The 72,089-nt window shown below is 30.9% G+C and overlaps 5 protein-coding genes and 1 long non-coding RNA gene across 11 annotated transcripts in view; 2 read left to right on the top strand and 4 right to left on the bottom strand.

Annotated features, from left to right (window-relative positions):
- Window positions 1-3,041, bottom strand: part of LOC114370608 — a 4,316-nt gene extending 1,275 nt beyond the window's left edge. Inside the window, exons 1-2 of the long non-coding RNA XR_003657883.1 lie at window positions 2,922-3,041; window positions 2,052-2,142 (exon numbers count right to left, since the gene is read on the bottom strand). This is a non-coding gene — a long non-coding RNA (uncharacterized LOC114370608). The remainder of the gene's footprint in view (window positions 1-2,051; window positions 2,143-2,921) is intronic.
- A 7,612-nt stretch (window positions 3,042-10,653) lies between these two features.
- On the bottom strand, window positions 10,654-13,734 carry LOC114371072 (aquaporin PIP2-2-like). The gene is made up of 4 exons (XM_028328476.1): window positions 13,150-13,734; window positions 12,456-12,751; window positions 11,239-11,379; window positions 10,654-11,095 (listed from the first exon to the last, which is right to left on the bottom strand). The coding sequence occupies exons 1-4, from the start codon at window positions 13,454-13,456 to the stop codon at window positions 10,976-10,978; spliced, it is 864 nt and encodes a 287-aa protein (XP_028184277.1). The 5' UTR covers window positions 13,457-13,734; the 3' UTR covers window positions 10,654-10,975.
- Window positions 13,735-33,051: 19,317 nt separating this feature from the next.
- Window positions 33,052-49,702, top strand: LOC114371082 (endoplasmic reticulum metallopeptidase 1). Of its 3 annotated transcripts, none has more exons than XM_028328481.1 (14): window positions 33,052-33,190; window positions 33,575-33,943; window positions 34,245-34,483; window positions 35,247-35,403; window positions 35,837-35,914; window positions 41,366-41,440; window positions 41,537-41,656; window positions 43,282-43,446; window positions 43,628-44,150; window positions 44,230-44,386; window positions 45,640-45,749; window positions 45,944-46,056; window positions 47,733-48,090; window positions 49,204-49,702. In XM_028328481.1, the coding sequence occupies exons 2-14, from the start codon at window positions 33,602-33,604 to the stop codon at window positions 49,503-49,505; spliced, it is 2,739 nt and encodes a 912-aa protein (XP_028184282.1). In that variant the 5' UTR covers window positions 33,052-33,190; window positions 33,575-33,601; the 3' UTR covers window positions 49,506-49,702. The 3 variants fall into 3 exon arrangements, with proteins under 3 accessions (XP_028184282.1, XP_028184284.1, XP_028184283.1); XM_028328483.1 differs by lacking the exon at window positions 33,052-33,190 and adding an exon at window positions 33,253-33,277; XM_028328482.1 differs by lacking the exon at window positions 33,052-33,190 and adding an exon at window positions 33,342-33,361.
- A 2,196-nt stretch (window positions 49,703-51,898) lies between these two features.
- LOC114370226 lies at window positions 51,899-55,194 on the top strand. Its single transcript, XM_028327523.1, has 3 exons — window positions 51,899-52,223; window positions 53,224-53,620; window positions 54,653-55,194. The coding sequence occupies exons 1-3, from the start codon at window positions 52,076-52,078 to the stop codon at window positions 54,942-54,944; spliced, it is 837 nt and encodes a 278-aa protein (XP_028183324.1). The 5' UTR covers window positions 51,899-52,075; the 3' UTR covers window positions 54,945-55,194.
- A 436-nt stretch (window positions 55,195-55,630) lies between these two features.
- LOC114370224 (phosphomannomutase/phosphoglucomutase-like) lies at window positions 55,631-62,942 on the bottom strand. 4 transcript variants are annotated; one of them, XM_028327519.1, is made up of 18 exons: window positions 62,745-62,942; window positions 62,184-62,381; window positions 61,846-61,912; window positions 61,073-61,256; window positions 60,560-60,612; window positions 60,044-60,132; window positions 59,004-59,240; window positions 58,719-58,783; window positions 58,281-58,341; window positions 58,076-58,193; window positions 57,912-57,993; window positions 57,743-57,815; window positions 57,520-57,581; window positions 57,149-57,244; window positions 56,589-56,743; window positions 56,414-56,519; window positions 56,100-56,177; window positions 55,631-56,008 (listed from the first exon to the last, which is right to left on the bottom strand). In XM_028327519.1, the coding sequence occupies exons 1-18, from the start codon at window positions 62,749-62,751 to the stop codon at window positions 55,898-55,900; spliced, it is 1,842 nt and encodes a 613-aa protein (XP_028183320.1). In that variant the 5' UTR covers window positions 62,752-62,942; the 3' UTR covers window positions 55,631-55,897. The 4 variants fall into 4 exon arrangements, with proteins under 4 accessions (XP_028183320.1, XP_028183321.1, XP_028183322.1 ...); XM_028327520.1 differs by having other exon boundaries at window positions 56,414-56,510; window positions 62,745-62,938; XM_028327521.1 differs by lacking the exon at window positions 62,184-62,381.
- A 6,911-nt stretch (window positions 62,943-69,853) lies between these two features.
- The window catches only part of LOC114372242 (auxin response factor 18-like), a 3,513-nt gene continuing 1,277 nt past the window's right edge, over window positions 69,854-72,089 (bottom strand). Inside the window, exons 1-2 of the mRNA XM_028329716.1 lie at window positions 72,045-72,089; window positions 69,854-71,019 (exon numbers count right to left, since the gene is read on the bottom strand). The exon at window positions 72,045-72,089 is cut by the window's right edge and continues 1,277 nt beyond it. Of these exons, the coding sequence (XP_028185517.1) occupies window positions 70,273-71,019; window positions 72,045-72,089 (792 nt within the window). The 3' untranslated portion in view covers window positions 69,854-70,272. The remainder of the gene's footprint in view (window positions 71,020-72,044) is intronic.

Genomic DNA, 72,089 nt, shown 5'->3' with positions numbered 1-72,089 from the left:
CATTTCACCATCAATATGATAGTCGAACATTAGATTTTTGTTCAAATGATGTTAAAGAAATAAGAATTCAAATTTGAAATTATTTCATCACCAAAAAGTAACAAGATGATGATAACTTTTCATGATTTATATGTATATAAATAAAAAGAGTGTATTTGAATATTCTCTCATATAAATCACACAAAATTAAGTCATATCATTATTAAATTATAAATATTTGTATCTTTATTACACTTTGTAGCATTATAAGTGCATTTGTATTGAGCAAATGGGGGAGCAGGAATGAAAATGTTTGGAAAAATAAGGATGTTCGAAGTGAGATTGTGGTTAGAAGGGAGGAGGAGTTTCACCAGAGTTGAAAGTGTACAAAGACAAAAGATCAATAAGAGATAATTTATATCGAAATTGCATCAAAGAAGGTTGGTGAAAGATAAGAACATGGGCAACTCATGCAATGTGTATTCTAGCTTTCATATGATTCATAATACCACTAAAACTAGTTTGCGTGTTCTTGATGATCAAGAGAGATTGGTTTCAATAATGACATCGTAGAGACAACCATGCATGAACCTTCAAGAAGGGGAAGCGTGTGCAGGCGAACTGAAGTAAGAGATATTGGTGTTGAGAGTAGAAAAATTTTAATTACTCATTCATCCTATGGAATAAGATTTGTTAAGAGACAAGCTAATGAAGTTGTTCATGAGTTAAAAATGGTGACTTCATTATTTTCTAACTTTTATTCTCTATTGATATGTGATTCCTTGCATTCAACATTTGATTCATGATGAATGAGATAATTACTATTCACGAAAAAAAACATGAGTAGGTTTGTATTGATGTATACTAAAAATTCAATTATAAATCTCAGACAATATGTTAGAAAATATTGAAATGTAAACATTTTTGCTTTGGATTTTTCACATTTAAATCTCGTTATATAAAATAAATGTTTGAAATAAAGTAGATTTTAGCTAACATCAATTGTAGGGATTTATTACTTGAAAAGGATTTATCCAATTTGATTTTAGAAGCATGAGTGATTGAAAGGCCCTCTTAAACCGGATCCGCAGGGAAAGCCATATGTAAGCACCAGAAAACGGGTTGGGCTGATTTTAATCGAGTCACTGTTACATGTAATGCTTCTTTCAAATATCCTTTATCCGCATTTATGTCTTGGAAACAACAATCATTAATTATACGTGACACGCATTGAAAAAGATGGCTAAAAATATCAAAAGAAAAGAGATACAACAACTTAAAGCAAAAGGAATATATCATCAAGTGAAAAAGAAATCTTGTACGTGATTATCATATAAAACAATAAATATCTATCTATTTATTTCCCTAATACTATGGTGTTTTTTTTTTTTTTTGTCTTTATAAAGGATTATTTGTTTTAATTTCTAAAAATTATAACTTATATATTTTTAGTCCTTAATAAGGAGATATTGCAATACATAAAGATTTTATAAAGATAAAAAATGAATAATTTTTTTATAAAAATTAAAAAGTGATTAAAATATTATATTTAAGAATAAAAACATATTCGCTCCTCTTTTTTTTAAGCTACGAGATTCAACTCGATTATCCGGGTCATGACAACAGAATATTGGTTATGGATCAGCAGGAGTAACTATTTTACATTAAAAAATAGGATAAATTTACTCACATAACAAAATTACCTCTAATCTCTCAATTTATATAGTATAAGAAATCAGAAAACTATGTCTTAACAGAAAGGATAAACAACATCATATTGTTGTATAATTTTATTTTATTTTATTTTTTTAAAGAAAAGCTTGTAATGGAAATAAAAGAGAATAATGTTCGTTAGTTGCTCTAACCGTGAACTTGACAAGGATAAATTCGTATTTTAAGAACAATTAAGTCTTATTAGAACCATTGATCATCTCTCGTTAGTTGAACTGACAATCAGAAATTACAATCACATTGGTTTTATTAAATATAAAGTTTAATAATGTAAACTTTTTATATAAACCAAAACAAAAAACATCATATTTGTAGAACAAAAAAAAACATTCAACCCTTACTTTACTCTGTTTTGAAGCTATCATATTTGTTGATATCTGTTCTTCATGACAATCCAGCAGATCAAGACAACAAAACACTGCTTTACATTCCCTACATGCAATTTTGGATCAGCATGAGTATTCACTTACTATCCTAATACACGATATAAAATTAGATAAATTAAATTACATCTAATCTCCCAATTCACATTCACAGAACATAAGAATCAGAAAGTTAAAACAGAAAGGATAAACAGCATTCAATATATAAATTGAACAAAAAAGTCTATACAACTAAAAAGAAAAGAAATCGAAGAGAGAGAATAATATCCAACAGAAACTCATTAAACTCTCTAGAAATTAACAGAGAGTGTAATTTAACAATAAAAGACGGAGTTCTTATAAAAATTAATTTTTTTTTTCTCTTACAACTCACTTCCACGCTATTAAAGGTGAAACAAAGAAAAATAACTTAACACTCCATGTACACAATTGAAACTAAGTGGATCATATTGGAGAGATAAAGAGCAGAGAGAGATGCATATTGTGCTTGAGATTCATAGAAGGATTGGATATTCATGGTGGTTGAGGGAGTAACTCAATGAAGACATTGGAAAGCCAAGATGGTCATGGACAGTGAACTCTTCAAGCGCGACACGTGCATCCCAGAAAACATAGAACACTGAGGACATGAGAATCAAAAAATAGGTGGTGATTGGTGCCATCTTAATTTGATGAAATTGAGGAATGAGAGTGAAATCACTCTAACATATATAGATGCTTCAAAATAACGTTGTTGACAAGAGGACAGCAATGGAAATTTCCAGCACAGATGCTAGAGCTATCGCATCCAAAATCCATAAGCGGTCAAAAACAACAAAAAAGCAATACCTTTGGTGCAAGCTACACCTTCCTGCTTGTTATTGCTTTAAGTGCCACTTTGCATTTGCTTTTTATATTATATAAATCATCAATTCATGTCCCATCTTATATTCTCCCACTTAGGGGACGTTTGGTATAAGACAAAATTTTATGTTCACTGTGAATCTTAAGTTGAGAATTATGAGACATTTGGTATAAGGAAATTTTTTTATTTTCTAGGAATCTTAATTATTAATACTAAACTTATCTAACTATTCAATTATTTCCCATTAAAAAAAACTATTCAATTATTTGATATTGTTTTTCTGATTATATGTATTAAATAGTTTACACATTAATATGCTTTCTAACAATTGACATTTACCTATATTTTAAATGATGGTTAAAATAAAAGTAATGTATATATAAAGTATCAAAATAAACTCTTTGGGTAGTAAAATCAAACATAATGCATTCTCATTGACCACAAATACTAAGATCGAACATAAAAAAATATCATATTCTAAATTAAAAAATAATAATTTAAGTAGTAAAATCAAAATAAATTATTTTACAGATATACATTTAAGAAGGAAAAAAATAATAAAATGCGCTTTATTGGATACTTGTATTGGCCCTTGTCTCCCTTTACTTGACTCAAAAGTTTTGGACCATCAAAGCTAGTGGCCCACAATAATTAATAATTTTACTTCTTTGATATTGTATGAGAAGTTACCACGTACACTCAAAACGGTGAAGTCAAAAATACAAATGATTAGGTTTAAACACGGGTTTGATTAAATTATATAATTTTATTTATATTTAATATTTATATATAAAAAATATACGTATATTAATAAATTTTATTTTAAAAATATTTAATATTATATTATATATAACTAATTTAAAATTGAGGAAAATAACTAATTAAATTTTTAACAAAAGAGCTGTTGTCTTAAAAAGTATTAAGTCTAATGAATTTTTCATTTTTATTTTTCAATTAATAATAGTAATGTAATACCTATATATAAATTAAACAATATATAATAAATATAAATTTAATTATTCATTTTTGTTAATATGTATACTATGTTTATATGTATTTGAATATTGTGTTAATAACTAATATTTTTAAATAAAAAAATAAAATTTTATTATAACTAATATTTTAATCATTTTGAAAATATTAATTTTAATTATGTGATATCGTTGAAGTTTTGAATTAGTTAACCTTATTATGGCCTAAATTAAGTGTTATCTATTAAAGTAATGAGATTTTATTATTATTATTATTATTTTGATTTCATTTCTTGCTATATTTTAAATTTGTTAATCTATTATTATAAAAAAAATTATGAATCTATAATTTCTTTATAAATAATATTTATTTATAAAATATTGTTATACGATTAAAATTATTATTATTATTATTACAACATCTATGAAAATATTTAAAATTTGGATAAAATAAAATAAAAGATTGTGTATACTAATATATATATATATATATAGTACTTATTATTTAATTTCATCCTTAGTTATTAATTTAAATTTTTATCATAAATAAAATATGAATACTTAATTTTAAGATTATCAAAATTATTAGATAGAGATAAATCATTTTTTAGATATATTTTTTTTAATATTTGATACGCCTTTGGACTAAGAAATTATTTATCTACAAGAAAGAAGACCAAAGAATTATTGGAATTTAAAGTATAAACACTATATACATATACATAGAGTAATAACTAATAAAGACCAAATTCTAAAACACATAATCAATCTTATAAACGAGAATAACATATTAAGAATTAATAATCTTAATCGTAAAAACAGGAAGATATATTTACAATTCTTATGTCTAACGGGAAATGATAAGGTGCAATAACTAATCCATGAATATGGTATTGGTATGGCACATTATTGTGTCAGCGTTTCATGAATTAATGAAGCGAAAACGATGGAATGAAGGTCCACATAAATTGGATGGACCACATGCTGCCTGTCTAGATCTCATCTTTGATATGTATATTGGATTATTGGGTCATTAGAGTTTCTCCTTTCCCTTAGAAAGTATTAATTATAATTTTTGGACACTTGAGTTCTTGTTTTTTTACCAATATGTTAATTATTAACATGATAGTTTTCTTAGCAGGATCGAATTCATGATTTTTTTCCCTCTTAATCATCCAACTTATTATTTATATCTCTTAGGGACTCGTGTTCGTTCTTACAGGAAGGAGAGAGGAAAGTGATCTGGAAAACGATTAAGTAGGTTATGAGTGATTTAATTTTTATATATTTATAATTGAGTTTTAGTATTTATGATGACATGAGGAAAAAATGATAACTAATGAATTAGTAATTTGACCAACAAAGGAACTAAGAACATTTTTAATGACAATTCTTCGGAGACTTTCACTAGAGCACAAGACAAGATCTCCATGGTAGAAGATTGGATCTTGCGGAAGAACTCTCATGATTTCAACTTTTTGAATAAAAAAAATCAGTAATGCTTATGAAAAAGTGAAGGAAATGTTTGAAGAAAATATGAAATGGGACTCAAAAAAATGTTTTAAGAACCTAAAGTGGAATTTATCATTTGAAAAAAAATGAAAAATATCCTAATGCACATGTGACACTGCGAAATCTATGAAAAAAATGCCTTAATAGCTTAAAATGGAATCTTGCATTAAAAAATATCTAATAACCATACACAAGTAGCTGAAATAAAAAGAAGTTGCCGGGTTATTTTATTTGTGAGGTTTGGTGCAACTATTTTTCTCATAATTTAGCGATTTCAAAACTAAATGACTGGCTTTTCATACTTTCTGTTTAGAGGCCTGAGCCCTAATTTTGTGTTTTCAATTAAAAAAAAAGTGAGAGTACACAATTTGATGATTTTTTAAAATAATTTTTAGTTAATAATATAAAAGTGTTTAACATTTTTCTTTATATCCGGTATATAGTTTAAATGATTCTCAAGTGGAAAACTAAACATATATGTTGAAATGGAAAAAATCTCTAGTGCTAATTAATTTACATTGGAGCCCCTCAATAGTTTCTGGTGTATTAAGTAATTAAGAACACGTTTGGATTGTGGGTAATACCTTTTGTTTGTGTTCAACCTCTTTTTTCAAGGAAGCATCGTCTTCCTTGCTTTTGTCTCATATTTTGTGTTCTAACAAAATCACCGAAAATCCAAACATGCACTAAGTTACATCGATAGTTCACAACATAGGAAAAAAGTCTTTAACCTTCCAACTTCCATCTTCATGCAAAACTTAAATAATATTACTATAAGTGATTGTCACCTATACGTATGGTTTCATGTTAGGTTAATTATTAAATCTTGAGATTGGATTTCATCTAGATAATAATAATAATAATAATAATCACGTCTACGACGACAGTAATAATAATATTTTATTTAGAAAAAAGGAAATCATTTTTTACATAAAAAATTTCAGTTTGGTATGTGAAATATTTATATATTTTCACTTAATAGTTAATATTGTTCAATTGTGGAAAAAATAAAATACTATATATAATATTTTTTAACTAATTAAAAATTAAGAAAGATAATTAATTTAGTTAATAGTTAGCATGTACATAAAAAAAGTTATTAACTATCACTAAATTCGTTAATTATTTGTATAATTTTTCTAAAATTATTCTTAAGATTATGGAAAATCATTATCTCATTTTTATCATTTATTTTTTACTTAATTAATGTATGAAGCAAAAATAGTGGTTAAGAGTTTATTTTATTAATTTGTGACTAGCCACCTTTCTCAAACAATTCACGAGAAGGAAAAAAAAAATTTGAAAAAAAAATTGTAAAATAATTTACAGTATTTTGATTAAAAAAATCATTACTACAAATATTTGAAAGAGATTTAGCGTTTAAATTTCCAATTTCCACACCCTGGAAGATCTAAGATGAAAGAATTAGACTCCTCATCATTTTATTAAAATACATCTTATAACATATTCTTTTATATATGTTGAGTAATTAAAGAGAAATACTCACTCACTTCTAAGTTGGTAATCATCAAAATGAAACACTTGCATGATAGCACAAAATCTTCAATATATTGTATGCAATATCCTGTAAATGTGTAAACTTACAAATTCTCAACTGCAATATAAGAACCATGAATCGAACGTATTAGTTTTGCAGAAGAAAAACTTATTTTATTAGCAAAAAATAAAGTACCGAAGCTTTGCCCTATCATCATGTATCGTCATATTAAATTAGTAGCACAAAGATATTCAATTTGATTTCGTCGGTTGTTAGACTTAGGTTTTTGGAATTTCTGAAAAGAGAAAAGAGAAGAGAAGCATCTAGCTACAGCAATGGAGTAAGGCTAAGGTTTTGTTTGGAAATTTTTTCATAGACATTTACATAAAAAAAGATAAATTAAATTTCTCGTAAGTTAAATTTAATTTATGCACTCTGACTTTTTTGAAGAAGTGAAATAAAAAAATATTAAGCACATAAATTTATTTTGGCTTATGAAATTTTTTAATTCATTATCATCTGGAAAAAGTTATCCAAGTAGAGCTTGAATTAATAAATAATACTCGGTTTCAAATGTATAAAAAAAATTGATTTATGTCAATCTCAAATATAAGCAAATTGAAATAAAATTTAAAGTTTTATTTTGAATAATCCTTTTTTATTACTGATATCAAAATGAGGTTAATATAAATAAATTATGCTAACAAATTGTCTTATAAGTGTGAGTTTTTTTCTTCTCTTATATTTGAGATTGGAGGGAATATAAATGAAGAAAAAGTTAAAATCTTTACGTCTAATGATAAAATTTCCCCCCATTTTTATGCAATACACATGTTTTTGTTTGCTCTAAGTTATAAAATTGAAATGAAAGGAACGTTGGAAATAATTATCCTAGTCTTTGCTTAGTAAACTAGAAAAGGAAAGAAAAGAAAAACGAGGAATGAGAACTTCCAATGAATCTAGAAATCCTTTGTTTTCTTACTGTTTCTTTTTTCCCTTCTTGTCTGTGATTGCAAACCAGGAATTCCATAAGGCCCATTTTAGGATAAATATTTCGACGTTTAATAAGCCCACAGATTGGACCGTACGGCAAGTGGCATAGAAAGTCCTAAACATGAGCTCTCATACTACCTTTGGTTCGACCCAAAATAAAATCTCTGAGAACTTTAATAATTTAAATTGATTATTTTTTATTTTATTTTAAGGAAAAAAAAAAAAAAATATATATATATATATATATATATATATATATATATATATATATATATATATATCAAAGAAAACAATATTTTATAATTGTAGGGAAAAGTAAACAGATTAGGAAACTCTACAAATTCCTCCTGCCTTCGTATTTTAAGTTCTTTTAAACTATATTTTATGTATCATCCTCTTCTTTTTTTTATTTTATCTGTGAATATTTTATTATTAAAAATCAATTTGGTGAAATAATCTGGATTTTTTTTATTTCTGATATTATTTATTTATTTTTTAGATAAGAAAAACAAAAGTCATCTTTATCCGGTGATTTTTATTTGGATTCTTTAAAAAAAAATTCGTCCATCAACTCACTTAAAAACTTAATTACAATTTCAAACGTGTAGTGTAGAGTTCATATTGTCTTTTTTGTTTGCATAAAAGATGAGTTTATCCATAAAAATACAAGAGTTTAATGGTTATATATTATCAGTATAAATCTTTACTGTTGGAAATTAAGGACTAGTCTTGTATAGCTTTTCTGTCACAAACACTAATTCTGAGTTCTGACCCACATCTAATTATTTAACACTTTTTTTCCAAGTTGAAAACTCAAAGTTCATACATACTTTGTTGAATGAAGTCTGTCACAAACACTAATTCTAACCCACATTTAATTATTTAACACATTTTTTCCAAGATGAAAACTCAGAGTTCATACATACTTTTGTTGGATGAAGTACTTGTTTGAATGGTACCTAGAATCAATTTCACACCCCGACATACATTTTAATGGAAAATTTAGATACACATATGAATTGACTATAATTTAGAGAGAGAGAGGGAGAGTGATTTACCCAAACTAGAATTGACTATAATGCTTCAGAACTTCAAGAAGGGACTGGACCCAAAACAAACGCAACTGTTTCTGATTTGATTTGATTTTTAACTTTTAATTTTCATTAAAACAAAAGAAACAATGAAACATGGAGGTTGGATAGTCATTAGTTACCAATACCAAAAAAAACTTCGTACCCCATTGTCCGGAGGCTCTTCGCTATGCGAAGGTATGGGGGAGGGATGTTGTACGCAGCCTTACCCTTGCATATGCAAAGAGGCTGTTTCCGGATTCGAACTCATGACCAACAAGTCACCAAGGCACAACTTTACCAATATCAAAGATAAAAAAAAAGTGTCACTTTCCAGAAAACTATATCCAAATTTTAACTCCCCTTAAAATGCAGCCAAAGAACTAATCTTAGATGTCTGGTTACCAAGAATTGTTAAAAGTTAGAAGGAACCTTGCAAATATGGTCGACTTATTAAGGACTAAAGGACATGCAATGAAAGTGAATATATCAATAAATTATTGGTTCGAATGATATTAAATTTAATTTTTAAGTAAAGTTTCATATTCAGATCTTGTGAATGAAAACATATATGAATGGAAGAAATTTTTTTATTAAAGATGATCAGTCAAATTTTTAATGAAAATTATTCATCAATAAGATTGATAAATATTTTATACCAATAAAATATATATATATATATATAAAGACTAGGCTTTAATCCATTATGTTCTGGCTTGACTTAGCATTGGTACACAACTTAAAATTGGATCAAATTGATTTTAAAAGAGTATATTAGAAAAAAAATGTTATGTTCAGAGAGGAAAAAAAATAACAAATTTATGTATCATTATGGTGTGATACAGTCTTGCTGAAAACTTTTTTCCGTCTTTTCACGGTAATGCACTAGTTTTTTTTTTTTTAAAGGTAGGTTGAAAAGTTATTCAGTTTAATGAAAAAAATTATCCTATTTGTTGAGAACCAAAATAATAATTTTAAAACACTCATTGGAAAAACTTTTACCAGGAATCAGTGTAACTTTGTGAGCCTAATATTCTTAAATTTTCTTAAACAAAAAAAAAAAAATCACACTAGTAACTGATGTGGCAGGTAGATTTCAAAACCCAGTCCTGAGATTCCAGCATTTTCTAGTTCCAGTATTAAAAAAAGTTACTGCCAATTACTAGTGACCAGGAAGCCGCCTACTGGAGATGCAGTAAGATGCTGAATTGCTCATATGACTAGACTACGCACGTAGTGTTTTTACTTTTTACTTTTCAGGAAGCAACGTGTTAGGCCACTTTTTTTTCTAGGCAACATGAAAGCCACTTAAGAGCAATTTTCGAGATTTAGTTAGTTAAATCAGTAGTTGGTGATCACATTAGAGTACTAAGTGCCATCAATAAAATAAACAATTATACCTAGACGACTTGACATTGTCATATTTTTTACTTAAGCAATGTTTAATTAGTGTGCACATCTTTGGATAAACTAAACAATGTGTTTAAAACTTTGCTTAAAATTAGTACTAGTTAAAATGTTATGCAGATTTAGCAATAACACACATTGCAATGATTGCATTAATCTCTTTCTTTCTTTTTGTAATTTTTCTTCATTTTGTTTCTTGACTTACAACGTTAGTTTCTTTGTTAGTGTGTCAGGGCTGATGATAATGTAGTAAAAAGCAGGAATGTAATTAAAATTAAAATTTAACATTTTCCATAAATATATTTTGAGTACAGAGATGACAGCTGAAGAGAATAACTTAAAAGAAAAAAATGACACACTAAAGGGAAGAACACCACAGAGGAAAGTGCAAAAGGCTCCCCCTGTCATGAAAGAGACTTTAATCTACACTTATCCACAATCTTGAAGACATAATCGAGAGGGTCAAAGAAACGTTGCAAAACACAAGCCAAAAGCATTCCCAATTATTATTAAACTTGCCATATCAACCCCCATCTCTCCAATTATCTTCTTTCCACTAGAGCCATCATAAGGAAGAGAAAGACAACTCAATTATGGGGGTTACTCCTGAATGATCCAAGAGCCTTAGCTGCACCTGCTCTTAAGATGAACTGATGGTAGAAGGCTGCAATGGCTGCCCCAATAAATGGTCCTACCCAAAAGATCCACTGTCCAAACACAAATAGAACAACATATCAGATAAAGCTACAACCTTTTTAATTTTTTCTTAGTTGAAAACTTGACTTAAACTTTATTTGTAACTTTAGATATAGAGAAATAATAATAAAAACAATATTGCAATAATACTCACATGGTCATCCCATGGCTTATCTTGGTTGTAGATAACAGCAGCTCCAAGACTCCTAGCAGGGTTGATACCAGTACCAGTGACTGGGATGGTGGCCAAGTGAACCATGAACACAGCAAATCCAATGGGAAGTGGAGCCAAAACCTAATACAGAATAAAGCATAAAATAAGAAACTGATTTGATTGATTTAAAGTAGATGGTAGATACTGTTGGTGGAAAGTAATTCCACACACATGAATCCAAATCATTAGAAAAAAAGAAATTGGTAGTGACAAAGCAATAGACAATTTGAGTTGTGACAGATGGGGCATGCTTACATGTGAAGCCCATATTTTCATCTTATTAATTAGAATTATCTTTTAAAGGTAAATTGATAATGGATAAATTGAGGTGAAGCTGGAAATTCCCACTAGAAATTGCCAGCCTTGGGAAAATGACACAAGCATCAGAGACACAATTATGAACACTTTAATCTTAAACTCGAGACACTCCAAAGTCCTTTACTATTAGATAACATGGATACGGTTTGCTTTCCAAGGAACCAAGTAGAATCCACTTTTCTCAAAACTGGGAAGGAATTATGTAACCATATAATCATGTGCCGGCCATAAAATTCAACCACCACCACAACCCTCATGCACAAGGCAAAAGGGGACCCAAGTTCCACAAACGCACGCTACTGTTAAACTTAATTAACATCATCATTTCATTTTTGAAATTCTGGTTAAGGAAAGAGATAGTTTCAAGACCCTAGACAGATCAAAGATGCATCCACTGAGAAATTAATTATGCCACTTTCAAAGTTGGAAAACTAACTAGCAATCAAAGAAGTTGACTACAACAAGCAAAACAAGAAAGCTGAGAAAAGAAAAAAAAAGTCATGGATATTGAAAGTTGAAACACTGCCTAATATATATGTCTATTATTGAAGCTCAACATTTTCTTTTCCTTTACCAAGACGCAATTCAAAATCACCCGTCATATAAACCATTTACCATAATTCAGATACAACAAAGGACTAAAAAGTAAAGCAGATCAAACGTGTTAATTTAGAACATTTCATATACGAATATTCCTTCAAGCAGGACTCAGGCAGCAACATCATGTTGTTCCACAGTTCATTACATTGTTATTATTATTCATACAACCAGCTAAAAAAAACAAGGCAACAGAATCAGAAACAGAAACTAAATAATAAGAGAAATGATTGAGAACGTACCGGCACATGGGAATCTCTGGCATTCCTCTTGGGGTCAGTGGCAGAGAAGACAGTGTAGACCAAAACAAAGGTTCCAATAATCTCAGCACCCAATCCAGTACCTGTGCTGTACCCAGCAGCGAGGGAATTAGCCCCACCACCATACTTGTTGAAGTAAGACTTTTGGAAAGCCTTAACCAAACCAACTCCACAGATAGCACCTAAGCACTGAGCCACCATGTACATGATGGCTCGGATCAAAGACACCTTGCGAGCCAAAAACAGCCCAAATGTCACCGCTGGGTTAATGTGACCCCCTGCAAACCACAAACAAAACAAAAATTTTAAGCCAAATGAATGAAAGCTAGAAACTTTCATGGTAACCCTGAACAAACTATTGCTAGAACAAAGTCCAAAAACAACAATAAGTCACTTTTAATTTGAGGAAAAGTTCTGAATATTATGTGAGAAACATTCACTGGAAAATGAGGTTCAAAGTTCAAACATTCCAAGTTTCTTTCTTTGAAAGCTAAGGAACTTAAAATTCAACCAAGAAACCCTCTACAAAGTAAACATTTTTTTCAGACATCCAACACAGGAGAGTGTGAAAAGGGAGAAAAAAGATGAGAACTTGCAAAACATGCAGCAAACATGACAAATGACAAGAAGATACTTTTTGTTGAAGCAAAGGGAGGGAAATAAGAGGAAAAGGAACCTGAAATCCCAGCAGTGCAGTAGACAAGGATGAAGATCATGCCACCAAAGGCCCATGCAATGCCAAGAATGCCAACCCCACCACAGATTTCACCATTTTCCTTGAGGTCAGTCTGGTGATTGTACCCTATGACTGTGAGCACAGTAATGTAGAGGAAGAGCAAAGTGGCAATGAATTCAGCAATGAGAGCCCTGTAAAAGGACCACTTTGTGAGCTCCTCAGCATCAATGAGTGGTGCTGGTGGAGGGTCCTGGTAGTCCTTCCCAGAGAAGGAGCCACGCTCAGCAACCTCAACGTCCTTCGCCATACCACCTTCCTGCCAAAACACGCTCTACAAGGCACCAAATGTGTCAGAGAAGGCAAAGAGCAGAGAAAGGAAAAAACTTTGATGATGGGCAAGTGTGTGTGGAAGAGAGTGAGAAGAGAAGGGGTATATATGCTGGTGCAGCCTGGTGCACACTCTGGCATGTAGTAGTACTTACCATTTTTTTTTAAAATGGAAAAAAAGAGAAGAAAAAAAAGGGTTTGGTTTGGTTTTAGCTTTCACCGACCCTCCACCTCACTTTGCCACACCACACCACCCCCCACTCCCTTCTTTTTCATTTGCATAGTTTTATTTTTATTTCTCTTGTTTTTGTCATTTTTCGTGCCTTCAGAATCTACGCATGAGTAGAGTGGTTGGCTGTTGCTTTTGCAATCACGGGTTTTCAGACTTTCTTTAAGCTTCTACAAGTTGTAAGATTATTCTACCGTTTAAATCTTTTTATCGCAAGGTATTTTGGGTTTTATATTGTCTTGATTTGTTTGGTACGCATGTGTAAGGTTATTCAGAAGGAAATCAAGATTTTGAGCACAAAATTATAGTATGATTCTTTTAGTTGTTTGGAATCTTTAAGATCATTAGAAAAGTCATTTCAGAAGGAGAACGTGAATTTTGGGTTTTAATTCAAATTTGGAATGTTGATTAAGTTGTTATCGTTATAATTATTTTACTGCCCAAGACTCTTAGGATCCGTTCGGTAAAATATAAAAAAATTTGATGAAAATTTTGAATTAAAGTAAAATATATAAAATATAGATCTTATTTTTATATATTTTATTGTTTATTCTTTTTTTTACCCTCTTTCTATATGCAAACAAATGGGACTTACATTTTACTTTCTAAGACTATTAATATTTAAAATTCTTTCCTTAAGAAAATAATAATAATATTTCCATGTTTTTTTTTCTATTTATAGGATTTAAATTTACGATAATAATATTTTAGTTAGGTTTTAGTAGTAGCCTTTCAGGGGGCATCGGATATTTTACATATTTGACTCCTATGAGTTTAAGCTTCGGACAAAGTTGTTAATCTAATATGATGTAGCAAAACTGTTCTAATATTTATGAGTTTTCCTGCATTTATAAAAGTGATGTAGTAGGTGTTCTAGAGGTGTATATATCAACACCATCCAATTATTATAAGATTTAGGTTTAAATATACTTAAAATGTTTAAAATATATCTAAATTTTATAACTGATATCTAAAAATTTATTGTTACTGGTTGGATTTCTAAAACTTGAATAACGTAGCGTTCCATAGCCGCTAGAGATGTGATCAATTGACTCAAATCAACCCTCACGGCCTCACTGTTCCATTGCCGCCAAATTCTCTTGGTTCTCCAAAATTAAGTAAACTACACCGCTCTGCAATGCAAAAGCTGCCACATCTAGTGTGGTTCGATCTATTAGTAAACTCATGCTTTTCAATGTGCATGCATCATTTTGGTAAAGATTTCATTATTTTTAATGCCCAACTTCTAGTATATCGCTAATTCAATGTTTCAATAATTACAATTTCAACATCTCAATCATGAAAGTGGTGCAAGAAAATTTCTTAATATTGTGAAATCTGGAGATCCTATTCCACATCAACGTGCCTAAGAACGAAACTTGAATTGTTAACGAAATAAAAATCATATAAATAGATTATCTCTGTATATTGTTGGCGGTGGTGGTGTTGTATTTCGGATTTGGATTGTGTAGGGTTTGGGTTTTAAGTTGTTGTTGAGTGGTTGGGGTCACCTTGGATGAAGGTGGAAGGTGGTGTTGGAGGTTTTGGGGTTGTCGGAGACAGAGGAAGAAGGGGGAAAAAAGAAAAGAGGGAAAGAAAGAAGTGGGAAATAAATGAGTGTGGGCAACTTTTTTTAAAAATTAAATATAAAAATAAAAAATTAGATATACGCCATATAATTGATATCTCGGTTATAACTTCGCACACGTATAGTTAATATGTCTAATTAATGGATATGTTGTTACACTTTGGACGGAGATTATGAATATCGATTTCCTATAAAACTTTGAAGTTGCAAAAAGATCTAACGAGAAATAAAATTTTTTTAAAGATTAGTTGCAAAATTGAAGAATATTTTACGGATCTTTATATATTTAAGCCTAAAATTTATGTTAATCTTTTAGAAGTAGCATATTGTTATTGTTAGTATTTTATCTAAATGAGTTGTATTATCACGGGTGAATAAATATAAATTACTCTTTGAAAGAGTAGTTTTCTTAGTTAAATCCTTTAATAATGTAGTATAAATTTATATGCAAAACATGTTTTAAATTTAGTAAAAGAGTTTGAATTTAGATCCCCCACCTACAAATTACTATGTTTTAATAAGTGTAGTAAAAGACATTGAACTTAGGTCCCCCACCTTAACTTCACGCATCTTAATTCTATACTAACTATCCAAATACGGGGATGCTATATTTTATGTTATGACTTCTATTGACTCGCTTTTTTCTGAGTAAAAATCTAATAAGCATTTAAAATTCATTGGAAATTAACTAAATTTTGATATAGAAATTCAAAAAATGATGGTGAAAACAATTGTGAAAATATATTGCTTTATTATTTCTACTATGTTTAAAAGTAATGTAGTAGGTTTTAAATTATTTCAGAATTTTAACCCATCTTAAACATTATTATCTCTCAGCATCATCCGATTATTATAAAAAGTTGGCATACATGAAAAAAAATTCTCATATTTTTCTTTTTATTCCCTGAGTTTATATATGTGAATTTATTTTCCAATATCTTATACTTCATTGTATAATAGAAAAAATGTAATGAACTTCGCCTGGTTGTAGAACATGGAATTAACTATGAGAAATTACAGATTGATCATGGAGTTTTTGCATTATTATTTTATGATTATCCTGGACATTAAACTAAGTTTCTTTCCCCGTTTATTGCTTTCCAAGGATTCATATTCCTTCGTGGTATTCTTCTTCTCAGGATTTTACGGAAAGGATTAGAGTATAAAAAAAAGTTGTGAATTAAGAAACTAACTTATTTTCCCCTTCAAGGTAAAATGACTAGATCGATATACCTTCAGTAACAATATTTGTTGGCTTACACTAAAAAAATAAAAGTTGTTGCATTGTTTTCTTTTTTTTTTTACGCCAAGGCATCCGATTAATTGAAAACAATTCTTTGAAGACATTAATTCTCATTTGCATTAACCATAGCTAACTTAATTAAGTGTCTAAAATTTGAAGTTATATATATATATATAACCAAAAACTAATTCATTTTTATGTTGGAAAGTCTACGGTGTTCTTCAAATTCTGACCCAATGCCTTGACAACAGCTATTGTTCTCTTTAATTGCATTTATTGATAATTAATTGTTAAGAAGCATAAGTTTTAAGAAAAATGTTCGTAATTCACACTTTACACACTCTTTTTAATATATATTTTTTTTAATTATGAGGTGGATTTTATGTGAGCATTATCACTTAAAAAATCTAGATCTCCGTAAATTGATTCAACAATAAATAATTTAATAAAAAGAGTAAATAAAACATTGTTATGATTGTGATGGAAATTTCTTATATGTTTATAGAAAAATAAAGTTTCCTCCCCAAAAATACCACTTGGAATCTAGATGCTTGGATGTATCTACCCCCTCGTAGCAAATACCAAACCTATAAATTTAATTATTGGTTGACATATTGAGGGAGAGAAATTCCTCCTGTAACATAAAACAACTTATCGAGGAATAATAGAATGCGGAAATCTGGCGAACTATTTAAAGTACTTATGTACTCGTTGGTGCTATTTTTCAAATATTTGTAAATGGTTAGTTTTTAATCTTTTAATTTTTTGTTATTAGTTCTTATAATTAGTTGTTTATGTTGTTAATTTATAGGTTTATTGTTCTCTTCTGTTGTGGTTGAAGTTACTTTCAAGTTTCAACTCTTCTATTTTTCTTCTTATAGTTTTGCAATTTGTATATATAACCCTATAAATGAATTGAATTCCATCTTGTTCAACCTATTATATTTTTGTTTTGTCTTTTCTAACATGGTAATATTAGTGTTTTAAGGGATTCTTCCATTAATATTTACCACTGTAAGCTAGGCCATCTTTTTTTTATGATGTTATTCAATTATCCAAACAATATTTGAATTCCTTAATCAAGATTTGAGGTTTAATCTTAAATTTGAGTATAGAATTATAATTGAATATATCACTTTACTTTAAAATGAGTCCACATGATACATTTTGATTATATAAAAAAAACTATCAAAAAAATTGTATTATTTCTTCCATTGTAAATAAATCGTGTGATACGTTCATATATATCATTTTTCTATACAAAGAATTATACCTTTTACTTCCAGTGCTACTAATATGGATGTCGTTTTTCGTAGTACATATGTTGATATTTGGCAATCTTATCTCACCCTCTTCACTTCAACGCTATAGATATTTTTTTAACCATTATGGATGAAAAATCTAAATTCACTTGGATTTATTTAATGAAACTTAAAAGTGAAACAAGACAACACATGATCAGTAATTTATTGTTATAATTCAAACACAATTTAATAAGACAATTAAGATCATTCAATCTGACAACATATTAGTGTTTGCTATGTCTGCTTTTTATTTGTCTAAAGGGATCATTAACCAAACTTTTTTCATGGAATTGAAACGCCCTAACAAAATGAGATTGTGAACTGCAAACACCAATATATTCCTAATGTTGCTAAACCTTTAATGATTCATTCATCCCTTCCAATGTTCCAACACAGATTGTCTTTTGTTGTACCATATATATGCATTCATACCATTAACATATTTCCTTCTTTCAATCTTGAATATAAATCCCCGTATCTTTTTCTTTAAAACAAACAACTATATTTTCTTCATTTTGAGTTTTTTATTCCCTTTACTATGTTTCTACGATTACTGCTCACAAAATCAAATTTGATTCTCAAGCCAGAAAATGCATCTATCTTGGTTAGGTTTATGGCGCCAAAGGTTATCTTTCTTTTGATCTCCATATTAGGGAAATTTTTAAATCAAGAAATATTTTGTTATATGAAAATATATTCGCCTTTGTCTATTCTTTAAAGAATCAACACAGAGATCGATGTATTTCCCCTCTATCCTTTAACTTCGTGTACCAATTAATTTTGGAGCATGAGCAAACCAATATTACATTAAGATTCCTTGTTAAGTATTTAATGAAAATACCAAAATTACAAAGTTAATTATGTTATACAATTAAATGCATATTTAGATTAAGTTTGTAAACTTAAGTTTTGAATAAATTTAAGTGTCTCTTTGATATGGCAACACATCAGTTTTAACTTGAGTATGATGATAATTATCTTAAAGACAAAGTTATAAGAAATAACATTAACTTTTTCATGCTATTTAAGGGCGTTCATCCTTCAAAATGCAAAATCAAATATTTTGTAAGTTTACAAAACCAATCAAAGTCTTTCTTCTAAAAAAATTGAATTTGTTCTTCAAACTTAGTTTAAAGCACCCCCAAATAAATAAATAAATAAAAACATAAACCTAAAACTCAAAAGATTAAAATTCACGGTTATAAAAAAAAGGTCTCACAATCAAGAAGAATAGTACTAATGAGTGTGTAATGTATTTAGTAATTTGAATTAAGTCGAAAACGGTACGTAAGCTTGCAATTACATTAGTGGGACAGTGGCATGCACGCAATTCCTTCTCATAATAATTACACACCCTAATGGTCTGTCCAATAAAAGAAAACTGCCTAATTATGAATTTTTGGGTATGGAAAGTCTGAAAAAGAAAAAAGAAGGAAATGATCACTGTGGAGTCTTCATCATTCTGCTCCGAATTAAAGAAACGTGTCACCACCTCATTGGCCAATACAGATAGCTTGATCCTTTTTGAAAACGCCAAGTGTTTGTGTCCAATACTCCCATATGGTACAGCATGTTGACACGTGGTGGACCCACAGCCACAACACGTGCTTTTTTATTATATTCTTTTGCGAGGAAAAGAAGAAGAACAACAAAAAGTTATGGTCCGAAACAGCTTGGCGGTTCCGCCGTGAACGTTGGGTGTGGGCCCCAACCTGCACGCGGGACCCGTTTTTCCCAATGTAACCGTTTTTTCTTTCTTCACGGTCGTCGTAACGGATACTAGACGTTGCCACGTCATCATCCTCGAAATTTCTAGAATGCTCATTCTTTTTCTTTTTCATGATAATCATACATTCTTCTAGTTCTAAGCTATCCTTTCTACTGTATAACGGTCAAATTGTTCAATACGGAAACCTAAGTTAGTTAATTATCATTAATTAATTATAGAAAAATTAGTAAATGTTATTATGGGACAAAATTTTCTGCCCCAACTTTGGATGTAAATATGGCCCTAAGAATAGGCTAAACCTTTTTTAGTTGGTGTGAAATAAGTTCAACCTGCCCAACTTTATATAGTCTAGCAACAAAATTTGATACAAAAAATTAATATAATATTAATATATAACTTTAATTCAATAAAAAGATCGATAAAAATGTTTTATTATGGGAACAAACTTTTGTTTATTTTCTTAAAAAAATTATTTTAAACTGTGTTTATATTAAATACTTTTAGTTATTTTATAATTTTTTTAGTCAGGAGAAACATTAATATACTTTCAAACATATTTTTTTATTAGTAATCACAAATTTTATAAATTTGAATTTTTATGTAACAATTTTTTTTTGTTTTTCTAGTTTCCAATATTTATTTTTAAGAAAAAAGAGTGTGCATTTTAGAATGTGTTGTAAATTAACGAGTGTGTTAGAATGTTAGCACTTTTCTTTCAGTAAAAAAAATAAGTATTGTAAATTAGTAAGATAATTTTTTCTCTGGTTAGATTGAGAAATAACTATCTACAAATTAATAAAATAAGTTTTATAATCACTATTATTTCTTCACATATTAATTAATCAGGCGACACAGTCAGACAATAATCTTAATAATTTCAAATATAAGTTTTAAAGAAATAATTATATAAATTTATAAAAAAAATTAGAATTACTAAACTAATTGAACTATTTTCTTAATTCCCATAAACTCAGTTAATTGATTCTCATATTATAAGAAGAATAATTGAGTTCTACCTACCTTTTGTATCTAAAGAAACTTTTCCTTCTCGATCTTTCCCCCTTTAGCCAACTGTTTTTCTTTCTGTTATTAGCAGAGTACCCCCTTTTTTTTTTTTCAAAAATAGATTCTAGTTTTGCGAAAAGAAAAAAGATAGTAAAAGAGTTGATTAGAGTTTGAGAAATGAGAAATGACAACCCATTATGTGGAAGGAGAAGAGGCTGGGTTTGGGACAAGGCGTTTGATTAACACTGTTTAATCATTGGATTTGGAGCGAAATGATTGCCATGCCAGCGATATTCTCATCATTAAAATTAAGAAATTAAAAGTAAGGAGAATATTATGTTTCGCTAAATAATTAAACTGGGTTTATGAGATAAGATATATTGTCCCGTTTTAACAGAGCACCTAGCACGACATATGATTACTAAAATCAAAACAAAGTTATATTAAATGCTATGTCCACACCAATCATAACTTTATATTGCATCATTCAAGCTGTACCGTGAATAGTTTAATAGTTTATCCCCAGCCTCCTTTTTTTGTTATTTACTTGCATGCATTATAGAGCCTATTATTTAAATTTTTGTGGGCTGTATACTGACGAATAATTAAATTAAGTTACAATCATATGAATGATAAATAATACACTTTTTGTCTCACATGTTTTTTAAGAAATGTGTCTACACGTAGGTTTGCGATCGCTTGCCACAGAGGAATATTGGCGTAATCACATGAAAGAAGAAAAAAAAGATATTGATTTGTTTAAAAGCTTTGCTAATAATGAAGCAGTACATGCATCGGCTTCTTCCTTTGATCGTACAGATAGATGAAGCTCACGATTTGATAAGCGGGCTATATATTTTATGTGGCATGCAAAATGTTTAGAATTAAATAATACAGTAAGATTTATCATATTCCCAAAACATGTTTAGAATATATTATAGCTAGCAGCTTAACCAAACCAATAAAATTATAAGATTTTCTGTCAAAGAAAAGTTATAAGATTTCTTGTATTGGATAGTGCATCAATGCACCTACGCTATTTGACCATGAAAAGTAGAAATTGATATCAATGACTAATAGTAGTAGGTTTGTGTAACCGTCATATCCCTTTCAAATGTGTTTTTAGGGTAAAGTATATAAAAAATATTATTTTTCAAAAATACGTACGTTTAACACCCAAAAGTATATATATTTAGAATATGCACTACCAACATGTTTGGTTTATCGTTTAACTTGCTGAGCATGAATTTTGAGGCCAAATTCAGTCATTTGTCACAAATTAAACCCAAAAGGAAGAGTAAAAGTGTCTTTGAAAATTTCATCAAATATCTTATGCACTAAATTATTTTGTAAAAAAAAAAAAAGTAACCATGGTCCATGGGTAAGCACAAACTCTCAAGTTACTTTGCTTCGAATTGCATGTGCATAATGCTTCAAATCGTTTCCTATATGCGATTTTGTAGCATTCCGAAAGAGTATGTGATATTGGATCCCCATGTGGCATATAATGGATAATAATGAGAAAAATACAAAGCCAGAAAATCTATTTGATACGCATACTATTCACTCCAACTCAAACCAATCAGATTACAACGAAACGCTCAAACTTTGATGTTAACAGAGTTGCATTTATGTTCATTTGTTTCCCCAGTCGTTTTTCTGTGAAAGTGATTGATGTTATATAGCCACAAGAATCATAACGTGCAAAGATTCTCCATTCGATCAGCTCAAAACACAAAAAGAATTTGCTTAACTGCATTGAGATTTGAGGGAGACTCCAGTGCAGTGATTTGTGAATATAACTCCACCACATAAGGAAAAAGCTAATTAAGAATATATAAGCTCAAAATTAATTTCCCAAGTGCAAGTCATTAGAAAAACGAAGAAAGTTTATAGCTAGGTAAATGAGAAAACCAATGCAATATTTCTGAAGAAGACTTTTAGCTTGTTTTGTCAGAGGATATAAGATTGATTTATTAATTGAAAAAGATAAAAGAAGAAAGAGAAAAAAATCGTGAGTTCAAATTTTCATTCAAATTGACATTTATAATAAAATTAATAAATTAATATAAAAAAAAATAATTAGTTATAACTTTCCCTTTTTAATTCTAACCGGAATCTTTGAATAGCATGTAGCTACATATAATAACAAGAAATTAAATAAAAAGGGAGAAAAATAGCCATGATGTATAGTATTGTCACATAAATCTTTAAAATTTTTTAAATTCCAAATAAATACATGAAAACACAATCCGTCAACCACACAATTCTAAAATTAAAAAAATACACAACTTAACTGGTAAATTGATGTAGAACCAAAAAATAACAGTTATTGATTAAGTTTAATCAGTTTACTGAAACAACTAAAAGTTTTAAGGGCATATTTGATAAAAAAATAATAATTTTAAAAACAAATTAATATGACATTGCGTTACACTTTTAGGAACCATAATTAATTTTGTATTATATATATATATATATATATATATATATATATATATATATTAAAATATGTTTATATCATCAATATGTTATTGATTAAGTAGAAATGTGATCATATTTTTATCAAACAAAATATTAAATTTAAGTCTTGTAGCTAAAAAATGTGATGAAGAAAAAAAAACTATTAAAAATGATCAATAAAACTTTTTAATAAAAAATAATTATTGATAATATCAAACAAAATATTGAGTTTAGTCTTCTGAATAAAAAGTTAAAATGTGAAGAAGAAAAAAATTCTATTAAAAATCATCAATAAAGTTTCTCAATAAAAATTAATTAATGATAATATCGATGAAAATTTTATACCAATATTATATTTATCCCATTAATACATGTTTATTTTAGCCTAGTCTTAGGAATAATTATATTTTAAAAAAAAACTCAAAATATTGCTAAGAAAAGTATTTCTTTGAAATACGGCCCTTTTATTTAAGTTTTAAAATTTAATTTTGGTACGGATTTCTGTTTTTTTAATTTCAAATTTAGTTTATGAAAAAAACTCAAATAAAATATTTTTTTTATATAAAAAAACTAATCCTAAACTAGTCCAAAGCACCACCTAAGCTACAAAAGTAATTTACTTCTGATACACAGTAATTGAAGTTTTATTTTGCCTGCTACACTCAGAAGGTAAATGTATATATAAGGAATATTATATAGTTATAGTTTATTTAGTCTAAAACTTCCAAGATTATAATATATACAATGGTTGGCAATCAATTAATTACATAATACCCATTTTTTACGTTTATTTTTATAAGTCTTAATGAAAGATGGCTTGCGTGGACCTCTGTTTAAGATGACAACCAGTGCTCAAGAAAATGAATTAACAAACCAATCTGCTACAGTAGACTCAAAACTCACTTGATTCCAAATTCTGTGTTGTGCTTTTTTTTTTCATCTTCTACAAATAAAATTGTCATTCAGAAGACTAAAAAATTTACTTATTAATTATATAAACTAAAAAGAATAAATTTAAAAATTATAAATTAATTAGACACTTCTCCGGACCTTAATTACATTGTGGTACAAAGTGAAATTTAGGTGACAATTTCAGCCACTAAACCTGATCGCATGCCAAAAGAAAAATGGATAACTAAGCGCACATTTCACTTGGCTCTTAGCATTACATAAAGCATATATTATCATTTTGATATTTATATATCCGTTATTTTATCATTTCAAGTTTAAACAAATCACACACAACTCATGCTGATTGGGCACCAGAAGCTGAACGAGCCAGCAAAGCACTTCGAAGTTTGAACCTTTACCATAAACTTTGCCACATAGAAAACCACTTGTCTTCAAACATATTTATTTAATTATATGATAATATTTATCACTATCCTTGGCATATAAAAAATTAATTTGAGCCCAGGTGCATGGCTCAACAATGTTGCATGTACCTAGTTACACATCTTTAAGTTCCCGAAAAAAGTCATTTGAAAGACCTAAATTTAATAAAATTTTATAGCTTTTATTTTATATTTGTCTAATGTGCAGTGTAGTGTATGTGAAATATGCTTGTCGAGATTATTTGCACGTTAAATATATATTTTTATAAGATTTGCACGTTAAATATTTAAAATAATTAATGTGAGACGTGGAATGTAAACTATTTATATTTGTCTAATGTCATTCATAATGAATCATATATAGTTTAAGATAACTATTATCTCAATTTTTGTATAAATACATATCTCCTACCGGAATTGTGGACCGGTTTGCTAAAAAAAGTTATAGACATATGTTAGTGCTGTCAACACGAATGAATGTGTTTGTACTGTGTACAGATATATAACGTGAAATTACAGATTGTTAAATAAGAGTATTTTCCCCGAGAAAACAACATATATATGATTCGATAATATATCGATATGATTTATTATTTTTTTTAGCGGATCGATATATAATAACAATAGTTTAAAGCTTAATTTATCAACAAAAGAAATAGTTTAAAGCTTGGCATATAAATTAAGAAAAATTTGAATATTTTCATTTTTAAAATATAAGTTACACTATTATAAATTCTATTTTTTATTTCTTTCAAATATTCTTCTTATTTTTAATTTTGAGTTTAATTTCATTTAACAAGTTGTCCAAATAAAATATTTCTTGAGCATCTTAAACAATTCTCATTCTACCAATGTCCGTATATTTTTTTAAATTGTTTATATCTTTAATTTATCATTTCCATCTTTATTTCTAAAATAAGTTTCAATATTTTTAAATTAAAAGAAATTATTAGTAGTTAACATTAACCTTGTATTATAATATGAATTATTTATCGTAAGTTTAAAATAAAAATTATAGTTAAAATTTATTTATTTGCTATGAATTTCAATTATAATAGACTTTATATATTAAAAATATTTATTTATTATAAATTTTAACAATATAAAATAAAAATTTGTTTAATGCATTACATATGCTAAAGTACTAACTGAAATTTACTTTGTATTATAATTTAAATTATTTATCGTAAATTTAAAATATAATTTATATAATTAAATATATTTATTTATACAATTTAAAATTACAATATACAAAAACAAACATTTATATGGTGAAATACATAAACTAAACCACTAGTTTGGTTCATAATGTTAAATTCGTTAATAATTCATATAATTCTTTTACAGATTTCTCTTAAAATTATTAGAATTTTAAATAAAACTATAATGAATGACAATTTTTTTTTCAAATATTTAACTCGACTATATATTTAAAGTTCAAAATCAAAAACATTAATTAAGTTAAAACTTCAGACTAATTGATCCATCAATATTCAGTTGAGAGTTGAGAATTGAGAATTGAGACCATCGTTGTAAAGAAAAATTATTAATACAGTAATATTTTTCATTATATATATATATATATATATATATATATTAATTCCTTAACTAATTTCTAACATAAATGTTGTATTATTTTCACTAGATTTGAGTTTATGAACACAAGGGACAATAGAGTCACCCAACCAATTAGAAGGAAGGAAAATAGTGAAATTGGAATATCCTAATCACCATAATGAATCGCCACGTGTAAATGACGTCCCATCAAAATCACTGTCACTGTGACCGTTTGATATTTCACCGTTCCCTTCCTAGTTTCAAAGTCGGTCGCTGCCCTTTATTGCTGTACCTAGTTATAAATTCTTCCTTTTGCTTTCAACTTTCAATCTCATTCACGCCTACCCACTATTTTTTCATTTCGCTTTATTACATTCTTATTTTTTTATTTTTTGGCTTGCACTTTTAATCTGATAATTTTCTCTAATTGATTATATACATTTTGAAAACATATAATTGTTAACGCAATTTATTTTATTTGACAATATAAAATTCCATTCTAGATAAAAAAATCCCATAACCAATTATATTCTTTAATATAATTGATTATGCTATTTTTTTAGTCTTTATGTTTGTTTAATACAATTATTTGATCAGGAAAATTAATCGATTATGTTATATAATAGTCAATTTTTTTTTTTTTTATAAAAAGTGAAGGTAATCACGGACATTCTATAAATTTCTTTGCATTTCATTTCATGGCACTCGAGCGTGAAAGATTTCTTGTGGGGATTCTTCATGCCTTCCCTATCTTCTTCATACCAACCATGTTTAGCATATACTTGATTATTTAATTTTGATTGGCACGAGTTTCATATGTTTTATATTATTTTCTGAGATTGAATAGAAAACAAAGTGCAACACGGAATATATAGCTGCAGCCTTCATGCATGGATCATTGTCATGGATCAGTATATTTGACTGGAAGAAGAGAAACTACAGTTTTACTTACTTTGGTTGTTTCCCTCTTTTGTTTGTGCAAATTTCAATCAATTTTGATTAATGAAATGTTTGATCTTACAGAAATAATAATCCATCATCACAAGCCTTGCAATTGCAATGCATGGTCAACTAATGAACTAACACGTAAGGACAATAGGGCAGTTGAATGTTGTTTAACATTACAAACAGAGGCAATTAGGTTAGGCTGCAGAACAGTTGTAACGTTAATTAATGTAGTACATAGTCAACAAGTACTTAGAGAAGGGGCCACCTTTCCAGTTACTCTTCCACTATACATTGTTTGTTACCCTAGCCTTTAGCCATGTTGCCCTACACCTCCAACCAAACTGGTACGTTGAGAATATGGTGTTTCCACTGTTGGAGTTTGGTAATTATATTTTCATCACAATGGAGAGTACTGGCCATTTATATCCTACACTTCCACTTTTACATTTCTTATTATATTATGGAAAACCCATTCTAAAATGAAGATATGCAGGATACAATTGCCAAAGCAAAAATAGATCCTAGTGTAGTCAGATCTATTGAAAGAGTCTTATATTGATCAGTAACTTTATTATTTTACGATTTTATTTTAGAGGATATGATCTCTTAACATCACTATACATGAACTAGCCACTATCTTACCAAATACCTCGAGCGAGTAAAACACCAAAACCCTTTATGCAAAACCAGAACATATGAGTTAATTTGGAGCATAAATTAAAATCTGAGAAAACTTTATTATATTTGGATTCAGAAATGAATAGCCTTTTGTGGAAGCGAAATGAAAGTTAATACTTAATACTCGAGGTATTACTACCTAACACACGTTATTATTATTTGCTTTAGTGCACCACCAAATACATTATAGATTAAGCAATTGGTACAGGTTATATTATGGATTGCCATCAAAGCAAATAATGACATGTTACCTTAAAGAATTACCCAATACTCAATAGCGGGATATCCCGAGACTCTTTGGGGTTATAATAGTTGTAAAGCCCATACTCTCGAATTCCTAAGTCCTAACTCTAAACAACGAGGCGGCGTACCTTAAAGCTCAATAATACATCTTCGAGGCCCAATACACTAACGCTACTTAAAATGAATTTTATCATTCTATTGGTTTTTTATTATCATTCTAAAATTATTTCATTTAAATAAAATATTTCACAGAGTAAATATACATTTCTAATTTCTAAACATTCTATAATTGTAAATTATATTTAATATTTTAATATTTATGAATTTCATTATAATTAAAAATGATTAAATATTTTTAATATATATATATTTTTAAAAATTTATGCGTAAGTTTATGCTGGTGTGTTATTTTTCGTTTTTCATTTGGCGTGCCACAACAAAGAAAATGACCCATACTTACCGACAAAAATTTCCTCTAAACGTCTCAAATTTGTATGTAAATGTATAGTTAATATACTTTGAACTATGAACGTTTTTTCATCAACTTTAAAGGATAATATAAAAATAATTATTAACCTATCATGAAAGGTTATGCCTACAAATATATTTTGTCTACAATCACATTTTGACTACGATCTTCAATTGTAAGTAAAGGCTATTAATTTATATATATGTCTCCAATTATAGGTAAAAGTTATATTATGATGATAATAATAATAATTATAATAATTTTTTTCTAGCTATTCTCTATACTACTATCCATTCAGATGTTTTTTTTTTGTCGTATTAGCTTTGTCAAAACAATATTTAAATTAACTGTTATGGTGAAAGAAAAAAATCATTAAAAAAACCAAAAGCAGTGTACTTAGATTTAATGTGATTATAAAAATAGTTTACATACCTTTTGAAGTTTTAGAAATTAAAACCATAAGTTATTGTTTGATGTACTTTCCATATCCAATTGACATGATTTTATATTATGTGTCATCAATACAGGTAGAGCTTATAAACCAATGGAAGAATGTGTACCTTATATAATTAACCATAATACCTAAATACAGGACTTTCCAAAATTAGCGCTGAAACGTTCCAAGAAAGAAACACTGCTCAAAGCAATTTTTGTCCGTGCAACTAAAACTGCTTTGCATCTCATCCAATCATTGTTTTAGAGTGTCTTGGATAATGATAAATAGTTACAGAGAAAACAAATGAACATTTTTTATGTGTTTATTTAAACTGATTTTCTTTTTCTTTTTTATATAAAAAAGTAATTTCCTATTTTTATTTTTATATTAAGCAAATCCATTTGCTTCTTAAAAAGTATTCTCTTAAAATCATTTTTAATTTAAGGTTTAAAAAAACTAGTCCATTGTGTTGGAGCTTTAATTTTTTAGGCAATGTAACAATGATAAACATTGAGACTTGGACACCTTCTTCCTTTATGCATTCTCCTTATATAAATTACACCAAATGACTTGTTAACTAACTTTTTTTTTTAAATAAATAATTATAAGTTAACAAATCCACACAATCACCTATAATTTATAAAATGTAGCTAATTTTTAACTAACTTCTCTCTACTTAATTATACTATTTCTAAAATATTATTCGTTTAATTAAAGTTTTATTTCAATATTTTTTTTTCTTTCTTTTTCCCTATACAATTAAATTATCCAATGACAATTCAGTGATCTCTTGATCCCCATAGATATAGTGTCTCTCAATGCAAGCCTTCTAACTCACTCTTGATTTCCTCTACCTATACCCTGCATGATGTTTTCCTCAACCTATGAACATGAATCTCCTGTTCGATCTAGGAAGAAAGATAGATCATCACCAAACCAACCATGCATATAGCAGAATGAAAATTTTTCTGATGGAAAGTTCAAACCATTAAGTCAATATATGAAGTTCTCAACTGACAAATTGAAAATTTTCAAGCATAAGAATAAAATTAAATGATGTTAACCTATTTTATTAATTAACATAATCTTTTTCCTTTTATTTTTTAATACAAGAATAATAGATAGATAGATAACATTGATCTAGTTGAAGGGGATATAAAATTAAAGAGTGGGTATGAAACAGGTAGAGTATTATAATAACCAGTAGAGTCGATCCAAAAAATTAATTGTGTTTGTTTTTTATGAATGAGTATATTTTTTTCGCATGAAAACAGTCTTCTAAGCGAGATCGCATTTCCTTGCTAATGCGTCGATCGATATTTTAGTCAAATTTCATTGTTTAAGGAGTCAAGATGATAATTTAATCTTTTATCTTATTTTAGGGGGTATTTTTGCTATTTTATTTGTGTAAGGACTTCTTGGGCATTTATTGTTTCTTGCTTTAAGGTTTCTGGCGCATTAGTGCTTTTCTATTTATATGTATCTAAGACTTCTTAGAACAACATACTTTGATTGAATAAAATTTTTTTTTTTTTATCAATTTTCAATGTTTAATATTCTTAAGAATCAATAAAATGTTGAACCCTGGTTTTCCTTTTCTTTACGTTTCGCTGCATCATTCACATTCATCTCTATTAAATTATGTGAGTAAAATATCCTTTGGGAACCATTTAATTTCACTGAACAAATATTTATCCTATTGATCTCGAGTGTTTTTCGTGAGCAATCATAGAATCGTCATCCTGCCTCTGATATTTTTGGATGGACCATATTAGACCATATTCATTCATTTGAAGTTTGTGGCTGTGGGCATGGCTGATTTAGCTGTCCCATATCTTTATCAGTTAATCGAATTCGTCTAATTTAATTTTTCTACCTAACATTAACATTAACATATATAAATAATAAGTCTCATAATATCCAATTGAATTTAGTAGAGAAAAGTATTTGAAATTTATCTTTATTATAACTATTGAAACTTCTTATCTCAAATATAATAAGATTAATTTCTCATCCACATGAATAGATAAATATGAATCAGTGAAATAAAATTGAGTGTGACAACATCATAAAAATATTAAAAAAAAAAAAAACTAGCTCATGTAGTCCTCTGTGATTGTGTTGCCTCTGTTCTTTCCACATTTGATTTTTGTGTTGTGACTGAAGAAATATAATGGCCGTGTAGTGCAAGACAAAAGAGTGGGAGACTAATGCCAATGCCCAATAGCGTGACTCTCTCTCTTGTCTCTAATTTCCTTTACACCTATAAATTCTAATTATTTATGAAACGATTTTAAAGTGATACAGTATAAACTAGAAATAGAGTAGAGAGTGTAATTGATTAAACATGATATATGAGTTATAATGAAAAAATTGTTCATTGAAAAATCAAGTAATATTAATCTACGGTTAACCTATCATTCAATTTTTTAACAAAAATTAAGGATATAACAGTAACATAGTGACATGATAAAATAGAGGATGTAACGAATGACATGTGTTTCCATGACATTAGGAGAGCAATATTATATAGATGTGATGCTTTAAAAGATTAAAATTACTCAATTGCAATACTTTAGTAACTAAATTGCATACTTGACTTGGTTTGAATTTTTTTAAAAAAATTTATTTTCTTTTATCATGTCTATTCAACTTTAAAATTATCAAATAAAAATTTATATTTTAAAACAATGGTCATAAATAAATAACTAAACAAATAATGAAAAAAATGAAGAAAACAAAAAACAAATGAAAAAGAAAATATAAAAAACATTAAAAATGTAAAAAAAAGAATATATAAAAAATACACAAAACACAAATACATTGCCTACGAACCACTAAACAGGAAAGGACATTTGTAAAGCTTTAAAATTTAAAACAATGTTAATAATTAAATAAGTAATGGAAAAAATAAAAATACAAGAAAAAGACAAAATTAAACGAGAATAAAAAAGAAAATATATATAAAAAATGTAAAAAATATATAAAAATTACAATTTTGGCAAGTTTAATATCTGTTTTCATTTTCCTTTTTGTTTTGTTTTGTTTTTCTTCTCCCCTTTTTGCATATTTTCATTATTTATTCATGAACACTATTTTAAATTTTCATTTTTTTAATTTGATAATTTAAAAATGAATAAAATTAAAGAAAAAAATAAACAAAAAAAGAAAAATAAGACAAAATAAGATACGCAATTTTAGTCACATAAACATATATACATATGTTATTTGTCACAATTTTTTGTCATATTTTACTTATATTTACATTGATCGAAATTTGAATTAATTAAAATCATTTTTTCCCGATGAATCGAATAATTAAAAAAAAATGTTATTTGCCGCATTAGCATGTTAGCATCATGGTATTACTAACATATGATGTCAAAATGTTTTGTTAAAAGCCCGACAATAATTTAATGTTAGACCAATAATACTCAATTTTAAATAAGCAAAATCTTTTGTGATCAAAATTGCACGATCTAAAATTATGAAACCAAAAGTAAATTCAAACTTAGAATTATTATCACTTTCATCTAGTCACATGTGTGATCTTATTCTCACATATTAATCATTTATCCTTTTTTAATTTATTTTTTTAATTTTTTAAATTAATTTTAATATTTTTAAAAAAATCACTAATAATAAAATTAACTCTGCATCACAAATTTTTATTTATCGTAAATTTTAAATATATTTTATATATTTAAAATTATTTATTTATTATAAATTAAATTATAATATAGTTTGTGTATATAAATTTAACTATATAAAAGGCTTTTATCCTTTATTATAAATTTTACTCATACAAAAAAAAAAACAATTAACCTCTATTCATTGCATATGTTAACATACTAATTAGTATAAAACTTTGTAAATTATACCAAATCAGAATAAGACCTTTAGTTATACAAAAATAAACAATCAAATACAAATTCACCTTTATATATAAACATATAAAACTATATGCTGTCCTCCACTTTTCTCACTCTTCCGAATTCACTATTTTTGTTCGAATGTTTTTTTTTTTCTTCACTCTCCTAATATGCATCTAGTATATATTCTCTCATGCTCTTAATATCAACAAATGGTGTAATGAGTTGACAAGAGTTTATAAGAAAAGACTTACGTTTAATATCTCTTGAATACACCTTAAAAGAGAAGGGATAAATCTGTGATTAAATTTAAATCAAATCATAATTAAAAGAAATTATTAATAATTAAAAATTAAAACAATAATATATTATAATATAAATGATTTATCATAAATATAAAATATAATTTGTTATGAAAAATTATAGACAAATTTGATCAAGAATAATTTTCTCTACCATAAAAAAACAATTTTCTCTTGAATACTCAACAGTAATAGGCATGGTTGGTTGCATCGTGAGTGCCACTGAGAGGTCAAACTATCATTATAGTGTGAATTCCGTCATCTGTAAACCAACACATCGCACTCAGCTCTCACTCTTACTTCCTCCTACGCAGGTTCTTTCTCAATCAACACTTTACTTTTATTTATAAATCATGTTTCTTCTCGTGCCTTTATCTGCCCAATTCGTTTCGTGATAATGGGTATAATTTGGATTTAGACATAAACATATACATGGGATCAAGTTTGTCTTTTTCCTCCATTTTTTCTCTGGGTTTTATAATTAAGTATGCACTTGTATTGGGTTTGTTCAATGGGATAATTTAATTCACGCTGAAAGTTGCTAGCTAATCTTACTTGTGCAATTTGGCTTAATTTGTGAACCCCACCTGATTATTTATTTTTTTGTTTTGATCAATGAATAAGTATTTGCCACCCCAATTTTCTTTGTGACATGTCATTGATGATTTGGCGCCTGGTTTTTTCACTATCTTTCGCAGGTAATTGCATCATAGAGGTTATTTAAGATGAGGCAGAGGCGTGAAACTGCTTCAGCTTCATCTAAAGGATCAAGCAGTGGCGAAGCAAGCGAAGAAGAGTCAAGTAGTAATGGTGCTGAAATCCGCACCACTGCTTATGTTGGAAACCCAAGGAGGTCTTCATTTGTGTGGCTGGCCTTGTTGCTAATCATCACTTATTGCTGTTCATCCATTTATCATTATCAGTTTCAGAGCATGCCTGTGCCTCTTACTGCAGAAGAGGCCGGCAAGAGGGGGTTTTCGGAGATTGAAGCATTCAAACATGTCAGGGCCTTGACTCAGGTGGGGCCTCATCCTGTTGGTTCTGAAGCTCTGCATCTTGCTCTGCAGGTTGGCTCTTCAACTTTGTTAATCTTTTTTTCCCATTGTTGCTGTTCTTATTTCTTACTTTTCATTAATTCGTTGGATCACAATCATCAAGAGTAAGTAAGAAGTTTTAGACTTCATGGTAGTTCCTATGATGAACAAGAGTAATGATAGCTTTTTGCATGTGTGATTCTTTTATTAATATTAATGATAGTTCATAATGAGCAACAGGAGTAACAACAACCTATACAACTGATTGTGGTAATTTATTAGTCCATTTTCTGTTAATTATTATACATTTATTTTGACTAGCTTCCAACTGCAGTATGTCTTGACAGCATGTGAAAATATTAAGAAAACAGCTCTCTGGGAGGTAGATGTTGAAGTGGATCTTTTTCATGCAAAGTCTGGTGCAAATCATCTGCGCAGTGGCTTATTTTCAGGGAGAACACTTGTTTATTCGGATCTAAATCATGTTGTAGTAAGAATCTTGCCGAAATATGTATCTGAAGCAAGGGGGCAATCTATTCTGGTCTCTTCTCATATTGATACTGTTATTTCTACGTATGTTTTCTTCATCTATTTGCTCCCATACTTCTGTTTTGATCAATCATTGCTTTTTTCTTTGTTTTTTAAAATGATGTTTACAGATTACTGGGATGCATTTATCGTTGTGACCTGATTTGCCAACATAAATATGTTGTACATGGGGGCTTGTGTCTGTATGTAATTTTGTCCATCTATGATCAATAATTGACCTCTTATGTAGAACTCTATGTTGGTCTGCTGCAGGAGAGGGGATTGGGGATGATTTCATAGTGGGGAGTATTGTTGGAGCCCTGATTTTTATGGAGAAAGGTTAAAAATATACATAATCCTGTGTATGTTGCTTTGTTTGAAATCCTCACATTAGTGGTTTTAAACAAAGGAACATTCAATTCTTTGATCAGTAAGAGAAGGATAATATCAATAAACCACTGATTGTGGATAAAAATTAAACTCATAACATTATGAAAGTAGGAGCATATTGGTCCTGGGAAGGATATTTGAGGAATGACATTGTACTACTAATTGGAAGTCGTAACAGGGACATGAATAAGAATTCTAAAAGTCATAGTAAGAAATATTTACAATCTCAAGCTTTTTTGTTAAAAATATTCATCAGCCTCTCCTTATGCTATTTGGTGCTATTCTGGAATTCCATGCAAGCATGCAAAGTGACTGCTCTAAAAAATTTTGCTTTTGCAATTTGAATATTTGAATTTTTTTTTAATTAGTTAAGTGCACTCTATTATTTGCTGCTAAAAATATAGCATTGATTTAACAGAGCAGGGGCTGGAGATTGTAGTTCATGTGTAGGTGTTATGCTGGAACTTGCTCGTGGAATTTCTCAATGGGCTCATGGATTGAAGAGAGCTATTATATTCTTATTTAATACAGGTGAGGAGGAGGGTCTCAATGGTGCTCATAGCTTCATAACCCAGGTATGGAATTATTTTTAGTTGTTAATACATCCTTATATTAAGTAGTTTTCTTACTTGCTTCTCATGTGGTTTGAAAAAATGTTTTTTAAATTTACAGATTATAAGACTGATGTTGGGATTAGAAGAAATCTATTAGAAAGATGTTAATGGACTTTATCTCAATTTTCATGTGATTCCTTCCATTCTTTTGTTTTCTAACCCAGGACAATAACTTTATAATATTTTTTTATTAAAAATAATTTTGTAAATTTTTAAAACATAAGTAGTTTTTTTAACACCCTTTAAAGTAGTGCATGTGGCAATAATATCTTTAAATCAAGTCTTTTCTTTTAAATTACAAATGTTGGAATGATTTTTATTGGTATCTAAAATCTAAAATATGTTGTATACAAATATTACAAACAAAAGATTTTTTTATTTATTTTTGATGCAGCATCCTTGGAGCAAAACTGTTCGTGTGGCTATTGATTTGGAGGCCATGGGCATTGGAGGGAAGTCTACTATTTTTCAGGTGTGTTTATTGATCACCATTAATTTTTTATGAAATTTTAGGGTGTACTTTGACAAAATGTTTTTGTTTTCACTTCTTATTTTCACTTAAAATTACCAAATTGCTACCTTGTTTTCATTTATTGTTTTAAAAATTAATGCTTTTTTCTATTGAGACAAATATATTGAAAATGAATGACAAAATTATTCATTCAATGTTAGTTCTGTTGGAAATAAAGTTGTTTTTCAAAAAATTAAGCTGCATGGTTTCCTGTGCTGTCTTATCTGAAATATCTTAAATTCTTCATTCTCTGATGAGTTTATTTTGATTAGAACTTTTAATGGTCTTATTGTTTACTATTGAAGAGATTAGAAGTTGTGAAATGCTTGACTGCTTAACCCATTCAGCTGATCTATATTTATATAGACTTAGGGAGTAAATACAATTTGAAATTTACAAGAATATTAATGAAGTTCTAGTACCTATGTACATGCATGTGAATTCCTAGATACATGAATATGTGACTAACTAGGTACATTAATAACTATTCTTTGTTGGAACAACTACCCATACAATGTTATAATTCCAACACTCCCCCTCAAGCTGGAGCATATAAGTCAAATGCTCCAAGCTTGGAACAAATATTTTGAATTCTTGGTCTCCCTAGAGATTTTGTAAAGATTTCTGTTAGTTGATCATTAGAACTAACGAATTCAGTAATAACTTCCTTAGAAAGGACTTTCTCCCGGACAAAATGACAATCAATCTCAATATGTTTAGTTCTCTCATGGAATACTGGATTAGAATCTATATGTAGGGCTGCCTGATTATCACAACATAGCTTCATTTGTTGAGTATTTCTAAACTTCAATTCTTGAAGAAGTTGTTTAATCCAAATGAGCTCACATGTGGCTACAGCCATAGCTCTACATTCAGCCTTTGCACTAGACCTTGCAACAACATTTTGCTTCTTACTCTTCCATGAGACAAGATTTTCTCCAATAGACACACAATATCCTGAGGTGGAATGCCTATCAATGGGTGATCCTGCCCAATTTGCATCGCAAAATCCAACTATTTGAGTGCTTCCTTTGTCTTCATAGAGTAGTCCTTGTCCTGGGGTCCTTTTAATGTATCTCAAAATTCGAATTACTGCATCCTAATGATCATTATGAGGAGATTGCATGAATTGACTCACCACTCCAACTGCAAAGGAAATATCTAGCCTTGTAATAGTGAGGTATATAAGCTTCCCAACCAATCTTCGATATCTTTCAGGATCAGAATAAGGCTCCCCCTGATTGGGTAGCAATTTTTGATTTGGATCCATGAGACTATCAATTGGTCTACAATCTGACTTACCAGTTTCTTTAAGTATGTCGAACACATACTTCCTTTGTAAGATGATAATCCCATCTTTTGACCGAGCAACTGCAATTCCAATAAAATATTTAAGTTTTTCCAAATCCTTAGTCTGAAAATGACTAAATAAATGTTCCTTCAGTTGAGCAATTTTTTCTTGGTCATTTCCTGTGATGACTATATCATTTATATAGACCACCAAGTAAACACATCTACTCGATGAGGTATGACAATAAACAACTGAATGGTCTGCTTCACTTCGTTTCATCCCAAAAGCCTGAACAACTGAGCTGAATTTTCCAAACCAAGCTCGTGGGGATTGTTTGAGTCCATAAAGAGACCTCCAAAGTTTGGAAACCAAGCTAGACCCCCCCTGAGCAACAAATCCCGGTGGTTGCTCCATATAAATCTCCTCTTCTAATTCCCCATGTAGGAATGCATTTTTAATATTCAACTGATATAGTGGCCAATGACGGATGGCAGCTATGGCAAGAAAGAGTTGAATAGAAGTAATTTTAGCCACAGGGGAGAAAGTATCTCCATAATCTAGTCCATAAATTTGGGTATAACCTTTGGCTACCAATCGAGCTTTGAGGCAATCAATCTGTCCATTGGTCCCAACTTTTATAGCATATACCCATCGACAACCAACAGGTTTCTTGCTTGCTTGGGGAAAGAAGAACCAACTCCCAAGTACCATTATGCTCCAAAGCTTGCATTTCATCAATCATGGCTTGTCACCATCCTGGATGATCAAGTGCTTCACAAAGATTTTTAGGAAGAGAAACAAAAGATAAAGAGGAAACAAAGAATGGTACAAAGAAGAGAGATGGTGATAACTTAAGAAGTTATAAATAGGATAAGGATTACGTGTAGATCGAGTACCTTTCCTAAGAGCAATGGGCAAGTCAAGATTCTCTTCGGGTAGGTCCATGGTCGGGTTGTCCGCTGGAGTAGGACATGATTCAGCTGGTCTTTCATTACCTTCAAGTTCTACGTCAGGAATTTGAGGATGACGTTGATATATGATGGGTGATCTTTGAGTTTGCTCAAGTGGAGGATTGTCAAGAATATCTATGGTAGAATCTACAGTTGACTCTGATTCTTGCAAAGAAGGTGATGGACCAAGATAGGGAATAGGAAAAACTTCTTGAAGAGTATTGGACTCAACCATGGAGGGAGCAAAGTATGGTTTTTCTTCAAAAAATGTTACATCTGCAGAGATATAATAACGATTGTGAACAGGAGAGTAACATCGGTAACCTTTCTGTAATCTGGAATATCCAAGGAAAACATATTTGATGGCTTGAGCAACAAGCTTATCATGACTTGGAGACAAATTATGAACAAAACAGGTGCATCCAAAAATACGTGGATCAACATGAAACAACGGTTCTTTAGGAAACAAAATGGAATGTGATATTTTATTTTTAATAGAGGAAGAAGGCATCCGATTTATAAAAAAACAAGCTGTCAAAACTGCATCACCCCAATGTTGGACAGGTACATTAACATGAAGTAATAATGTCCGAGCAATCTCAACAAGATGCCTATTCTTCCTTTCGGCAATGTCATTCTATTGAGGAGTATGAGGACTGATGGAGAATGTCCTGTGCTGACAAAAAAGAAGAAATAGCAGAAAAAAGTATTCTTTCGCATTATCACTCCTAAGAATCTTAATTGTCTTACCAAACTGAGTTTTAATTTCATTAACAAAAGAAGTGAGAATGGACAAAATTTCAGATCGTTCTTTCATTAAGAAAATTCAAGTACATCGAGAAAATTCATCAATGAAAGTAACGAAATATCTATAACCCATAGACGAAACACGACTAGGACCCCATATATCAGAGAGAATAACCAAAAAAGGGGAATCAACACGACTTTCAACATGCCTAAAAGAAGAACGAACATGCTTTCCTAGTTGACATGACTCATAAAATAGGTCCTTTATTTTTTCAAGACTCAGAATCATTATTTTTAATTTAGATAAATGTGGGTGTCCCAAACGTTCATGAAGGAGCTTTGGTGATGTGGCAGCACTGCAAACCTAAGAAAGATTAGGCTTGAGGTAGTAAAGACCATGAGAATCATGTCCTACGCTAATCGTCCGACCCGTACCACGTTCCTGTATGACAAAGGAGTTAGCATCAAATGTTACTGAACAATTACGAGAACGAGTAAGCTGACTAAGAGATATTATATTGAAAGGACAATCAGGTATCAACAAAACAGAGTTTAAAGACAAAGAAGAAGTGGGTGATACATGGCCGATTCCTGTTGCTGCAACTCTAGAACCATCGGCTAAAGTAATGAAATGAGGAATTTTAGGAGGAGAGAGGGATGAAAATAAAGAACTATTACCAACAATGTGATCAGAAGCACCTGAATTAATTATCCATGGACTTTGATTATTACCAGATTGGGAAATGCAAGCAGTGGAGTTATGACCACTTATAGCAGATGATGTTTGAGATTCCTTGGCAGCTTTTAGCTGGAGATACTCTTGATAGTCAGCCTCCAAAAATTTTATCTCAGATGTTTCAGACTTTAAAATATTCACCGATTTTCCGGAGAATCTGTGAATAGAATAACAAGTGTCTTGTGTGTGGCCAACTTTCTTCCAACTCTCTTCCAAGTGTCTTGTGGGAGGGCGACCTCCTCTTCCAACTCGTCCTCCTCGATTTCCACGACCACTTCGTCCCCCTCGATTAGATACCATGACAAAAGTTTCAATATTGTCAACTGAATTTCCTCTTATTTTTGGTGAGGGGACTCGAAGGAGCCGAGTAATTAAATTCTCTAGAGAAGGAACTTCTTGGCCAGTTAAGACTTGGTCACTAATATGATCAAAATCTGGATGCATCCCACGTAGTACCAACACCATATATAGATTATCAAGTTTCGTCTTTATGTCTTCAAGTTTATCGACTTCCAATGATAATTTTAACTCCTCCACTACAGATTGGGCTTTCGAAACATAGGCAACCATGTCATGATCAGTTTGTTTAAGAGTGACCAATTTTTGAGCAGCATCATATAATTGTTGAATGTCATTAGCAAAAACACTTTGTACCTTTTTCCAGAAAGAATAACAAGTTTTGAAGGCTTTGAAATTTGTCAATATAGCTGGCTCAACAGACTGCCACAAGAGAGCACAAAGCTGATAATCAAGTTTCTTCCACTGCTCGTGTTTGTCTTTTGAAATCTTTTCTGAGGATTGCTTTAGATGTTTATGATAACCTTGGCCAAGAAACCAAAGTTCAACAGAGGCTAACCATGCTAAATAATTTTTTCCATTCAATTTTTCTGAAGTGATTGTTGGTGTTCCAGAGATAGAGAAGACAGGACCATCAGTTTTCTAAGAGTCTGAAGCCATTTCAATACTTGTCAAAGAGTTGTCTAATCGGGGGAAAGAACTTTTGGAAATTGAGGTTGCTGTTTGGACAGAGGGACAAAGACGGGACTTTAGGTTCTGCCGACCAGATGCAAAAACCTTTAAAGAACAAACAAGGTGGCTCTAGTTACCATATTGAAGAGACTAGAAGTTGTGAAATGCTTGAGTGCTTAACCCGCTCAGCTGATTTATATTTATATAGACTTAGGGAGTAAATACAATTTGAAATTTACAAGAATATTAATGAAGTTCTAGTACCTATGTACAAGCGTGTGAATTCCTAGATACATAAATATGTGACTAACTAGGTACATTAATAACTATTCTTTGTTGGAACAACTACCCATACAATGTTGTAATTCCAACATTTACCTTTTCTGTACTTTCATAGACTTGAGTTGTGTCAACAATTGCTAATTTTCACTTGATTTTACTAATACAATCAAGTGAGAAAAAAAAATCTTTCTTCCATTGACAAGTCATCTATTTTTTTGGTGGTTACTCGTGTATTACATTCAATCTTGATTTCCTTTACCTCTAAAAGGAGGGAAACGAGTGTATTGCACCTTAAAAACTATTATTCAATCTTCGTTTGTAAGCTTTTAAAATAGAAATATTATTCAGTTATGTAATATCCAAGTATTGTTCTTTCTGGTGTTTATTAATTCTGATAATAAGTTCATATCTCTTACTAATGGCTTTGCATTTAGTAGGCTGGTCCTCATCCTTGGGCTATTGAGAACTTTGCTTTGGTAGCAAAATATCCATCTGGTCAAGTTATTGCACAGGTTTGTAGGTGTCTTTCATTGTACTTTTGTCTTTTATCAATTTTATGTCATTATTTTTTTAACAATCACTCAAACCAACCAATATTTTTCCTCCAGGATCTGTTTTCTTCTGGGGCCATAAAATCTGCAACTGATTTCCAAGTGTACAAAGAGGTTGCTGGCCTTTCTGGGCTTGACTTTGCATATTTGGATAACACGGCTGTCTATCATACCAAGGTTTCCTTCTGTCCTTACTGTTTTATGAAATAATTGGATTGCTTTTTGTTCTGCATTTTATTGCTAACCATGAAATTCATATTGTGTTGGTTGAAAGAATGAGATTTAACAAAGCGACTCTTCAAGAGAGCACCCTATACAAAAACAGATTCGTTACTGTGGTTTGATTGTCAATTCTGAGCCTAGTTGTCATTGCTGACAAGTTTGGTTTTAGAAAATAGATTTGTTACTGGACTTCAGATAGTTTGGATTGCTTGGCATGAACATACTTAAGAAAATAGTGCCTTCTTATTCTGTCAAGTTGTTTGTGCTTTGGTGCATTGGAAGGTGAGGGAAGAATTGAAATCTATTTTGGCTGCAGTTTGGCAGAATTGATTTGAATGACTGATAAGGGCTTTTTTTATAAGATAATATATAGGTGCTCTACTTTTATTGGGCAGGGTATTTTCATGTTTGCACTTTGTCAACCTTGAGTTACCCTACTTGAAAGTCCTCTTTGTGAATGGGATTAGAGATATGAAGAAGCATGAAAAACCTTGTGAAGATTGACATTTTGCTGAATCCTATCACATTAAATACTCTTTATATTAATAATATTGAAGATATGACAACCATTTGCACATAATTTGCTATTGTGGTGTTAGGTCACCGTAGGGGGTTGTAAGCTTGATTTTGCATAGCTGGTGTCTAAGGTTGGAAATGGTAGATGCATGTTGTTTCAGGATCATGTTGCAACAAAGAGCATCCTTTAAACTATTCTTTGATTTATTTATTTGAATCTCCTAAAGAATTTACTGGGTCAATGAACCATCTAGTGAAGATTTTGATGCATCTATTTATGATTTGTATGGCACTTTTATTGTTCTTAACATATACTTTGCCCTTAAATCTGTATGAATTATTTATTCTAAATAATTAAAGTTGTTATTACAAGTTGGATGTCATTTACTTGCATATTATTTTTAATAGATCTCATTAATTTAAGGAGAATGCATCATCTTATTTTTCAGCTACTTCTTATTATAATCATGTCTTATTCTTTTAAAATGTATAATTAATATTTGAAGTTTGTAAGTAGTGTCCTGGATGCATAAAATGTCTGCAATCTTCCACACCTAACTTTAACTATAAAATAAAATATGGTGGACAGATGGTAAGCTTTCCATCTCTTGATATGCTCCTTTTGGCCTAGCATGGTTTGCTTTAAACCATTTCTTTAGTGTTATTAGTGCTTTCCATGCAATCAATTAGTCAGTTTGCAGAAACTATGCTTGTGCTGAAGTAAGTCGTTGGATAAATATGCAAATATTAACTATTATTTCTACTGTAAAGAGGAAAATAAGAAGAAAAGCTAACCCCTTGATAAGTGAAGGTACCTTATGTCTTCTTGTTACAAATAATAGTGACTGAAATAGTTTGAGTTAATATGATTTTATAGCTACACGGACATATTAGGATTGACAAATAAGGATTTTATTATAGCCTACAATCTATTGATTGGGAGCTGCAAAATTGAATGTCATAAAGTGGTGGTGGAAGTGAAAAGATATCCTGGGGAAATAAAGGTTTTATTCAAATATTTTTATATCCAATGACAATAATATGTTATGTTTTCCCTTGTGCAGAATGACAAATTAGAGCTTTTGAAGACTGGATCTCTTCAACATCTGGGGGAAAATATGCTTGCTTTCCTGCTTCATATTGGGGCATCTTCTCATATTCCAGAAGGCAATTCAACTGAATCAGAGGAAGATATAAGCAAGAACAATGCCATTTACTTTGACATTTTGGTAATTTGTTACTCTAAAAAACTTTTTGGTTTTCTTGGTTATGCAAACCATATTCCAATTTTATGCTTTACTTTGTACATCATGTACTATTTCCCATATAATTGGGTGGTTGTAGCTTGGTATGCTACTGGCCTACCGTCATATCATTAGTCTCTGACATATGATGCATGTATTTTGTCAGGGAATGTATATGGTTGTATACCGTCAAAAGTTTGCTAATATGCTGCACAATTCAGTAATAATGCAGTCACTTCTAATATGGGTTACATCATTGGTTATGGGTGGTATACCAGCTGCAGCTTCATTGGCCTTGTCGTGTTTGAGTGTTCTCCTCATGTGGGTCTTTGCCTTAAGTTTCTCCTTCCTTGTTTCATTTCTCCTACCTTTGATATCTTCATCTCCAGTACCATATGTTTCAAGCCCAATGTTGGTGGTTGGATTATTTGGTGCACCAGCTTTTCTCGGAGCATTGACTGGTCAACATTTTGGTTTTCTTCTACTTCAAAAATATCTTTCGAATACACTATCAAAGGGAAGGCAGTTGACCCCCATTATTAAAGCAGCTGTTGTCAAAATGGAGGCTGAAAGATGGCTCTATAAAGCTGGATCCTTTCAATGGCTTATACTTCTCATTTTGGGAAACTATTTTAAAATTGGCTCTTCTTACTTGGCTCTTGTTTGGTTAGTTTCTCCGGCATTTGCATGTAACTATCACTACCTCACTTTTGCCTTTGTTAGAGCATCTTTTGTGTCATGCTACTAAATTTTGGTTGAAATATCCAGATGGTTTTTTTGAAGCAACACTAACCCCAGCCAGGCTACCAAAGCCACTCAAACTGGCAACCATAATTCTGGGGTTAGCCACTCCGATTTTATTTTCTGCAGGCATATTTATTCGGCTGGCTGCTACACTTATAGGGGGTATGGTTCGATTTGATAGGTAAATTTTCCCCCCTAATCAGTATACATGGCCTGACCTGTAAATGAGCCAAGTCTTAGAGCTTTGCTAATGATGCTTATTTTCTTTTGGGTGTGGTGTGGGTTTTGCTGCTTGTTTTCGTTTTACATATTTGTATTCTACAATAGTGTCCTGCAGCCAATTTTAGGATAAGACTAGAAACATCAAAAGCAAATTATGGAAAAAGATAAAACAATCATGAAGGATCTGAAAAATTTTAATGGGCTATATAGCCTATACTACACATATTGAAGCCAAACTTTAGAATGAAATTTCTGTATTCACTTCTTTTTGGTCATCTTTAATTATGTTGGAGTTCATTCTTATACAAACTATGTAGCATTTTTTTTTGTTATAAAACAGAATTCCTTGATAAAGAAAATTGAACTATAAAAAAAGAAATTGGAAATCTTTAATGAATGCCAAAATGACATCCAATAAGAATTGTTAGATTATTAGTATAATTGTTGAGTTAGGAGTCATTATATTAGAAGTGTTATTGGGCTGGGTTGTACTAGTTCTGGTGTTCAACTATATTTGTATAAAAAGGAATATAAGGTCAATGTTGTGTTACATCACATATCACAACTATTCAGATTCTCAAATGAAATAATGTCTTTCCTATGTTGAACTGAATCCCTAAAATCTCAGCATGACATTGGAGCTGTATAATCTATCATGGCATTTGCCTATAAAATTTCTTATCGTCTCATGTATGAAGCTTCTTTCTATTGCATTATTCTCTGTTTTCATGTTGCTTTAACTTCTTTTTTATGGAAGCTATGCTCATTTTTCCAGACATCATTCATCATTGTATCCATACGTGTTTGTTTTTGTTTGTCCTACTGTTCTTTAACCATTGTTTCCCTCTAGTTCTCCTGTATTTCTCTAATTTCTTCCAGGAATAGCCTTTTATTCCATGCTCAATACTTCAAAGCATAAGGATTAACGAGAGAGAGTTTTTTGTCTTCCAGTATTGTTTTTGATAAACATCCTGTTACAGTGGCTTCTACCATTCTGCCCCCATAATCATGATGCTACTATCACCACTGCCATTATTTCTATCTTTATGCATCCACTATCATTTCACCTTCAGTCAGTTGCATTCACCATCACTTCACTATCATTGCCATTGTCTTTAACTCACTACCACTATTTTATCACCATCCATTTTTTTCACTGGTCAATTTTCACTTTTACAGTTAGCATCTAACTTACCTTTCTTTACTATGCAGGAATCCTGGTGGTACTCCTGAATGGCTAGGAAATTTTGTGATTGCTGCTTTTATTGCTTCTCTTTTATCCTTGACCTTGGTGTACCTTCTTTCATATGTCCATCTTTCAGGTTTGTCTACTGTATGCTCTTTTGCAAGCAACATCGAAATCTTATTATTTATGATACTGGGATGCTTATTGCTTGGTTTTAATGAATGGATGCTAAATTTCAAAGAATTTTTCGTCACATGACATGCTGTTTGAACCTCATACTGTGATGCTATTCCATGATGCTCTTTGTTTAATTGGTGATTTGCTGTCCAGGTGCAAAAAGGGCAATCATCCTAGCTACTTTGGTGCTATTTAGTTTATCACTTGCAGTTGTATTAACAGGTGTTGTTCCACCATTTTCCGAAGACACTGCTAGAGCTGTGAATGTAAGTTTCATTTATATGTATATTTTATAGTCCTTTATGTCACTTAACAAAGCACTTATTGTACCTAAGAAGACACACAAAGCTTCCCTGGTTTGTATTGTTTATGATTTGTGATTTATGATTTATGATTTATGATATGATGTTTATCTACTATTAGTAGTTTTCATTGCTGTATACGGTTGGGGATGTCTAAAGTGATTCCCAATTTGTTAATGGATAATTAAAAGTATAGTTGTTAACTTGTATTTGAAAGAGAGAGAAATGAGAGGACATGTGAATAAATCTGTGTGTATGAATTACACAATGGAGCAAACATTTATATTAAGTGTCATAATGCAAGGATAATTACAAGAATAAAATATGCTGCATTTACAATATACTATAATTGCATATTTCCAACTCTCTCCCTAGTTAGAAATTAGATCATATATAACTAATTCAAGGACCTCTTAATGACTTATTGAAAACATCCATAGTTGATCATTTGATTTGACAAAGCTAGTGCTGATGTCTCCAGATTAGGTTTTCTTTCTAATTAAATGGTAACCTATCTCCATGTTTGGTCCTCCCATGAAATATCGGATTTGAGGCAATATATGTAAGGCTGCTTGATTATCACAAATGAGTGTCATTTGCATAACCTCCTCAAATAATAGCTCTTTGAAGTTTGAGCTACTATTTGAGCCAGATAAGCTCACAAGTGGTTGAAGTTATGGATTGATACTCGCTTCTGAAATAGATTTTGCAACTATACTTTTAATCCTTGCTTTTCCAAGAAATTGGATTATCACCAATAAAGATGTAATGACACAATACATCCACATATCCAACAATCCATATATAACCTTTGTCTTCATATAGTAGACCTTTTCCTAGAGCCCCTTTAATATACTTCAAGATATGGATTACTGCATCCCAATGTCCTTCATGTGGAGAATTAAGGAATTCGTTTACTTCATTCACTGCAAAGTAGATGCCTGGACGAGTAAATAGTCAAATAGTTCAATTTCCCAACCACTCTTCTGTACCTTTCTGGGTCTGAAAGTGACTCCCTACCCTGACAGAAGTATGGCATTAGGATCCATAGGAGTATCAGAAGGTTTAGCACCCATCAATCCTGTATCCTTTGATGTTCGTTACATACTTTCTTTGGGAAATTACAAAGCATTCTTGGATTGTGCCACCCCTATCCCCAAGAAGTATCCCCAAGGGAATGGTGATTCAGGACATTCTTAAGTAGTTTATTGCCAGTATATCCATGAAATTTCTCCTAACATCTCCACTTTATTGAATATTTTAGAATGTCTTAAAAGCTTTTTAGAATATATTGTGTGGGTTTAGAATCAACCAGTCATCTAATTGAGGAAGTAATCTTATGAGTTGTTTCCTATTCATAATGTTTCTTGATTTATTTTTTTTTTTTTTTTAAGTCTCGATTTTCTTACTGTACTAGGGAATTGACTTGTACTAACGATACTATACTATAATATTTGACCTAATTTTTAGTACTAGTCTGTATATTGCAACATATTATTACACACCATATCAATAAAATTTCATTATTCCTAGTATTTCTTTTCTTTGTCTTCCTACTTCCCTACCATAACCATATAATTTTGACAATTATTAAAAAGAAAACTAGGATAATAAATAAAATTTTCTCTATGTATTTTCAGGTTGTACATGTTGTGGATGCCACAGGAAAACTTGATCAAGGACAGAATCCAATATCATATGTATCTTTATTTTCTAATACTCCTGGAAATTTGAACAAGGAGGTTAAACAGATTGATGAAGGTTTTGTATGTGGTAGAGACAAAACAGTTGATTTTGTGACTTTCTCGGTTAAATATGGTTGTTGGACCTATAATGACACCACTAATGACTGGACTGAGATGGATATTCCTACAATGAATGTTGTTAGTGATGCTAAAGGAAATGGAAGAATTACACAAGTTTCAATCAATACAAAGGGTTCTATCCGTTGGGTTCTTGCAATCAATATAGAAGAAATAGAAGATTTCGAGTTTAAAGGTACTTTTTTTTTAATGCATATTTGTAGTTTTCCTATTTGTAGTTATTTGTAGGAATTGAACACGATACCAGGAGATTTACAACACTCGCACACCCTACTCAACCAACTGAGCTAAACCCCCTTGTTATTAATATTGTATTACATTATATATCTATTGGTATAAACCAATTATCCTAAAAAGGCTTAAGTCATTAGGTAAAAGATTTTGTATTAACATCTGTAGTACACATCATCATGATCAGTATAAAGCTTACTTTTGCTGGACATGATAAATGCTCTGTTGATGAATTATGTTTTTTAATCCCTAAGGATTCACTAGAAGAATAAATGCAAGCAAGCTAAAGTACTAAAAGTTCTTTAGAATTCCCTTTTACTTTTAATGCAGGATCGTGATGAGAACTACATTATGTTGGTATCAAGTTGCTCTAGACCATGCCCATCAAATAGAAAATACTTTCTTTTCTTTATATCTTTTACATGATGGTTTGAAGTTAAATGTAAATTGGCAACGTAATCCCTTCTGGGATGTTTCTCACACAGGCATTGCCTGTTAAACTTGAATTGTCTGTCTTAAAACCTATGTTAAACTTGTGACCACTTATGAGGAAACCTATTCTGGAATCAGGTAAGGTCAGAATAAAAGTTTAGCTTGTTATGTGATGTTTTTGTTTCACATGACTAAAACAGTTTGTTACCTCGCCAGAAGGTAAATTATATCGGGGTTATAGAGTACGCATATGGAAATGAATGAAAATAAAGTATATAAAGCATGGAAGTAAAATTGTTTGGATTGTAAAACCGTGATGACTCATACTTGCACAGGTTGTCTAAAAAATATTGAATATTGAATTGTAATATCTTGTTACTTTTCTTAGGGTCTCTTATGAACCTTGTGTTTTAATATTTTAAGGTTGTATTCACTTTGATGATTCTGAAACAAAGTGGCACGAGCAAAAGATCATATTGACATATTCTATCAAAAACTTGCATAGTGGAGATGGAGGCATGCATTGATTAAAATGATATAGTTCTTGATACTTGTTTCCTAGTGTTGCTATATTTATGATTTTTTTATAGTCTGAATTGGTGTTGTTCTTCTCACTCAACCTCAGATGCAAGGAATTCTGAAGAATTGATTTCAGTTGACAAAAAGAGTAGTGTGGATGGTTGGCACATTATTCAGTTTTCTGGAGGAAAAAATGCACCAACATTGTTTGATCTGACTCTTTACTGGAGGTCAGGTTCAACTCATAACTCTGATAGTCCTCTTCTGAAACTAAGGACTGATGTGAACAGATTAACACCAATAACCGAACGAGTCCTTGAGAAGCTTCCTCGTTGGTGTTCTTTGTTTGGCAAATCCACCTCTCCTTACACCTTGGCTTTCTTGACAAATCTGCCTGTTAAATTTTAGGTACTTTAATTGTGCTCTTGATTTATAGGATATGTCTTAAAATCTTCACATGTAAGGAGTTCTAATTCTTTTTGCCATTTTTGTCCTATTTATCGTCCAAACATTTGTATTTTATTTTTTACAATGTGATTAACGATTTTAATTATGGAGAGTCACTACAATTAAATTTTATGAAAAATGCTAATAATTATGTGAAATTTATAATGAGTGATTTTTTTTATTGACTCGCATGAATTTCACTCTAACAAAATAGTATATGTTAACTAACATTTTTCTATTATTTTATTGCCCGGTAATTTTACTCACGCCAGGAACCAGCGACATATAAATTCTTACACAGGTCGTGTTTAATTAGTGCTGAAAAATGTTTTTTCTTGCTAGAAAAATAGAACAGTTAATTTTAATATATGCACTTTTATTATAAATTCTTTTTTAAATAAACGTTTAAGTTGTTCATCCAATCAAATTAATATTTTTAATATAATGGGAGAATTAATCTCATATTAAGGCATGCGGATGAAAACAAGCTACTTGAGGTCAACAAAACTTCTTTGCACATTATCTATCAAAATAGCAATGTCAGCAATACATATCTTAAACAAATGTAAATCAGTAAAAGTCCAGTGTGTCTTTTCTTGCACAATGCACATCTATGTTTTTGTAGCTTTTTAATATAAAGGGTTAAAAAGCAAATATAGTCTTCACTATTTAATTTTTTCTATCCCACCAAATAAAAGGAAATAAAGTTTTACTTTTCCTTCTCTTCATTTCCACCAAATAATATATAAATCTCTCTCTCTCTCTCTCTCTCTCTCTCCTTTTCATTTTTTTCCTTATATTTTCTCTTAATTTCCAAACAAAGGCATTTACAAATCAACATCCCTATATTTTTCTTATGATTTTAATTATATATATAAATCAAAGTTTAAAAAGAAGAAAATTATAGTAACGAACCTTGTATTTTTCTATCGCGCAACTCTTTGATATAGTAAATCCACCAAAATTTATTTTTTTCTAAGCACTGTAAATACTTATATGTTAATGATACATTTTATGCACACACAATGACCGCTTAAGCTTACCACCCCGTGCAAATCATTCATTCCCCCTTTCCAGCACTAGACGAATCATAATAGGTTATATGTTAATAACATCTAAATGTGTTTACTACACTTCAGTACAGTTTTAATCTAATTTAGGCAACAAAGGAGTTAACGAATAATCTATAAGCAAAATTAAATGAGCAAAGTATGCTTTATTTTAATTTATTTCTTGTTTCGGGCCATTCCATAACTGGACCTAAAATGTTAGATGTGCTGGACCTTCTTGATTGATCGGTCCTGAGATCCAACTTGATTCTCTGCTTTGAAAGATTTTAGTGTATGGTTGATCTGCACCTAAAAATATTGTAATATGCGTTTTAATATAAATCTAATGGATATAACAACAAAATTCTGATCGATTATCAAAATTATTTTTGTCTCAAATATAATTTTATAACAGATTTCCAAGCATGCTTTTAATCACCCACTACTACTACTGCCACACAACGTTCGGAAAGCTTATGGTGATTATTACTCTTGTTCATAAAAAATAAAGAAATTTCTAATAATGAAGTCCAATAGACAACTCACATAACACTCATACATTTATTTTAGTAATCAAAGTTTCGCTCTTATGATCATTAAGCGAATCTAATCAACTTACAATAGAGTTGTTGACAAGTTGTTCATCATATACATTGTTTTATTTGTTTTAGATGACACAGTTGCACCATACTTTTGACGCATTTAATGTTTAGAATCAACCTATTAATTTGTAATTTTACCAATCGCCACTATGACGCACATGCACTCCATTCTCAAGTAACTCATCCACCTTTCAGTGCAGGTAAGAAATGCAAGGTGTTTCTACTTCCACGCAACATGTGTTGTTTCAATTCTAAATCACCTTTATGAAAACCAGGAAAAAACAAAACCAAAAACGCAGGAACACAAGATTAGCGTGAAAAGTGAAAACCAATCACTCGATTTTATTTTTTTACTTAAACTTTCTATTTAGAGAAAAATTAAAAATGGATAGGTTAATTAAATTTGGAGGTAAAGTAATTTTCTTTTATGATGGATTTTGGAGGTAAAATTATAAACCAACATGGTTTAGGAGTATGATATTATTTCATATAAATGGTTTTTTTTAATCATAATCGCTTAAATAAACATACTTTTGAACGATATAGGATTATAAAATAGATCTTTTTTAAAAAAAATTATCTAATTACTATCCGAAATCATTGTATCTATCACGTGTAGGAAAAAAAATCTGAAGACATGGACGGAAATTGTAGACAAATATTAAACTCAAGTCTAATGAAGCTGTAAGTGTCAGGTGGCCCCACAAGTCTGGAAACTCTTGTAAGCATAGCTTGGCTAACCCAACCAAATTGTTGTTCTCTCACTTACTCACCCTTCTCAGTTAGTTCTCATGTTATGATTCAATCTCACAGAGAATCTTATGATTCTTTGAGTGAGCAGAGAGAGAGAGAGAGAGCAAGACACCCCTCCCTCTAAGAAATGCGGTCAATTCCTCTGGGAACCTCAGTATCTCCAACTCCTATAAACACCTCAAAGTTATCACCTTTCAGTGTTAATTTTAAGAAACCAACCACTTTCCCATCTTGGGGTTCAACTCCTCCTCATGAATTCTCTCTCTCCCAATCAGGTACCTTATTTCTTGTTCTTTTTCAATAGTACTTTGCTGCACTGCTGGATTATGCTTGCTTAACTTTTTTCTTTCTTTCTTTTTTAGTTATTTTCTTTTTAAGGAAATTATTAGATGGGTTGTTGAATTTGTTGTATTAGCAAACATGTGTCAGACCCTTTAATTGTTATAAGATGAACTGGATGGTCATTTGTTAATTTTATCCAATTCTTGGAAGCTGATGATGTCTGAGAAATTTGAAAGCTGGAGTCAAGTTGTCTTCTTAGGAAGATTGTCAAGAGAAAATTGTGGGGGAATTGAAGGACAGATGATCGAAGGAGGATTAAACTAGACGATTTTCAGTGAGTGCTGCGGAGAGACATGATTGTAAAAATGAAAATTTTTAAATTATATTTGATGCCATTTTCATCATAAGAAAATGATAATGCAATTCTACAAAGTTATTTGGAATCACAAATCATTTATTTAGTTCACGTAATCCTAACTCTTAAATTTTACCTTGATCATCATTGAGGACTGAAACATCATATATAAAGTATGGTTAAACTCTTGTCCAAGTTTCTATTTTCAGTACTACGGATTTTGATTTCACTTAATACAGAACCATACTCGTTTTGGCCTGATTTATTTATGGAAGCCAACTATGAGTGGGGACTAGTAATCAAGGAGTGGATACATGGGGTGATGGAATGTTTCCCATTTATTGGATCTGGCTCCTCTAAATTGAGCAAATGTGTAAAGTGAGAAAGTATGAATCCAACCTTGATTTGAATAATGTATCTCATAAGCTTAGCCCTCTTTAAATCAAGGGTGCATACACACCTTTATTTTCTTTATGCATTTCATTTGTTTGAGTTAAATCCTTCCAACATGGTATATTCTGAGATGTGTCATCAGCAAAATTGATGGATATTCCGCATCAATGTTATGGTGACAAAAAAAGTTATATTCTGAGATGTTAACTTGGGTAGGAACTAAAGGGTGTGGTGTTTGGATGTAGGATTATGTAGAGCAAGTCAAGTTGTTGATTTGTTCCCGACTGTGTCTCCTGAAATTATTGTTCGGGAGGCCAGGCTAGAGGACTGTTGGGAAGTGGCAGAGACTCACTGCAGCTCCTTCTTCCCTGAATATTCCTTCCCATTAGATTTTGTGCTGAGAATGGACAGATTGGTGGCCATGATGGCAGGATTCACTCTACCAAACGGTTGCAAGAGAATTTGTTTGGTTGCCGTTACTGGCAACTCATTTGGTGAAACTGTATTATTTGGAAGTGAAGATTTCAAGGTTGGTGGTTTTGATGGGAAAATCAGCCTCAACAAGGGATATGTGGCTGGTATATTAACAGTGGATACTGTTGCAGACTTTCTTCCTAGGAAGGGGCCATTGCGACAGAGAAGGTGAGTTGAAGCTTGCTTCTGGATTGTGTCTTTAAGATTTGCATCTTAAATTTTGTCAACTTCATGATTCACCATCTTGTTCTTGTTGCTTCTTAATGAATATCTTCTTATTTTTTACTTCTGCAACTTTGCCTATGTCTTCCTCTTTTGTCAAACTATATAGCCTATGTCTATAAATATTCACTGTTATACCAAACATAGGAACTGATGTCCAGAAAATGTCCTCTGCACCAAGCATCAATAAGATGATAAAATATTCTGAAAAGTATTTGATTCCACAGTTATGTTCTAAATCATACATACCCTAAGCGCATCCAGCTTACCCTTTTTTAAGTCTCAAAACAACTACCCCTCCGTCCCTAAATATAAAATTCTTTTAACTAATTCAAACTCTTTAAGAAAGTTGGTTAATATAGTTAGTAACATTAAATTTGTTAACAATTTGTATTATTTTGCCAAAATTTCCCTTAAGTTTGTTGAGACTCATAATCTCTCTTTTCACTTAATTGCTTTCACACCTAATTAACTAATGTGTGTTAGTTTTTTTTATCCAATTCTTATAAGAGATATAATGTATTTATCTTTTAAATATATAGCATTTATTGTAAAGTAATAAAGGGCATTTGGGTTAAAAAATAATTAATGCAAAAGAGAACTTGGAAAGAGCTTTTAAAAAAGGACAAATAAAACTGAAAAAAAGTCTTATACTTAGGGATAAAGAGAGTAATAAACAGCCTTGATATCCCGGCATAGCATAAAGCTGTTGGTTAAATAACTGATTACATGCTCGTTAAATTTCACATCCACAGTTTCTTTTTTGGTTAATTTGTAACCTTTCAACTGAATGTGCCAAAAATCTTCTTTTATGCTCTATATATTGGCCTAGAATCCTTTACCCTTCAAAATGGTTAGCTTCTGATTTTTCTAATTCTGTACATGACCATGTTGGATCATGATATTCATGGTTTATGCTTCACTTAGCTGCTGAATTTGTGCTGATAGCTGTAATTTTTTCTTCTTCAAATACTGTAGGACTGGAGTTGCATACATATCGAATGTGGCAGTCCGGGAAAAATTTAGGCGAAAGGGAATAGCTAAACACTTGGTAGCAAAGGCAGAATCACAAGCCAGAAGTTGGGGGTGTCGTGCTATTGCATTGCACTGTGATTTGAAAAACCCTGCAGCCACAAAGTTATACCAAGGCCAAGGTTTCAGGTGTATAAAGGTTCCAGAAGGAGCTAACTGGCCACATCCAAAGACCTCACCGGATGTAAAGTTCAACTTCATGATGAAGCTTCTCAACAATTCAACTGTTTCTAAATGAATTAAATACTCCTGAGTAGGGAAGAATTGTGTTCTAAAACATAATGTATTTTAAGAAGAAAAATCCACAAGAAAAGGACCGTCTGTTATTGAATTGTGTACATGAAAAAACCAACGAATTAGAGGAAAAATCACTTGAGAACCTTTTAGGTTGCTCCAGTAGCAAACATTCGTGTATAGTAATTGGCATTCTTTGGTATCTGAAATTCTGAATGCATTCAGACAAATAACAACGACCAGAACTGGAGTTAGAATTGCCTAAGCCCACTAATTGCAAAATACTTAACCCCTATCCATAATTTTTACTTAGAAAAACACCCTGCCATGTTTGCTCTGCTGTTTATGGATTGAACTTTGATAACAAGGGGGCTTGTCATTTTTTTTAGAGTTTACTAATTAGTGTCTTAAGAATGCCAATTAAAGAATTAAAAGAAAATGGGTTTTATTAGAAATCATATGAGTGTATTTAAAATCATAGGAGAATGCATTTTTATGCATCCTAATAAAATTATTTTTTCTTTTACTTCCTTAACCAGTGTTTTAAGGATATTAATTAACATTTTTTTTTATATATATGTTTTCTCATTTTTCACTTTTTCTTTGTCAAGAGAAGTTGATATCTAAAAAATTATTCTCTCCGCAAATGGAAAGGCCACATCTTGTCAGTGAGCCACGAGTCCAAACGCATATAAGAAAAGACTCGATAATATATTAATATTCAATGCCAAAGCACAACGAAATTACACCATAGATCCTGATCACAGTGATCTCAAAATGTGATGTCCCATGAAAATTCTATCGTAGAGATTTCTGATATTTCTAATCCACAACAGGCCATGCTCCATATAGAGGCAATTCTGGTCCACTAAATCTTTAATTCATCCTCTGTTGCCGCTGATGCACATATAGAGAACCTCTTTGTATAATGCAAAAATAGAAGCGTACAGCATCGAATTATGATGCTCCTACCAACTTGTTCAAGGCTGATGTGTCTAAACCTGCGAAGTCCTTTACAGCTGCAAGCACAGCAAGTCCAAGCTTCACAGCATCGTCATTACTAGGTGCCTACAGTAACAAGTATGTTCAGTCTCTGAATCAGTTGCATTGTTTTAATATTGCATATAAACACCCCAACACTAGCCGTGAGGGCCTTTACCTCAATGTTAAGGGGAAGTACAGGATCATGGAGTGATAATCTAAGAAGGAACCATCCACCATAGCCAGAAACTCGGACCTGGTTGAAGATTAGATCAGACAAGAAATAAATTAAAATATACAAAACAGAAACTCAAGCAAACCAATCATTGCAGGTCAGGAATTTGCACAAGGGTGTCTCATTACATGTTATTTTCAATTTTGGAATTTGGAACACGTTAGTCATAACTGTCTCAATAATGTGGCTGAATTTTATGGTCAATGCTAACTAAACAGGCTTTACTATTTAGCAATAAGCAGCAGGGATAAACATACCCCTTCATAGTTCACAGGAGCCTTGAGCAGACTTGGATCAGAGCCAATTGAATTCTCCAAATGTTTCAGCACAGCTTCTCCATATTCCCGAAAAGATCTGAAAGCTCTGACATGTCCATGAATTCATGACATTAATGTATGGATGCATGCAAACAGAACATTTACACTGGCTTACCCTCCTTTAAGATCTGGATGGTTTTGGTTTATCTTTAATCTCAGTTCTGCAGCAAAAGCTGGCTCCTGAAGTCCGTCTATTAGATCAGTCAAAACCTTGCTTCCACCACCCTTTCCAGAAGCTCTTGCAGAAGCAAGTTTATTTAAGATCTTGACCTGTACAATAAATGTCACATGCCAACCTTTGTGGTAGTTCTGATTATTAAAACTAATCTGGGACCTGCTTAGCTTTTGCTTTTAGGTAGAGCAATTTTATAGCATAACTTCGGAACCTCTTTTAACCCAATGTGATTGATTCCTTGATTATAAAACACGGTGCTATATCCACTCTCTAATACAAGGTAGTTTCAAGTTAAAGGCCGTTTGGTGCAAAGCAGAGGTGTATATATACTTGTCTATATTTGAAAAAATTATTCAGTACCCTTTATTAACATCTTTATTTTAAAGTTGAACACTTCAACTCCTGAATAGGTATATTACTGTCATAATAACTGATTAATGAAGAATAAATAATTCAGTGACTATTTTCTTTACCCAATATGACTAAAGTAAAAATCATACCATTAGGTATGCACCATCATCAAGCCAATGATTTTCCTTGAGAGCTCCATGTCCACTAGTTTCAATTGCCAAATGTGACTCCTCGCCAATAGAATTCTGTCAGCAATATTGCTTCCAAAAGTTAAATATGTACTTATATTGTAAAAATATGAAATTCAAAAGTAAACTATATATATAATTTGATTTAGAATGCTTCTGTTTTGCAATTTAGCCAGGTACTACCACTGGGACCCATTTAGAAAAAATTTAGCCAAAATGTACAAGTGTCAAATTTGAAATAATGGCACAGTCAAGCACATAGGCGAAAGGTTTTTCTTGTTTAACTAATCTGATGTATAATTTATTGAATTATAGGGAAGCCCTCATCATACCAAACGAATAGCTTCATCAATCACATTTTTGTAACCTCTTTTGAACCGATGGTGTCTTCCACCTAAGACATATAACATTAGCAAGTTATTAACACTATCTCATTTCAAGAAATTTTCCATTCAAATTCAATAAAAGCAAGGGATTTTAGTTTACAGTGAACTCTTAAAGAAAGAAGGTGAGAAGGGTAGACTAAAGATCATGCCAGTTTAGATTCCTCCATACCAAGTTTCTTCTCAATAAACGTGGTAAGCCCATCAGAAGTCACACTGTCTGTGACAATAGTTGTTCCAGGATGCTATGGAAAACAAGAGGAGGAAAAGAATTAAGAGGAAGTATACAGAGAAGTATGAGGTTAAACTAGGTCTGAGATAGCTAAAAAAATGAGCCTCACTTCCTCAAGAACAATAGCTGCCATTAAGGCAATTAAACGATTCCTGTTGAATTCACGGCCAGTGAAATCCACAGCAGCAGATCTACAGATGAAAGTGATTGATGCTTAATAAATTTAAAAACAGTAGTCACCTCAGTGAAACTGATTAGTAATAAGATCCTTACCTGTCCACATCAGTATCAAAGATAATTCCAAGATCAGCTTTGTTATCAAGGACTGCTTGGGTTATAGCTTTCATTGCTGTTTTGTCCTCAGGATTTGGGATATGATTTGGAAACAAGCCTGAATACAACAGCCATTTGTTACTCAAAGAATCAAAGTCCATTTACCATACCCAATTCAAATAATTCCTCCAAGCATAGTTATTACCATCAGGCTCCAAAAATTGACTCCCAGAAGTTATTGCCCCCAGAGGTTCCAGAACCTTTGCCTATTATTCACCAAAAAGTAATATCAAATATCAATGTTTGATGCAAGAGCCAAAAACCTTAACCAGACAAGACATTCTAAAATTCTGAATGCTTTCAAATCAAGGACAAATATATTAAATATTTGACGTAAGGGATAAGTGATGCAATAGAGGTTGTTACTATTCTTAAGTACGAGTACCTTGTGCAATTTCACTATGACAACAGAGTTATTGTTGGTATAGAGTTGAATAACTTTTGAAATTGATTTATTAGTTTATGAATTATTAGTCTTTCCCAGTGTCCACAATCTTTTATATAGATATTTCAAGTGAAAATGCATCATACTTGATAGTTATCAAGAGAACAATGAAAGTTGAGGAGATTAAAGGCAGCTTACTGCAAAAAAGCCTCCTGCTCCATTGCCTGCATCAACAACTATATGGAAACCCTCCAATGGTTTCTCTGTGGATAAATAATGCAATAAAGGTTAGCAAACAAGATAAAAACATTCAGGAAATCAACAGTAAAGGGAAGAACTATAAATTATACAAAAAATAAAAAAGAATCATAAAATAATGTCTCCCAGTTAGAGTTTAATTTTCCCACTTCATTTAAAGAACAACCCATTATTTATATCTCCAAACATATTGACTATTATAAAAGTACTTCAACAAAGTCATGCCTATGTTTCCAGCTGCCTTGCGAACTGCTTTTACTAAATCAGATGTATAAACAATCATGTAATCAACTTTCTTAATAGATAGTGAAGCTTTTCTCTCTGAATTTGGCAAACTTTCTTCTGTAAATTGATTGTATATGTCTGCAGCTCGCTCTAAGATATCTTTAATGTCGGCCTTCCCAAACCCACCAGCATTTGTGAAAAATTTGAATCCATTCCTGTTGAAAGGCAGATGACTTGCTGTTCACAGATGGGACATTTAAAATTAGTAGACAAAGTAATATCCAAATTCATATATCTATGAAAAATAATTTTATGAATTATATGAATCAAATTGAATTGAAACATACATAAATTGGTATTCACAATCCATGGACATTAACTAACAATAAATACTAAATAGTACATGAATAATGCAGAAAATAAAATGGCTAAACCAGAAAAGAACCCAACCAAACAACTTAAGCTTTTGGTATAAATAGTTCCTTGACATAATATCTCAGCTTCCAATTGCATGTAATTTTGTGTTTAATCCATGCTAGCCATATTTTACATGATTAATACAAGAAAAGATAGAATGCGGAATGACGTTATACAAGAGAAATTGGTGTAGCACCCATTGAGGAAAAGATGACAAAATATCAGTTAAGGTGGTTTGGACATATACAAAGATGGCCACAAGAGGTGTCAGCTAGAAGAGTAGATTGCATATTTTTAGCTTGGGAAAAAGGAGAAAAGAGAGACCAAAAAAGACATCGGAGGAAATTATCAAGGGAAATCTCAGACTTAATAATATTTCTGAAACTTTGATTTTTAACCGCGTTGAATGACGTCATGTGATCCATGTACCTAGTGGGATAAGGCTTTGTTGTTGTGCCATGTCCACAATCTCCACATATCAATCAAAAAGGGCTTTTGTATAAATGGGCATGCTAAGAGGCAAAAGGTAAAGCTTATAGGATGAAATTAAGACAAAATTTCAAACAACTAGCAACATTTTAAAAGTTAGAACGATGCCATTTAGCTAGAAGTTTATAATGTACCTGTTATCATAATAGATCCATCAGCAGGACACAAAAATGCTTCATTCTTCGTGAGTGTGCTATTGAACATGGCTGGTGTTGATGCTAATCTAGAAATGAATCAACACAACAGTATTAATACATTAGGCAGTGAAAACCGTTAGGGTAATAATACTAAGTATCCATGATGAAATTACATATGCTGAAAACACAAGGAAATAGTATCATATCAGACAAGTAAACTCATCACTACTACCATCCTCAAATTCTAATATACTAAGTGCTTGCTATTCACCTTCTTCACAGTTTCCAGCTTCAAACCAAAAATTTATGCATGTTTGATCAAATTAACTGAAAATCCATGCTAAAATGAATAATATATTACCTTGAAAAAAAAGCATCAATGTAAAGCAGTAAAGGTATATGATCAGCCAGGTAATTGCAGACATTGAGGATTTAAATCAAATAGACTTTACCAGTATTCAAGCCAATAAAAAACACAAATAATTGATATTAAAAAAAATTAATATCACTCACCCATAGTGGACAACTTCTAGGCCAGCACCAGCAAGACCTCGAGAAATTGCATTCTGAAATTTGATCAGTTGATAAACAAATAGTCAGTTTTAAACAAAATATCAAATAGAAACCTATTTAAAAACATGCATGGTCTCAAACTAGGAAGGTTGTAAAGAAATATCTCTTTTGCGATAATATTTTTCATCACTTCAAATTACAAGATCTTTGCAAAATCAAATGAAAAATTTCAGCATTATGCAAAGTGACCTATGAAGGAAATAAAAGTTAAAATAAAGTGTTGAACCTCTATGACCTAAAAGAGTGACAACAGTATAAAGCAGTAGGTTTCCAAATTAGTAATGTTCTCTATAACTTTCAAGGCTATCAGAAAATATGCATATAATTGACACAATGGACTACCATTTAGTTTCAAAACCATCATAAAAATTTAACACAACCAACAATCCTTTATTATATGTTAAAGGTGGGCAGAAAAAAACTTAACCAAATGATATAAGGAACAATCTAAACCTGTAATAATTTGGCTGATATTCGGGAATCATGGCCAATAGAAACTCTCAAATGCTGAGAAGCATCAGCTTTCTTTTTCTCCATTAACCATGCAGCAAAAGCAGCTCCTATTGCTTCAGCAACAGGTTCAGTGAGGTTAACTAGCTCTCCCTCAACACCATCAACAGCCACACCACGAATGTCACTGTTTAAATTAATTTTATTAGTAAGCTATATACAAGTCAGTGTACAGGATGTAGGACCGAATAAATGCTAGCCATCTTAATAAAAAGGAAGATGGGATTTGTGTAGCTAGAAGCTTTCTGTAAAATACTCTACTGTATACAGTCATCATTATACTGAATGCAAAAAGATTATATAGCCATTATCAATGAAGTTTTCATGAAATGGTTAATCTTTTAATTTGTGTTAAAAGGAAAAATAAGGTCTTAAGAATTAAATAGAATACGATAAGATTTATTTTTATTCTCTTTTTTCTAAATGCTACACATACACAACATGGATTGTGTACAACAATTAACAAGCCAATGGGAAGGAAAGGAGCAGAGAGGATTCGACAGTATTTCATGTCCATCTCATTTCCTAAGAAATTTTCCAGAGTACTTCTGTTCCTGTTTTCATCTCTTCCTTCCTTTTCAGTTGCTCTCTCTCTCTCTCTCTCCACATACATAACAGAGAGACAATATACTTTGACCAAATTTATATTAAGTTGACAAAAGAAAAGAGGGGGGGTTATAAACTTATTAGCTTGCTTGTAATCAAGTGGTATTGACCTGCCATTTTGAAGCTTTAGAAAATCTGTCTTGTCTAGATATGGCACAGCAGTAGCAGATGCAGAAGCTGCAGCTTGAAGGTACAAACGCCCATTAGAAAACACAATAGTTAAAAACCACCAAAAGGTAGAGTGGTAGAGAGTAAAACAAGTTATGTAAAAATACAAGTGAAATTTATGCCTATATACAAATACTGACATATTAGCATTTAGCACATTTAAGAAGCCCATGAAGGAAGGGTTAGTTAAAGAGAGCAATTGCTTTAAATGTGTTTTAAAATGTATGAGTTATATTATTCACTTCATATCAACCTGTATAAATGAGAGTCTAGAACAGACCATTGCTGTGAAAATTTCTCTGGAAACTAAAATGATTCTGGGGTTTGAATAAAGTGCGCAATTGCATGGAAGAGTCAGTCCATGCCAACTTCCCCAGCGGAGAAGGGCCAAAACAATAATAGTCCCTTCGACCCCGTGTATTCTGTTGGTGGCAGTGTGAAACAAAAACATTTTGGATAATCTTCCCTGATGTTGTTGCTGCATATAAATAAACATTTACACCTTTATCAGATTCATTCAGATTTCTAAGTTCATCAAATGTCTTTCTCTCATTTTCCTATTCAATAATTTTCCATCAATTATATCTTTCTGGTCATGATGGGGGATGAATTGTTACTCTACCTCTAGCGGTAAAACACTACAATATCATGAAACTTGGATTGTAGCAACACCTAGCGCTTGTTCCAATTTCAATTATGATTAACTAATTAATTTGATGAGCTGTTTAAGAAGGAATAATCTGGTATTAACAATGGTAGTATAGTGTGTAATTGAAGGGAGAAACAGATGAAAGGAAAAAGTAAAGGATTGAATTGGAGAAAGGAGTGGAATGAGACCGACCTGCCATGTGAATGTGACTAAAGTTGCAGAGACAGACAGTGCTTCCTTCAATTGCCACGACGGAGAAACAGAGACAGGTTTTTGTTTTTCTGTAACCTTCTCTTCTCTACAGTTTACAACAACCCTTCACGTGACAAGTTATACTAACACCCACCTCACTATTCCTATTCCTAGATAGAATCCTATTCCTGTGCAGCCTACAGGGACAGGGACACTATTGTCTTACACAATCATCAGACAAACTGCACCATAGCATCCTCGTCCTCAAAAAATTGTTCAAATAAAAATAATTATCTATTCATTTACCAATATAAATCATAAAATTATTAATATTTATATCACAATTAATAAAAAAATATGATTATTAATTTTTTGAAATGAATATTTTATACTACATTTTTAAAATTAAAATTTATAACATGATCTTCAAATTCTCGTTATCAATGGATTTTTATTTATATCATAAATAAAGATTATTAACATTTTTTCATCTTATACATATAGGTTAAGGAAATAAATATATGCCTATTATTCAAAAGAAAATTATTAATTTCATTTGAAATAAAAATATTTAATATTTTTTTGAGTAATTAAAAATGTTTAAAAGTGTGTATTTAATGTCCTTTAACTTACACAGTAAATACATGGGATACAACAATAATATGAACTAAAATTAAATTAGTTAGATTTTATCAAAATGGTTGGTTTGGACTTTGGAGCATGACAAGCACTAAGTTTCAAAACTGGTTAAGGAGGAGCAAGACTTATCCAAATATTAAATAAACTTGTATGGCATGCTTATTTATTTGGTCTTGCTTCTCGTGCTCTTGATGGGTCATTTCCCATTGGGCTAGATGCTGGAACCAGTTCAGGCCAATCGGGGGATGCTCGTGACGGTTTTTTTATTTTTTTGCTATTGCTAATTCCACTTTCCATGTTTACTAATGCATTCTCCTATTGATTTTTCTTCCCAAAATTACCCTGAGAAATACAATGATTTCGTTGCAAGGAGACTCTCGCAGATTGACAAAGGGGATTAGGGGAGTGGTTTTTGGGAAGAAAAATCAAAGGGGAATGCAATTAGCATTAGACTTTTTTCTAATAAAGCAAAAGGCCTAAAACCCTGTCCAATCCAAGGTATTCCTAAAAATGGCAGCAATCATGGACTTTGAACTGAAAACCTTTTGGGCCCCCCCAATTACACGTGAAAACCAATTATGCCTTGATTAATATCCAATAGCTTTATTAATTGTTAACCTCTACCAAAAATTGTATTATTCACTTTTAGTTTTAGTGGGATTTTCACTTTCAACAACTTTTTAATTAATTTGTAAGAATTGAAACTGAAATCTTGTTAAAAAAAATTGAGTTTAGTTTCACTTATACCAACGAAATATTGGTGTTAGTTGATTTGTTTTAAGAGTAAAATAAAATTTAAAACTATCAAATTTATTAAACCAACCTGATTAAGATTGAATTGATGTAGTTGAGGTCATTAGGTTAGGTTAAAAAATTAGAATTATTAAATTTAAGTTTTTATTTTCACAAGCTATTTATGAATTTTTAATTTAATATTACTGTAAACTAATTATATTTAATATTCTTTAATTTCAAACAAAAAATAAATAAATTTTAAGAATTCATATTTTTTTCAATTAATATATAACACTTTTATAATTATAGTTTTATATATTTCATTATTTTTTTCACTTAGAATGTCATAAAGAAATTGGAGTACCAAATATAAGTAAATATATTTTTAATGCTAGATAAATAAAATTAAAAAATTAAAAATTTAGAGTGATTCGGTTAGATCTAATATATATATATATATATAAATTGAGTGATTCGGTTAGATCTAGTTCAAAAAGTTAATTTAAGAACTAAATTAAGTATAACTAGTTTTGCTCATATTTGAAGTAAAATAAATTAGCTAATCAAAATAATCCAAAGCAGTTTAATTAAGTTAGTTTGATTCTTTTTGGGTTTATCAAATCAATTTATTCCACTTTTTTTCTGACAGAAAAAAAAGATGTTAAACACACCTAAAAAATAGAAACCAAAAAGAGGTACAATTGTTGGACTGTAAGACTATATGTAGAACTTCAAAGTGAATCTTTATATTTGTTTTTTTTTATGATGTTATATTTGGTTGTTAGTAACGTACAATCTTCCCTAAATATAACGGGCTTAATTAGTCCATAATCCAGTAAGCATTAGAGTAAAAAACTCATAGATTTAAGGGTATTTATTTGATTATGTGAAAGAAGAAAAAAAAATACTTATGATTTAGATACGCATTGTTTTTTTATATGATATCATTTGTTTAAAAAATTACTGAGATTTTATTTCAAGTAGGTTTTAATGTCACATATAAAAGATAACCCTGGATTACTTTGAGCATCTTGATCGAGCCTGTGTAAAAGTCACTACTGCATCAAGCCAGTTTTGCAATAATTGATGAATTCTTATGGAGTTATGTGGTTGAAGAGAAAAAAAATAAAAAAGAAATTTAAAAAAAATAGTGTTAATCACACATTTTTACACACTATTTTATTTCAAATATTTTGTCTCAATAATCTTCCATTTTTCCATTCCACACAAACAAACCATCCCTATCGGTCATATGTTCACAATTGGGTCACTGAAGTAGTAATTGCTTAGGTACAGTCAACTCCATACACAGATGACAACAACCTGATCGAGCAATTTCACAATCACACCCATGCATGTTTGAAAATTGAAAATGGTGCTTTTGACTTTTAATTTTGGGGTACCAACTTTGACTCAAACCAATATGAATAGCTTGTTCATTTTCGATGATCCATGTCTACATTATCTTTTTTTTTAACCAATTAAAATTGCAAACCCGAAGCAGACATGGAACCAGATAAAGTTGACAATTGACAAACCCCAATCCCCATGTAGGAAATCTGATATCTTTAGTTGACTTGTAAAGAAACATCTTGGGATCTGTGATTGATCCAAAAAAAATAACATGGCAGGGTTAGCCAACTATTTTCCAGCCCTTATAATAAACCCTCATTAACATTCACATGCAAACCCTACAATCTTAGATTAAAGTATTAAACAAGTGTATATACATAATCTTTGTCCAACACAAAAACACACATTGTGCCGATGTTGGGGGCATGAAATAGTTGAATTGAGCTGTGTTTCTTGACCTTTGTATATCTTTGTTTGCTTGGAGAAAAAATAATTATATTATAGTAACAAGGTCACACGCACCCACATAAGTCACACGAACCCGCATAAATAGTTGAGTAAGTCATAATCTGAAGTTCATGTGAGGGGGGAAAAATTGATATAACTGGGATTCCAAGAGATCATTTACTCTTTTCCTGTAACTGCGGCATACTTGGGGATCGTAATGTGGATTACAAAGCTACTTCGTTTTCACCATTTCTTAGGCGGAAGAGTAGCATTTATTTGTGTATTATCATCATGCTAATATTTTTTTCTTCTTTTCCAATTTATTTATATTAAAAATAACAACTTTCTTACAAAAGAATGAATTGTGGGCAAGTTTGCAGTATAATTGGTCAATGTCATTCGAATGGTCTGCAAACCACATTGAAATACAATTATTTATTACTTGAATTTATCTTGTATGACTATATATATCATTTACAGTATGTTAACGAGTAGTGAACTTTTCTGATGTGAAAATGTATAATTATATATTAAAGTGAATTTTAAGTTTCATTAAATAAAGACCCAACTCGTTAAGTCAAATTAAAATGACACCATAATAAAATATAAAAAGAATGATACCGTAATATCACCTAAAATTCCCCAACCAACTTATAATTTTTTTTATCGGTAAAATTGATCATGGTATCTTAAAATTTATAACAGTCATACACTTAACCAATCAAGTTAAGTTAGACCCCTTTAATAATTTATAAATCTTTGCATATTGATTATTATTTTCTCAAAATTTTATAATCAAGTGAAATCTACACAATTTTGTATGCACTTTTTTTAGAGATATCACTATGAGAGATGCGTAGCTACTTAATTACCCTCTTTTTATTATTATTATTATTATTATTATTATTATTATTATTATTATTATTATTATTATTATTATTATTATAATATCAGCTCATACGAAAAAGAGTTACGTCTCCTTATATTATTTAGTAGTTAATATAGTGTTGCTTTCAAATGTCATACATAAGTCATTAATAAATATTAAACTACCAATTATTGGCGGGTATTCAATTATAAAGCATGTCCTACCTTTACAATTAAACAACTTATTTCCATCTAATTTTTTTATTCTAAAAATAAAAAGATGGTCACGTGCATTTTTTCCTCCAAATTAATGTATTTTGTTTGATATTGTACCATAAAACCATTTACCACTTTCTTCTCTAGTAGACTTTTTAGGTACATTAATTATCCAGCTAACTAATATATACTTATATATATATATATATATAAACACAACAATTATTAGCTAACTTGAGTTCACATATGCTGAACAGACTGAATCAAATTATTAACGAATTTCGCCTAATTTCTCTTTCACATTCAACGACCTCAACCTTGTAGCATATATTTTTGCTTTGTAGAAATCAAGATCTAATGATTTTTCCATATAATAAAAAACCGATCTTTTCCTCGCAACCACCATTGAATGAATTATTTAAGGGCAGGTGGCACCCATATGTTGAGAAGGAGATAAACTAAGAAGTATGAAGGGGAAATCCAATAACAATACACACTTAAATATGCATGGTCACAGTAAGTTAACGTTGACAATCATGGATGACACTATGACAGTAGTTGGCTTGCCAATTTCGGTATACTGAAGTTGCTTTATCGAGAAGCTTGCATTGTTAGATGGATCTGTGATGATTGTGAACAAATGTTCTTACTTATCATTTTATTATTAAATAAAAAATGTGATTAATATTGTAAAAACAAAAAAAAAAATCTTGGTTTCATAATAAGAAATATTATAAGTTTTAGAATTAATTCGTGAACTAATTCTAACCGATGGTTAGAAAATTAGATGCACACGTTAGGTTGTTTCACATGTTAACAACATAACTGTAGAAGGATTCACTATTTGTGAGAAAGTGAATTTTTCATGAGCTTAACTCAATCTTATAAAATCGGCTTGTAAAGTGAGAATTACTTTCTACTTATATAGTTTATCTATTCGATGAATTTAACATGTTTCATTTTCCTCATGACTATTCGTCATGTGAAACTTTTAACACACCCCTTTATCTACATGTGACAAATATAAGGATCCATCTAGAATAAATTCTGATACCACGTCAGAAAGTGATTTTTTTACTATTGTATCACCGCTAGGATATTTATAGAAAAAGTCGAACAAAATACTATATATTATTGATGGCAATAGTTTTGCCATATTAAAAGTGGTGTAGAGAAATGGCATACACAGGTAGTTTTTGAGCGGAAACAATAGTGAAAAATATATAGTAGCATAAGCGAAGGTGTTACCAGAGTTGGACGCAGTAGAGAAAATGTTAATGGAAAATAGAATAAAGGGAAAAATTGAAAATAAAGAAAAATGTAAGAGTAAAGCTACAGTTGTTACCCAGTAGTTTTTTTATGAGAATAATTTATTGAGATTATACTCTATTGTGAGATTGAACTGTCATAAAATTGAGTAATTGACTTTTGATTCGTTAAATTAATTTTTATACCGCGAAAGAAGATTATTATAGATCTAAACCCTTTTAATAAGGTTATTAAATGATATGAAACATTTTTTAACACTAGACATAAAAAATAAACTCTTGTGCCTTTTGACTTTTTCATATCTACTTAGTGTCTGTTTGCTAATGAAGAAATAGGAGAAAAAGGAAAAAAAATTAATACTTTATGTGAATCTTATATTTTTTTACTTTAGTTTAAATATTTTTTCTTATTTTTTTTTGTCTTTTCTCTTCTACATAACCGAATCCATCCTTGATAATTTTTTTGTATACATTCACTTCTTTACATTGTTAGGATCCATTTGACTGAATAAATTTCCTCATATGAGACAACTGTCTTGTCTTTTTTAATTATTCCTAAAATGATTGATGTTGGCAATATTTGGCAGTTGTTATTACGTAACATCATCATCATTTTGTGTGTTTTGTTTTGTTTATTTTTTGGGACAAAAGCTTATGGAGAATCTTCCTGAACTAGATACTTTTCCAACCAAGGCACACGGTTTATTGTCCAATTGTGAGGAAAAATGGCCAACGGAGTCTACAACAAGGTGTTGTTCCATACTTCAGACCCTGCTACTTGATGAAAAAAAAATTAAGCACTAAATTGGTTGATGTTGCCTGCATTGTGATTATCTACTTTTACTTACTAATATGATAGTATTATGTTATATGTTCACCCAATCTCTGTATTGCCATTTTATATTGAGAATTGATATCCTTGTCCTAATGCTCCAATGTCCTAGAAAACTTCGTGGGCAGTGTATCCCCATGATCCTGAGATCACTACCAATATGTGGGCCATACCTCAGTGAAATTCAAACAAAAAAATCAGAAAAAAGAAATAAGTTTTTTGTTTTATTTAGGACTGCAGTTGATTACTTGATGATTAGTTTGCCTGTCTCCTAAAGTAACTACACAGAGGATAGTAACTAATTGACCCCTTCTCCTCCTTGCATTGTAAAAACTAATCACTAATTCAAGGAAGTAAACTATACTAAAAACTAGTCACTGTCTACATAGGAAGTTAAGTATCTTCATTTGGATACATTTTGTGTCACCTTAATTTTGATTGAAATCCTAGGTCTCGATTCTCCTAATTAAAAAGTGACATTCACGTAGCTAAAACTAACTCTCTTTTAATGTTTAATGTAGGAAACAAGAAATAGGAACAAGCGATTTGGTTTCCTTTAACTTTCACTAGTCAAATTAAAATATCGGCATTTATGGTGCTGTGGACCGTTGCAATTTGCAAGTGTTACGTAGTAAAACTACTTTGTTTGAAAATTTTGACCTTCAGAAATGGTAAAGAAGTCAGAACAGAGAGGAATATTAATGTTTTTTTGGCTAAACTCTCACCTTGAAAAGTTGATAGAAACCTGAATATTAAATCAAGAACAAAGACAAGCATTCTTTGATAGAAACTCATGAGTTACATCATCCCATATATAATTGGAAGAGGGATTCTCCCTCAATAAGGAAATACAGTAGTAGGAGAGAAAACTTCAGTCAAGTGCAAGTTAACGAAAATATTACCCCTTCAGTTCATCAAAACGGTTACTCAGTTTTAACAAACAACACATAATAGTTGTTATGGTGTCATAAAATATGTTTCTGAATCAAACGGGGGAATATTTTTGTTAACTTGCACCCAAGTACAATTTATGCCGAAGGAAAAGAAACACCTATACAACAAAGGCAACAACACTACAGCTACTGAAATCTGTTATAAGAATAGTTAGCCGCATTGATGTATTGTCTCCAAGAACTCACTGGCGTAGCAACTGAAAATAGGGGCGATTTTGTTATAAAGCAATACACAATGTGTTAACATTGTCAGTTCCAAGATCAGACTTGTGTTGGTCCTTGTACCAGGGAGACCCTCCATCAGAATTGTTCTCAATTGGACTACCTTGATGCAAACCAGAACCTAGGCCATCGGAAGCATTAGATGTCTTGTGTGAATTCCCCTCAGATACACTATTACCATTAGTATTGGCAGAGCTAGTGTTTGAACTCTTTTGCTCAGTCTGAATGAGTTTTCCAAATAACAAGATGTGAGGTGCTTTTGTTTCATTGGATTCCTTGAAATTCTGGCCAGGATTTCCCACTGTCAACAAGCAAGAAATGCCAACATTGGCCTTAGTAGTGGTGTTGTTCTTATAGGTTCCACAAGGTGGCCTAATAGGCTGTGCTGCTGCATGGTCAAGCCTTGAGAAACCACCTAGAAGCATGTCTGCTGGGAGCTTGTTGAAGGGAAAATCAGATGGAGATAGTCCAAATTGAGCATGCCTGGCTCCCTGTATGCCTCCAGAACTATTACTATCTTGAATGGTGCAAAGAGAGTTGGTGTAATTGAGAAGGTTGCTAGAGAATGATGGCATTGGGAGTTGGTTGATGACTTGAAAATAAGGATCCTGAAGAAAACGTTGTTTCTTTCTAGGAGGTGAGTATGCAGAGAGATTGAATGTAGGCATGTTTGAGACTAGTTCAACCAGCCAAGGGTTCACACACTTGACATTTTGAAGTAAATCTGGCTCATCCCACACCACCTGAAAACATAACATCACAAATTCTAGATTACTTCAAGCCAAATAGGTAACAAAAAGGGGAAAAAAAAGGGCAAAGTAATGCTAAAAGGTAACTCGAACTTCCAAAAGTAATGTTCAATCAACAGTGCCACTCGGTGAAGGGCAGTGCCCAATTGAAGCAACCATGGTACTAACTAGGAAGAATTGTCAGAACTGAAGACACTCTTGATATGATTTGCTACTTTACTGTAGTTTCAACAGTTGTTACTATTAACCGTATTCTTTTATCAAAACGAACCCAGAACATTAAAAAAATCCATTTATAGGAAACAAATATACTGTTAAATTTAATTGCTAAATTTAATTGCTGCTTATCACAGCTCATACAATTGCCACAAGAACTCAGTCTCATCCATTAACTATTTAATAGGAATAGGAAAGACACATAAATAAGAAAAATAGTATCTTGTGTTTGAGTCTAATTTAACTCCAAAAGCTAACTCAAAAGGTGAAGATTGTTCTTCACTTATATACTCTATATTAGCCTTATCTCTGGGACTTTTGTTTTTTCCAATAAATCTCCTCATGTCCAACACTTTATAGATTCTGATATCATCTTGATACCATAGAAGGTCAGTTTGCTCAAAAGGATGAAAGTTATCCTACGCTTATGTACTTTATATTGGTCTTATTTCTAGATTTGAGTTTTTTCCAATATAGTAAAAAAAAACATTGCATGATTGCATCAGAAAATTAATCTTGGTCTGACGAAGTGTAAACTTTGCTGAATCTTTTTTAAGCATTGAACAGTTTTAGAAGAGGGGCTAAGAAAGAGATAACAAGAAATCCAGTGAATGGTTTAACCATTGAAGAAGCAAGCAATGTCACTGTTGGTCAAATCAGAGTACTACTACACAGCAGAGAATAAAGTTGTAGCCTCGGAACAAAGACAAGTTGAGGAAGGGGGGATCTGATAGCAAAAGTTAACACATGTTAATGAAATAGTAAAAGGGGAAATCCATTCATAATAATGGTGGGTAGTGTACCTGCAGAAGACGCCAAGGAGAATCAGGCCAACGGATGGGATCTGC

This window comes from Glycine soja, chromosome 10, assembly GCF_004193775.1.
Source record: "Glycine soja cultivar W05 chromosome 10, ASM419377v2, whole genome shotgun sequence".
In the NCBI taxonomy this organism is placed as follows: Eukaryota; Viridiplantae; Streptophyta; class Magnoliopsida; order Fabales; family Fabaceae; genus Glycine; species Glycine soja.
The sequence above is the reverse complement of the archived record's forward strand: the minus strand, read 5'-3'. Positions and strand labels throughout refer to the sequence as shown.

Excerpts from the sequence above, each read along its gene's own strand:
- LOC114371072 (XM_028328476.1), bottom strand. The coding sequence starts at position 13,456 with ATGGCGAAGGACGTTGAGGTTGCTGAGCGTGGCTCCTTCTCTGGGAAG. Across the intron at positions 12,752-13,149 it reads CTGCACTGCTGGGATTTCAG|GGGGTCACATTAACCCAGCG; the intron begins GTTCCTTTTCCT and ends TGTGGTTTGCAG. Across the intron at positions 11,096-11,238 it reads ATAAGCCATGGGATGACCAT|TGGATCTTTTGGGTAGGACC; the intron begins GTGAGTATTATT and ends GTGTTTGGACAG.
- LOC114370224 (XM_028327519.1), bottom strand. Across the intron at positions 60,613-61,072 it reads TATCAGCCAAATTATTACAG|AATGCAATTTCTCGAGGTCT; the intron begins GTTTAGATTGTT and ends ATCAAATTTCAG. Across the intron at positions 57,816-57,911 it reads CAGCTATTGTTCTTGAGGAA|CATCCTGGAACAACTATTGT; the intron begins GTGAGGCTCATT and ends TGTTTTCCATAG.
- LOC114371082 (XM_028328481.1), top strand. The coding sequence starts at position 33,602 with ATGAGGCAGAGGCGTGAAACTGCTTCAGCTTCATCTAAAGGATCAAGC. Across the intron at positions 35,404-35,836 it reads CTCATAGCTTCATAACCCAG|CATCCTTGGAGCAAAACTGT; the intron begins GTATGGAATTAT and ends TTTTTGATGCAG. Across the intron at positions 48,091-49,203 it reads AGAAGATTTCGAGTTTAAAG|ATGCAAGGAATTCTGAAGAA; the intron begins GTACTTTTTTTT and ends ACTCAACCTCAG.
- LOC114370226 (XM_028327523.1), top strand. The coding sequence starts at position 52,076 with ATGCGGTCAATTCCTCTGGGAACCTCAGTATCTCCAACTCCTATAAAC. Across the intron at positions 52,224-53,223 it reads ATTCTCTCTCTCCCAATCAG|GATTATGTAGAGCAAGTCAA; the intron begins GTACCTTATTTC and ends GTTTGGATGTAG. Across the intron at positions 53,621-54,652 it reads GGGCCATTGCGACAGAGAAG|GACTGGAGTTGCATACATAT; the intron begins GTGAGTTGAAGC and ends CAAATACTGTAG.